This window comes from Tachyglossus aculeatus (genome assembly GCF_015852505.1).
Source record: "Tachyglossus aculeatus isolate mTacAcu1 chromosome 12 unlocalized genomic scaffold, mTacAcu1.pri SUPER_6_unloc_2, whole genome shotgun sequence".
NCBI lineage: Eukaryota > Metazoa > Chordata > Mammalia > Monotremata > Tachyglossidae > Tachyglossus > Tachyglossus aculeatus.
The window spans coordinates 9,546,605-9,618,693 of record NW_024044829.1 but is presented as its reverse complement, the minus strand read 5'-3'; the positions used below and the strand labels follow the sequence as shown (position 1 = coordinate 9,618,693).

Genomic DNA, 72,089 nt, shown 5'->3' with positions numbered 1-72,089 from the left:
TGGAACTGGGACCCTGCCGATTTTCTACTGCCTACCCCAAGAGGTGGTCCCTGGGAAGAGTGCCCTAAATCCCCCAGGGAAATAAAATTGAAAAGAAACCACGATGGCCCCCAAAATAATACAGGGCTTTAAAACATGCCTTAGAAACCTCAGAACCACAAAAGAAACCGATATGAAAAAGTAATTGGCGTTTTGATTTCCTCTTAAATTTATTTAATTTAAGATTAAATAAAAAGCCAATGCAACAACTGACTATTAATATCCACGGTGTCCCGGGTAGGGAGGTGGTTCCTTTAGAGGAACGACTAAGTCAATTGCCTTCCCGAAAATTTTTTCGCGTTTTGGGAAATTTTTTAAATGGCCCATCTACCTTCCTTCCAGCATTGGGGTGGACACGGGGCTAGCCGGGCAACCCACCCTAGTCTGTTCCATTTTCCAGAGTGTTCTCTGTCGATTTTCTAGGAAATCAAAGTACCTCTGGACATCTAGAATATTGACACCCTTTATCCTCCCATCAGGAAACCCACCAGCCAAAAATCAATTTGGGGACCGCTGGGGACCAAAAAACGGTTTAGGCCCCCACATGGTTATTTAAGGTTAACCTATGACCCTGTGGCCCCCAATCGCACATTCGGGCATGTGTGGGCATCGGGAATACCCTCGACCGATGGCCACTCCTCCCCTTGGAGCCCAAAGCACTTATTAGGTTATCTATGGGCACCAGATATCTGAAGCCACCTAAGAATCGGTTTTGTGATCGTGGGCACAAATCAACAGATTTGTTCTGCCATGAGCACCAACAAAGCGCTTGCTCTTGCTGGCTTCACTTGGGGAGAGTGATTTTCGTTTTAAAAACAGGGAGGTTTAGGGGTTTTGAATTAAAAGCCTCCTACAGTTCTTCCTTTACTTATGAGGAGGACTGGATAGTGAAAATGTGAAAGGAAGCATCAGGAAAAAAAAGTCTGTAAACTAATCACTTGCAGGGGTTTTGTGGAGGAACAGCCACGTCTCCCAAGGCTCTGGGTCAGGGATTAATCTAAATAGAAAGACAAAAATAATTAGAGAAGTAGCTTGTCACAGTGCAAAGAGCGCGGGCTTTGGAGTCACAGGTCATGGGTTCAAATCCCGCTCCACCAATTACCGGCTGTGTGACTTTGGACACGTCACTTCACTTCTCTATGCCTCGGTTCCCTCATCAGTAAAGTGGGCATTAAGGCTGTTAGCTCCGCTTTGGACAATCCGATTACCTTGTAACCTCTGCCGCGCTCAGAACAGTGCTTTGCTCATAACAAGTCCTTAATAAATACTACTACATTACATGGAATTATTATTCCACTGGAACTCGTGCAGCCATACCGTAACTGGGACAGGTGGGTCATTTTGACCTCTCGGACCAAACTCGAGAAGGCTCCCTCCGCACAGAGAAACTACACCTACCAGCATCTGCGCACGACCCGACTCAGGATCAACAACACAATTTCAGAAAGAGGCAAAGCCCCTACCCCCAGAGAGCAGTGAAAAGGTCAAAATTAGACCCCTAACCTCACTCACCATGACCCGACAATACAAAGAAAAGTGCAGGCACTGGTAAGATACTGAAACGGGAGAAGGCCAGATCTCCGGGGGCCTTATATAGAGTAGGGAAAGGTCGGGACTCAATCGCCTGGCAATCCCTTCATTGGGAGCAGCTGAGTAGTGGGTCACCATTGGAGGGGACTGTTCCCTTGAGCGGCTTATTCTTTGCAGAACAGACACCGTACCCGCATGGAGGAGTGCGTGGGATTTGGAGGGGGGCTTCCTCGGCAGGGGGTGGCATGAAAAACCCAGTGGGGAAGGACAGAAAAGGAATCTCGGGTACTCTAAGGTACCCAGGGAATGGGAGAGCTAGGGTACGGCCTAGCTGATTATTTAAATGAAGGAAAAATAAACCGAACTAAAAGATTCCCGATCCAACATTCTGTCCTCATGAGGCGGGAATTAAATAAAATTTATTTCGCTTTGGACAGTGAGGACCCAACGAGACTGGAACTGGGACCCTGCCGATTTTGAACTGTCTACCCCAAGAGGTGGACCCTGGGAAGTCTGCCCTAAATCCTCCAGGGAAATAAAATTGAAAGAAAACCACGATGGACCCAAAAAGAATACAGGTCTTTAAAACATGCCTTAGAAACCTTAGAACCACAAAAGGAAACGATATGAAAAAGTATTGCTTCATCTGACTATTAATATCCATGGTGTACTGGGAAGGGAGGTGGTTCCTTTAGAGGAAGGACAAAGGCAATTGCCCGCACGAAAAATTTTTCGTGTTTGGGGGATTTTTTTGAATGGCCCGTCCACCTTCCTTCCAGCATTGGGGTGGACCCAGGGCTAGCCAGGCAACCCAACCGAGTTTGTTCCAATTTCCAGAGTGATCTCCATCGATTTTCTAGGAAATCAAATTATCTCTGGACATCCAGAATATTGATACCCTTTATCCTCCTATCAGGAAATCCAACTTACCAGCCAAAAATCAATTTGGGCACCGCTGGGGACCGAAAACCGGTTTAGGCCCCCACAAGGTTATTTACGCTTAACCTATGACCCTGTGGCCCCCAATCGCACTTTCGGGCATGCGTGGGCATCGGGAATGTCCTCGACCGACGGCCACTCCTCCCCTTGGAGCCCAAAGCACTCATTAGGTTATCTACGGGCACCAGATATCTGAAGCTACCTAAAAATCGGTTTTGCGATCGTGGGCACAAATCATCAGATTTGTCCTGCCATGAGCACCAACAAAGCGCTTGCTCTTGCTGCCTTCACTTGGGGAGAGTGATTTGCTTTTAAAAATAGGGAGGTTCTGGGGTTTTGGATTAAAAGCCTTCCTCAGTTTTTACTTTTTTTTATGAGGAGGACAAGATAGAGAAAAAGGGAAAGGAAGGACCAGGAAAAAAAGTCTGTAGGCTACTCACTTACAGGGGTTTTGTGGAGGAACCACCACTTCTCCCAAGGCTCTGGGTCAGGGATTCATTTAAATAGAAAAAGATAATAATTAGAGAAGCAGCTTGTCACAGTGTAAAGAGCGCAGGATTTGGAATCAAAGGTCATGGGTTCAAATCACGCCTCCACCAATTACCGGCTGTGTGACTTTGAGCACATCACTTCCCTTCTCTACTCCTCGGTTCCCGCATCGGTAAAGTGGGCTTTAAGGCTGTGAGCCCCGCGTTGGACAATCCGATTACCTTATAACCTCTGCAACGCTCAGAGCAGTGCTTTGCCCATAATAAATCCTTAATAAATAAAACTACATTACAAGGAATTATTATTCCAGTGGAACTCGTGCAGACATACCACAACTGGGGCAGGTGGGTCATTCTGACCTCTCGGACCAAACTTGAGATGGCCCCCTCCGCACAGAGAACCTACACCTACAGGCATCTGCCCACGACCCGACTCAGGATCAGCAACACAAACTCAGAGCCAAAGGCCCTCTCCCCAGAGAAGAGTGAAAAGGTCAAAATTAGCCCCCTAACCTCACTCACCATGACCCGGCAATAGAGAGAAGAGGGGAGGCACTGGTAAGATACTTAAACTGCAGCAATAGGGAGAAGGCCAAACCTCCTGGGGCCTTATATAGAGTAGGGAAAGGTCGGTACTCAATCGCCTGGCAATCCCTTCATTGGGAGCAGCTGAGTAGTCGGCCATCATTGTAGGGGACTGTGCCGGTGAGCGGCTCATTCTTTGCAGAACAAAGACCGTACATGATTGGCAGAGTGCGTGGGATGTGGAGGGGGGCTTCCTCGGTAGGGGGTGGCATAGAAAACCCAGTGGGGAAGGACCGAAAAGGAATCTAGGGTACTCCAAGGGATCCAGGGAATGGGAGGGCTAGGGTACGGCCTAGCTGATTATTTAAAAAGAAGGAAAAATAAACCGAACTAAAAGTTTCCCGATCCAACATTCTGTCTCCATGAGGCGGGAATTAAATCAAATTTCTTTCGGTTTGGACTGTGAGGACCCAACGAGACTGGAACTGGGACCCTGCCGATTTTGAACTGTCTACCCAAGAGGTGGACCCTGGGAAGAGTGCCCTAAATTCAACAGGGAAATAAAATAGAAAAAAAACCATTATGGCCCCCAAAAGAATACAGGGATTAGAAACCTCAGAACCACAAAAGGAACAGATATGAAAAAGTAATTGGCGTTTTGATTTCCTCTTAAATTTATTTAATTTAAGAGGAAATCAAAAAGCCAATGCACCATCTATTAATATCCAGGTTTCCTGGGAAGGGAGGTGGTTCCTCTAGAGGAAGGACAAAGGGAATTGCCCGCACGAATAATGTTTCGTGATTTTTGGATTTTTTTGAATGGCCAATCCAAATTCCTTCCTGCCTTGGGGTGGACAGAGGACTAGCCGGGCAACCGAACCGAGTCTGTTCCATTTTCCAGAGTGATCTCCATCGATTTTCTAGGAAATCAAAGTACCTCTGGACATCCAGAATATTGATACACTTTATCCTCCCATCAAGAAATCCAAATTACCAGCCGAAAATCAATTTGGGGACCGCTGGGGACCGAAAACCGGTTTAGGCCCCCACACGGTTATTTAAGGTTAACCTATGACCCTGTGGCCCCCAATCGCACTTTCGGGCATGTGTGGGCATCGAGAATATCCTCGACTGACGGCCACTCCTTCCCTTGGAGCCCAAAGCACTCATTAGGTTATCTACGGGCACCAGATATCTGAAGCCACCTAAAAATCGGTTTTGCGATCATGGGCACAAATCAACAGATTTGTTCTGCCATGAGCACCAACAAAGCGCTTGCTCTTGCTGTCTTAACTTGGGGAGAGTGATTTTCGTTTTACAAATAGGGAGGTTTAGGGCTTTTGGATTAAAAGCCTTCTACAGTTGTTCCTTTACTTATGAGGAGGACTAGATAGAGAAAAAGGGAAAGGAAGCACTAGGAAAAAAAAAGTCAGTAAACTACTCACTTGCTGGGGTTTTGTGGAGGAACAGCCACGTCTCCCAAGGCTCTGAGTCAGGGATTAATCCAAGCAGAGAGACAAATATAATTAGAGAAACAGCTTGTCACAGTGTAAAGAGCGCAGGCTTTGGAGTCACAGGTCATGAGTTCAAATCCCGCCTCCACCAATTACCTGCTGTGTGACTTTGGACACGTCACTTCACTTCTCTGTTCCTCAGTTCCCTCATCAGTAAAGTGGGGATTAAGGCTGTGAGCCCCGCGTTGGACAATCCGATTACTTTGTAACCTCTGCAGCGCCCAGAACAGTGCTTTACACATAAGTCCTTAATAAATAATACTACATTACATGGAATTATTATTCCAATGGAACTCTTGCAGCCATACCGTAACTGAGGCAGGTGGGTCATTCGGACCTCTCGGACCAAACTCGAGACGGCCTCCTCCGCACAGGGAAACTACACCTACAGGCATCTGCCCAATACCCGACTCAGGATCAACAACACAAACTCAGACAGAGCCAAAGCCCCTACCCCCAGAGAGCAGTGAAAAGGTCAAAATGAGCCTCCTAACCTTACTCACCATGACCCGGCAATACAGAGAAGAGGGCAGGCACTGGTAAGATACTGAAACGGCAGCAACCGGGAGAAGGCCAAATCTCCGGGGGCCTTATATAGAGTAGGGAAATGTCGGGACTCAATCACCTGGCAATCCTTTCATTGGGAGCAGCTGACTAGTGGGCCACCATTAGAGGGGACTGTGCCCGTGAGCGGTTCCTTCTTTGCAGAACAAACACCGTATCCGCTTGGCAGAGTGCTGGGATGTGGAGGGAGGATAACTCGGCAGGGGGTGGCATGAAAAACCCAATGGGGAAGGCCCGAAATGTAATCTCGGGTACTCCAAGGGACCCAGGGAATGGGAGGGCTAGGGTACGGCCTAGCTGATTATTTAAAAAGAAGGAAAAATAAACCGAACTAAAAGTTTCCCGATCCAACATTCTGTCTCCATGAGGTGGGAATTAAATCAAATTTCTTTCGGTTTGGACAGTGAGGACCCAAAGAGACTGGAACTGGGACCCTGCCGATTTTGAACTGTCTACCCCAAGAGGTGGACCCTGGGTAGAGTGTCCTAAATCCCCCAGGGAAATAAAACTGAAAAAAACCACGATGGCCCCCAAAAGAATACAGGGCTTTAAAACATGCCTTAGAAACCTCAGAACCACAAAAGGAACCGATATGAAAAAATAATTGGCGTTTTGATTTCCTCTTAAATTTATTTGATTTAAGAGGAAATCAAAAAGCCAATGCATCATCTGACTATTAATATCCATGGTGTCCCGGGAAGGGAGGTGGTTCCTTTAGAGGAAGGACAAAGGGAATTGCCTGCCTGAAAAAGTTTTCGTGATTTGGGTTTTTTTTTAATGGCCCATCCACCTTCCTTCCAGCATTGGGTTGGACACAGGGCTTGCCGGGCAACCTAACCGAGTCTGTTCCATTTTCCAGAGTAATCTCCATCGATTTTCTAGGAAATCAAAGTACCGCTGGACATCCAAAATATTGATACCCTTTATCCTCCCATCAGGAAATCCAAATTACCAGCCAAAAATCGATTTGGGCACCGCTGGTGATTGAAAACTTGTTTAGGACCCAACACGGTTATTTAAGGTTAACCTATGACCCTGTGGCCCCCAATCGCACTTTCGGGCATGTGTGGGCATCGGCAATACCCTCGACCGATGGCCACTCCTCCCCTTGGAGGCCAAAGCAATCATTAGGTTACCTACGGGCACCAGATATCTGAAGCCACCTAAAAATCGGTTTTGCGATCATGGGCACAAATCAACAGATTTGTTCTGCCATGAGCACCAACAAAGCGCTTGCTCTTGCTGGCTTCACTGGGGGAGAGTGATCTTCGTTTTAAAAATAGGGAGGTTGTGGGGTTTTGTATTAAAAGCCTTCTACAGTTGTTCCTTTTTTATGAGGAGGACTAGATAGAGAAAAAGGGAAAGGAAGCACCAGGAAAAAAAAGTCAGTAAAGTACTTACTTGCGGGGGCTATGTGGAGGAACAGCCACATCTCCCAAGGCTCTGGAATTAATCTAAATAGAATGACAAAAATAATTAGAGAATCAGCTTGTCACAGTGTAAAGAGCGAGGACTTTGATGTCAGAGGGCATGGGTCCAAATCCCGCCTCCACCTATTACCGGCTGTGTGACTTTGGACACGTCACTTCACTTCTCTGTGCCTCGGTTCCCTCATCGGCAAACTGGGGATTAAGGCTGTGAGCCCCCCGAGGCACAAACCGATTACCTTGTAACCTCTGCAGCGCTTAGAACAGTGTTTTGCACGTAGTAAGTTCTTAAGAAATTCTATTATAATAGATTGAATTATTATTCCTATGAAACTGGTGCAGCCATACCGCACCTGAGGCAGGTGGGTCATCCTGTCCTCTGGACCCAAACCCGAGACGCCCCGCCACCCCCGCACAGAGACGCTACCCCTACAAGGATCTGCCCACGGCCCTACTCAGGCTCAACAACACAAACTCTGACCGAGGCAAAGCCCCTAACCACAGAGAGCAGTGAAAATATCAGAATAAGCCCCCTACCCTCACTCACCATGACCCGGGAACCCAGAGAGTAGGGCAGGAACTAGGAAGGTACTGAAGAGGCAACAGCTGAGAGGGCAGGCACTGGGAAAGTATTGAAGTGGCAGAAACTGAGAGAAGGCCAACGCTCTGGGGGCCGTATACAGAGTTGGGAAGGGGCGAGGCTCAATCGCCGGGCAGTCCCTTGATTGGGAGCAGCTGAGCAGTGGGCGACCATTGAAGGGGACTGTGCCCGGGAGCCGCTCATCATCTGCAGAACAAACACCATGCCTGCTTGGTAGATTGCGGAGGAGGGCTTCCTCGGCAGCCGGTGGCATGGAAAACCCAGTAGGGAAAGACCGAAAAAGAATCTCGGGTACTCCAAGGGACCCAGGAGGTGAGAGAGCTAGGGTACGGCCAATCTGATTATTTGAAAAGAAGGAAAAATAAAACGAACTAGAAGTTTCCCGATCGAACATTCGGTCCCCAAGAGGCGGGAATTAAATCAAATTTCTTTCGATTTAGACAGTGAGGAACCAACGGGACTGGAACTGGGACCCTGCCGATCGTAAACTGTCCACAACAAGAGGTGGACCCCGGGAAGTGTGCCCTAAATCCCACAGGGAAATAAAGTTGAAAAAAAAAATCACGATGGCCCCCAAAAGAATACAGTGGTTTAAAACATGCCTTAGAAACCTGAGGACCACAACAGGAACTGAAATGAAAAAGTAATTGGCGTTTTGATTTCCTCTTAAATTTATTTAATTTAAATTTAAATAATTTAATTTAATTTAATTTAAATTTAATTTAATTTAAATTTAATTTAAATTCATTTAATTTAAGAGGAAATCAAAAAGCCAATGCATCATCTGAATATTGATATGCATGTTGTCCCGGTAAGGGAGATGTTTCCTTTATAGGATGGACAAAGGGAATAGCCGGCCCAAAAAATTTTCGCGTTTCGAGGAATTTTTCTTTAATGGTCCATCCACCTTCCTTCCAGCATTGGGGTGGATATATGGCTATCCGGGCAGCCCAACCGAGTCTGTTCCATTTTCCAGAGTGATCTCCACCGATTTTCAAGGAAATCAAAGTACCTCTGGACATCCAGAATATTGATATTCTTATCCTCCCATCAGGAAAACCAAATTACCACCCAAAAATCAATTTGGGCACCGCTGGGTACTGTAAAACTATTTAGGCCCCTGCACGGTTATTTAAGGTTTACCCGTGACCCTGTGGCCCCCAATCGCACATTTGGCCATGTGTGGGCATCGATAACACCCTCGACCCCCTCCCCCTCCCCCTCTCGGTTCCCTAAGCACTCATTAGGGTATCCACGAGCACCTGAAATCCGTTTGGACCCTCTGCCCACCAAAAAATCTGTACAGCCATCCTGGGCACAAAACAAACAGATTTGGTCTGCCAGGAGCACTAACAAACCGTTTGCTCTTACAGGGTTAATTTGGGGAGATTGATTTATGTTTTTTTAAAAAAGGGAGGTTGTGGGGTATTTGTTTAAAAGCCTTGTACAGTTGTTCCTTTTTTTATGAGGAGGACCAGATGCGGGAAAAGGGAGAAAAAGCACAAGGAAAAAACAAATTCTGTAAGCTACTCACTTGCAGAAGTTTTGTTGAGGAACAGCCACGTCTCCCAAGGATCAGGGTCAGTGATGAATCTAAAAAGAAAGGCAGAAAAATAACAATTAGAGAAGCAGCGTGGCTCAGTGGAAAGAACACAGGGTTTGGAGTCAGAGGTCCTGGGTTCAAATCCCGCCTCCAACAATTACCGGCCGTGTAACTTTGGGCACGTCACTTCACTGTGCCTCGGTTCCCTGGTCGGTAAAGTGGGGATTAAGGCTGTGAGCCCCCTGAGGGACAAGCCGATTACCTTGTAAAATCTGCAGCGCTTAGAACAGTGCTTTGCATGTAGTAAGTGCTTAAGAAATGCTATTATAATAGATTGAATTATTATTCCTATGAAACTGGTGCAGCCATACAGTACCTGAGGCAGGTGGGTCATCCTATCCTCTGGACCGAAACCTGAGACGGTCCCCCCTGCACAGTGACCCTACCCCTACAAGGATCTGCCCACGGCCCTACTCAGGCTCAACAACACAAACTCTGACCGAGCCAAAGCCCCTAACCACAGCGAGCAGTGAAAATGTCAGAATAAGCCCCCTACCCTCACTCACCATGACCCGGGAACCCAGAGAGGAGGGCAGGAACTGCGAAAGTACTGAAGAGGCAACAGCTGAGAGGGCAGGCACTGGGAAGGTTCTGAAGTGGCAGCAGCTGAGAGAAGGCCAACGCTATGGGGGCCGTTTACAGAGTTGGGAAGGGGCGGGGCTCAACCGCCGGGCAATCCCTTGATTGGGAGCAGCTGAGCAGTGGGCGACCATTGAAGGGGACTGGGCCCGGGAGCCGCTCATCCTTTGCAGAACAAACACCATTCCTACTTGGCAGAGTGTGGAGGCGGCGAAGGGGGGCTTCCTCGGCAGCCGGTGGCACGGAAAACCAAGTAGGGAAGGACCTAAAAGGAACCTAGGGTGCTCCAAGGGACCCGGGGGATGGAAGACCTAGGGTACGGCCTAGCTGATTATTTAAAAAGGAAAAAAAAAAAACAAACTAAACGTTTTCCGATCCAAGATTCTGTCCCCAAGAGGCGGAAATCATATCAAAGTTCTTACGATTTGGACAGTGAGGACCCAACGGGACTGGAACTGAGACCCTGACTATTTTCAACTGTCAACCCCAAAAGGTGGACGCCTGGAAGAATGCCATAAATGTCACAGGCAAATAAAATTGAATAAAACCCACGATGGCCCCCAAAGGTATAGAGGGGTTTAAAACATGCCTTAGCAATCTCAGAACCACAGCAGCACCCGAAATGAAAAAGTACTTGGCTTTTTGATTTCCTCTTAAATATAATTAATTTAATTCATTAATTTAATTAATTTAATTAATTAAAAGTAATTAATCAATTTAAGAGTAATGTAAAAAGCCAATGCATCATCTGACTATTAATATCCATGGTCACCCGGGAAGGCAAGGGGTTACTTTATATGATCGAAAAAGGGAATTGGCGGCCCGAAAATTTTTTCGTGTTTTAGGGATTTTTTTTAATGCCCCATCTACTTTCCTTCCAGAGTTGTGGTGGACACATGGCTAGTCGGGCAGCCCAACCGAGTTTCTTCCATTTTCCAGAGTGATGTTCATCGATTTTCAACGACATCAAAGTGCCTCTGGTCAGCCAGGATATTGATATCCTTTCCCGTCCTGTACTAAAATCCACCTTACCAGCCAAAAATCAATTTGGGCACCGCTGGGGGCCGAAAGCCTGTTTAGGCACCCCCACGGTTATGTGAGGTTTACCTTTGAACCTGTGGCACATAAACGTACTTTTGGGCAAGTGTGGGCATCGACAATACCCTCGACTGACGCCCCCTCCTCCCCTTGGTGCCCAAAGCACTCATTAGGGTATCTACGTGCACCAGAAATCCGTTTGGCCCCTGTGCCCACCAGAAAATCTGTATTGCCTTCCTGGGCACAAAATAAACAGATTTGGTCTTTCAGGAGGACTAACAAACCGTTTGCTCTTGCAAGGTTAATTTGGGGAGATTGATTTATGTTTCAAAAATAGGGAGGTTGTAGGGTATTTGTTTAAAAGCCTTGCACAGTTGTTCCTTTTCATATGAGGAAGACAAGATGCGGGAAAAGGGAGAGAAAGCACCAGGAAAAAAAATATTCTGTAAGCTACTCACTTACAGAGGTTTTGTTGAGGAACAGCCACGTCTCCCAAGGCTCTAGGTCAGTGATGAATCAAAAAAGAAAGACAGAAAAATAAGAATTAGAGTAGCAGCCTGGCTAAGTGGAAAGAACACAGGGTTTGGAGTCAGAGGTCCTGGGTTCAAATCCCACCTTCACCAATTACCGGCCGTGTTACTTTGGGCACATCACTTCACTTCTCTGTGCCTCGGTTCCCTCGTAGGTAAAGTGGGGATTGAGGCTGTGAGCTCCCCGAGGGACAAACCGATTACCTTGTAAACTCTGCAGCCTTTAGAACAGTGCTTTGCACGTAGTAAGTGTTTAAGAAATGCTATTATAACCGAAAACCGGTTTAGGCCACCACACGGTTATTTAAGTTTAACCTGTGGCCCCCAAACGCAATTTCGGGCATGTGTGGACATCGACAATACCCACGACCGTCGGCCACTCCTCCCACTGGAGCCCAAAGCACTCATTAGATTATCTACGGGCACCAGATAGCTATGAAGCCACCTAAAAATCGGTTTTCCGATCGTGGGCACAAATCAACAGATTTTTTCAGTCATGAGCACCAACAAAGCGCTTGCTCTTGCTGGCTTCACATGGGCAGAGTGATTTTCGTTTTAAAAATAGGGAGGTTGTGGGGATTGGGATTAAAAGCCTTCTACAGTTGTTCCTTTTTTATGAGGAGGACTAGATAGAGTAAAAGGGAAAGGAAGCACCAGGGAAAAAAATGTCTGTAAGCTTCTCACTTGCAGGGGTTTTGTGGAGAAACAGCCACGTCTCCCAAGGCCCTGGGTCAGGGATTAATCTAAATAGAAAGACAAAAATAATTAGAGAAGCAGCTTGTCACAGTGTAAAGACCGCGGGCTTTGGAGTCAGAGGTCATGGGTTCAAATCCCGCCTCCACCAATTACCTGCTTTGTGACTTTGGACACGTCACTTCACTTCTCTGTGCCTCGGTTCCCTCATCAGTAAAGTGGGGATTAAGGCTGGGAGCCCCGCGCTGCACAACCCGATTACCTTGTAACCTCTGCCACGCTTAGAACAGTGCTTTGCACGTAAGTTCTTAATAAATAATGCTACATTAGATGGAATTATTATTCCAAAGGAAATCGTGCAGCCATACTTTAACTGGGGCAGGTGGGGCATTCTTACCTCTCGGACCAAACTCTAGACGGCCCCCTCCGCACAGAGAAACTACACCTACAGGCATCTGCCCACGACCCGACTCAGGATCAACAACACAAACTGAGACAGAGCCAAAGCCCCTACCCCCAGAGAGCAGTGAAAAGGTCAAAATAAGCCCCCTAACCTCACTCTACTTTACCCGGCAATATAGAGAAGAGGGCAGGCACTGGTAAGATACTGAAACGGCAGCACCCGGGAGAAGGCCAAACCTCCGTGGGCCTTATATAGAGGAGGGAAAGGTCGGGACTCAATCTCCTGGCAATCCCTTCATTGGGAGAGTCTGAGTAGTGGGCCACCATTGGAGGGGACTGTGCCCGTGAGCGGCTCACTCTTTGCAGAACGAACACCGTACCCACTTGGCAGAGTGCGTGGGATGTGGAGGGGGACTTCCTCGGCACGGGGTGGCATGAAAAACCCAGTGGGGAAGGACCGAAAAGGAATACCGGGTACTCCAGTGGACCCAGGGAATGGGAGGGCTAGGGTACGGCCTAGCTGATTATTTAAAAAGAAGGAAAAATAAACAGAACTAAATGTTTCCCGATCCAACATTCTGTCTCCATGAGGCGGGAATTAAATCAAATTACTTTCGCTTTGGACAGTGAGGACCCAACGAGACTGGAACTGGGACCCTGCCGATTTTGAACTGTCTAAACCATGAGGTGGACCCTGGGAAGAGTGCTTTAAATCCCTCAGGGAAATAAAATAGAAAAAAACCACAATGGCCCCCCCCAAAAAATACGGCGCTTTAAAACATGCCTTAGAAACCTCAGAACCACAAAAGGAACCGATATGAATAAGTAATTGGCGTTTTGATTTCCTTATTAAATTTAAGAGGAAATCAAAAAGCCAATACATCATCTGACTATTAATATCCATGGTGTCCCGGGAAGGGAGGTGGTACCTTTAGAGGAAGGACAAAGGGAATTGCCCGCCCGAAAACTTGTTCGTGTTTTGCGGATTTTTTTGAATGACCCATCCACCTTCCTTCCAGCACTGGGGTGGACACAGGGCTAGGCGGGCACCCCAACCGAGTCTGTTCCATTTTCCAGAGTGATCTCCATCGATTTTCTAGGAAATCAAAGTACCTCTGGACATCCGGAATATTGATACCCTTTATCCTCCCATCAGGAAATCCAAAGTACCAGCCAAAAATCAATTTGGGGACCGCTGGGGGCCGAAAACCGGTTTAGGCCCCCACACGGTTATTTAAGGTTAACCTATGACCCTGTGGCCCCCAATCGCACTTTCGGGCATGTGTGGGCATCGGGAATACACTCGACCGACGGCCACTCCTCCTCTTGGAGCCCAAAGCACTCATTAGGTTATCTACGGGCACCAGATATCTGAAGCCACCTAAAAGTCGGTTTTGCGATCGTGTGCACAAATCAACAGATTTGTTCTGCCATGAGCACCAACAAAGCGCTTGCTCTTGCTGACTTCACTTGGGGAGAGTGATTTTCGTTTTACAAATAGGGAGGTTTTGGGGTTTTGGATTAAAAGCCTTCTACAGTTCCTTTTTTATGAGGAGGACTAGATAGAGAAAAAGGTAAAGGAAGCACCAGGAAAAATAAAAGTCTGTAAACTACTCACTTGCTGGGGTTTTGTCGAGTAACATCCACTTCTCCCAAGGCTCTGGGTCAGAGATTAATCTAAATAGAAAGACAAAAATAATTAGAGAAGCAGCTTGTCACAGTGTAAAGAGTGCGGGCTTTGGAGTCACAGGTCATGAGTTCAAATCCCGCCTCCACCAATTACCGGTTGTGTGACTTTGGACACGTCACCTCACTTTTCTGTGCCTCGGTTCCCTCATCGGTAAAGTGGGCATTAAGGCTGTGAGCCCCGCGTTGGATAATCCGATTACTTTGTAACCTCTGCCGCGCTGAGAACAGTGCTTTGCACATAAGAAGTCCTTAATAAATAATACTGCATTACATGGAATTATTATTCCAATGGAACTCATGCAGCCATACCGTAAATGGGGCAGATGTGTCATTCTGACCTCTCGGACCAAACTGGAGACGGCCGCCTCCGCACAGAGAAACTACACCTACATGCATCTGCTCACGACCTGTCTCAGGATCAACAACACAAACTCAGACAGAGCCAAAGCCCCTACCCCCAGAGAGCAGTGAAAAGGTCAAAATGAGCCCCCTAACCTCACTCACCATTACCCGGCAATACAGAGAAGAGAGCAGGCACTGGTAAGATACTGAATCGGCAGCAACAGGGAGAAGACCAGATCTCCGGGGGCCTTATATACAGTAGGGAAATGTCGGGACTCAATCGCCTGGCAATCCCTTCATTGGGAGCAGCTGAGTAGTGGGCCACCATTAGAGGGGACTGTGCCCGTGAGCGGCTCATTCTTGGCAGAAGAAACACCGTACCCGCTTGGCAGAGTGCGTGGGATGTGGGGGCCTTCCTCGGCAGGCGGTGGCATGAAAAACCCAGTGGGGAAGTTCCGAAAATGAATCTCGGGTACTCCAAGGGACCCAGGGAATGGGAGAGCTAGGGTGCGGCCTAGCTGATTATTTAAAAAGAAGGAAAAATAAACCGAATTAAAAGTTTCCCGATCCAACATTCTGTCCCCATGAGGCGGGAATTAAATCAAATTTCTTTCGGTTTGGACAGTGAGGACCCAACGAGACTGAAAGTTGGACCCTGCCGATTTTGAACTGTCTACCCCAAGAGGTGGACCCCGGAAGAGTGCCCTAAATCCCCCAGGGAAATAAAATTGAAAAGAAAAAACCATGATGGCCCCCAAAAGAATACAGGTCTTTAAAACATGCCTTAGAAACCTCAGACCCACAAAAGGAACCGATATGAAAAAGTAATTGGCGTTTTGATTTCCTCTTAAATTCATTTAATTTAAGAGGAAATCAAAAAGCCAATACATCGTATGGCTATTAATATCCATGGTATCCCGGGAAGGGAGGTGGTTCCTTTAGAGGAAGGAGAAATGGAATTGCCCGCCCGAAAAGTTTTTCGTGATTGGGGGATTTTTTTTGAATAGCCCATCCACCATCCTTCCAGCATTGGGGTGGACACAGGGCTAGACGGGCAACCCAACCGAGTCTGTTCCATTTTCCAGAGTGATCTCCATCGATTTTCAAGGAAATCAAAGTACCTCTCGACATAAAGAAAAATGGTATCCTTTATCCTCCCATCAGGAAATCCAAATTAGCAGCCAAAAATCAATTTGGGCATGGCTGGGGACCGAAAAAAGGTTTAGGCCCCCACACCGTTATTAAAGGTTAGCTTATGACTCTGTGGTTCCCAATCGCACTTTCGGGCATGTGTTGGCATCGACAATACCCTCGACCGACGGGCACCCCTTCCCTTAGAGCCCAAAACACTCACTAGGTTATCTCCAGATACCTGTAGCGACCTAAAAATCGGTTCTGCGATCGTTGGCAGAAATCAACAGATTTGTTCTGCCATGAGCACCAACAAAGCGCTTACTTTTGCTGGCTTCACTTGGGGAGAGTGATTTTCGTTTTAAATATAGAGGGGCTGTGGTGTTTTGGATTAAAAGCCTTCTACAGTTGTTCCTTTTTTATGAGGAGGAATATATAGAGAAAAAGGGAAAGGAAGCACCAGGAAAAAAAGTCTGTAAGCTACTCACTTGCAGGGGTTTTGAAGAAGGAACAGCCACGTCTCCCAAGGCTCTCGGTCAGGGATTAATCTAAATAGAAAGATAAAAGTAATTAGAGAAGCAGCTTGTCACAGTGTAAAGAGCGCGGGCTTTGGAGTCACAGGTCATGGGTTCAAATCCCGCCTCTTCCAATTACCGGCTGTGTGACTTTGGACACGTCACTTCACTGTGCCTCGGTTCCCTCATCGGTAAATTGGGGATTAAGGCTGTGAGCCCCCCGTTTACAACCCGATTACCTTCTAACCTCGGCCGCGCTCAGAACAGTGCTTTGCACCTAATAAGTCCTTAATAAATAATACTATATTAGATGGAATTATTATTCCAATGGAACTCCTGCAGACATACCGTAATTGGGGTAGGTGGGTTATTCTGACATCTCGTACCAAACTCGAGACGGCCCTCTCCGCACAGAGAAACTACACATACAGGCATCTGCCCACGACCTGACTCAGGATCAACAACACAAACTCCGACAGACCCAACGTCCCTACCCCCAGAGAGCAGTGCAAAAGTCAAAAGAAACCCCCTACTCACACTCACCCTGACCCGGCAATACAGAGAGGAGGACAGCCACTGGGAAGGTACTAAAACGGCAGCAACCGCGAGAAGGCCCAGCCTCCGGGGGCCTTATATATAGTAGGGAAGGGGCGGGACTTAACTGCCTGGCAATCCCTTCATTGGGAGCAGCTAAGTAGTAGGCCACCATTGGAGAGGACTGTGCCCGCCAGCGGCTCATCGTTTGCCGAACAAACACCGTACCTGCTTGGCAGAGTGCGTGGGATGTGGAGGGGGGCTTCCTCGGCAGGGGGTGGAATGGAAAAACCTAGTGGGGAAGGACCGAAAAGGAATCTCTAAGGGACCCAGGGAATGGGAGACCTAGGGTACGGCCTAGCTAATTATTTCAAAAGAAGGAAAAATAAACCGAACTAAAAGTTTCCCGATCCAACATTCTGTCCCCATGAGGCGGGAATTAAATCAAATTTCTTTCTGTTTGGACAGTGAGGACCTAAAGAGACTGCAACTGGGACGTGCCGATTTTGAACTGTCCACCCCAAGAGGTGGACCGGGGTCCCTAAATCCCACAGGAGTGTGCCCTAAATCCCACAGGAAAATAAATTTGAAAAAAAAATACCTCGATGTCCCCCAAAAGAATAGAGGGGTTTAAAACATGCCTTAGAAACCTCAGAACCACTAAAGGACCGGAAATGAAAAGGTAATTGGCATTATGATTTCCTTTTAATTTAAGAGGAAATCAAAAAGCCAATGCGTCATCTGACTATTAATATACATGGTGTCCCGGTAAGGGAGGTGGTTCCTTTAGGCGATGGACAAAGGGAATTGCCGGCCCGAAAAATTTTCGTGTTTTGAGGAATTTTTCTTTAATGGCCCATCCACCTTCATTTCCAGCATTGGGGTGGACACAGGGCTAGCCGGGCAACCCAACCGAGTCTGTTCCATTTTCCAGAGTGATCTCCATCGATTTTCTAGGAAATCAAAGTACCTCTGGACATCCAGAATATTGATACCCTTTATCCTCCCATTAGGAAATCCAAATTACCAGCCAAATATCACTTTGGGCACCGCTGGGGCCCGAAAGCCTGTTTAGGCACCCCCACGGTTATGTGAGGTTTACCTTTGAACCTGTGGCCTATAAACGTACTTTTGGGCATGTGTGGGAATCGACAATACCCTCGACCAACGCCCCCTCCTCCCCTTGGTGCCCAAAGCACTCATTATGGTATCCACGAGCACCAGAAATGCGTTTGGACCCTGTGTCCACCAGAAAATCTGTAGTGCCATCCTGGGTACAAAATAAACAGATTTGGTCTGTCGGGAGCACTAACAAACCATTTGCTCTTGCAGGGTTAATTCGGGAAATTGATTTATGTTTTGAAAATAGGGAGGTTGTGGGGTAATTGTTTAAAAGTCTTGCACAGTTGTTCCTTTTTATATGAGGAGGACTAGATACGGGAAAAGGGAGAGAACGCACCAGGGAAACAAATTCTGTAAGCTACTCACTTGCAGGGGTTTTGTTGAGGAACAGCCACGTCTCCCAAGGCTCTGGGTCAGTGATGAATCTAAAAAGACAGAAAAATAAGAATTAGAGAAGCAGTGTGGCTCAGTGGAAAAACACAGGGTTTGGAGTCAGAGGTCCTAGGTTCAAATGCAGCCTCCACCAATTACCGGCCGTGTGACTTTGAGCACGTCACTTCACTTCTCTGTGCCTCGGTTCCCTCGTCGGTAAAGTGGGGATTAAAGCTGTGAGTCCCCCGAGGGACAAGCCGATTACCTTGTAACCTCTGCAGCATTTAGAAATGTGCTTTGCACGTAATAAGTGCTTAGGAAATGCTATTATAATAGATGGAATTATTATTCCGATGTAACTGGTGCAGCCATACCGTACCTGAGGCAGGTGGGTCATCCCGTCCTATACGACCAAACCCGAGACGGCCCCCTCCGCACGGAGACGCTATCCCTACAAGCAACTGCCCACGGCCCGACTCAGGCTCAACAACACAAACTCCGACAGAGCTAAAGCCCCTAACCACAGAGAGCCGTGAAATATCAAAATGAGCACCGTACCGTCACTCACCATGACGCGGGAACACAGAGAGGAGGGCAGGCACTGGGAAAGTACTGAAGAGGCAGCAGCTTCGAGAAGGCCCACTCTCCGGGGGCCTTATATAGAGTAGGGAAGGGCCGGGGTCCTTGCTCAACCGCTTGGCAATCCCTTGATTCGGAGCAGCCATGCATTTTTCCACTATTGGTGGGGACTGTGTCCGGGAGCCGCTCATCCTTTGCAGAACAAAACACCTTGCCTGCTTGGCAAAGTGTGTGTGAGGCGGAGGGGGCTTCCTCGGCAGCCGGTGGTATGGAAAACCAGAGGGGAAGAACCGAAAAAGAATCTCGGGAACTCCAAGGGACCCAGGGGATGAGAGAACTAGAGTCCGGCCTATCTGATTAATTAAAAAGAACGAAAAACAAAACGACCTAAAAGGTTCACGATCCAACATTCTATCCCCAAGAGGCGGGAATGAAATCATATTACTTTCGATTTGGACAGTGAGGACCCAACGGGACTGGAACTGGGACCCTGCGGAACGTAACCTATCCACCCGAAGAGATGGCCCCCGGGAAGTGTGCCCTAAATCCCACAGGGAAATAAAATTGACAAAACATCACGATGTCCCCCAAAAGAATACAGGGGTTTAAAACATGCCTTAGAAACCTGAGGACCACAACAGGAACCGAAATGAAAAAGTAATTGGCGTTTCGATTTCCTCTTAAATTAAATAAATTTAATAAATAAATAAAAAGCCAATGCATCATCTAACTATTAATATGCACGTTGTCCGGGTAAGGGAGATGGTTCCTTTGTAAGATGGACAAAGGGAATTGTCGGCCCGAAAAATTTTCGTGTTTTGAGGAATTTTTCTTTAAAAGGCCCATCCACCTTCCTTCCAGCATTGGGGTGGACATATGGCTATCCGGGCAGCCCAACCGAGTCTGTTCCATTTTCCAGAGTGTTCTCCATCGAGTTTCAAGGAAATCAAAGTACCTCTGGACATCCATAATATTGATATATTTATCCTCCCATCAGGAAAGCCAAATTACCACCCAAAAAACAATTTGGGCACCGCTGGGTACTGGAAAACTTTTTAGGCCCCTGCACGGTTATTTAAAGTTTATTTGTGACCCTGTGGCCTCCAATCGCACTTTTGGCCATGTGTGGGCATCGATAAAACCCTCGACCCCTTCCCCCTCCCCCTCCCACTTCTCCCCTTGGTGCCCTAAGTACTCATTAGGGTATCCACGAGCACCAGAAATCAGTTTGGACCCTCTGCCCACCAATAAATTTGTAGTGCCATCCCGAGCACAAAACAAACAGATTTGGTCTGACAGGAGAACTAAAAAACGCTTGCTGTTGCAGGGTTAATTTGGGGAGATTTATTTATGTTTTAAAAATAGGTAGGTTGTGGGGTATTTGTTTAAAAGCCTTGCACAGTTGTTCCTTTTTATATGAGGAAGACAAGATGCGGGAAAAGGGAGAGAAAGCACCAGGAAAAAAAAATATTCTGTAAGCTACTCACTTACAGAGGTTTTGTTGAGGAACAGCCACGTCTCCCAAGGCTCTAGGTCAGTAATGAATCTAAAAAGAAAGACAGAAAAATAAGAATTAGAGAAGCAGCCTGGCTCAGTGGAAAGAACACAGGGTTTGGAGTCAGAGGTCCTAGGTTCAAATCCCGCCTTCACCAATTACCGGCCGTGTGACTTTGGGCACATCATTTCACTGCTCTTTGCCTCGGTTCCCTCGTCGGTAAAGTGGGAATTAAGGCTGTGAGCCCCCCGAGGGACAAGCCGATTACCTTGTAAACTCTGCTGCGTTTAGAACAGTGCTTTGCACGTAGTAAGTGCTTAGGAAATGCTATTATAACCGAAAACCGGTTTAGGCCACCACACGGTTAATTAAGGTTAATGTGTGGGCATCGAAAATACCTTCGACCGACGGCCACTCCTCCCCTTGGAGGCCAAAGCACTCATTAGGTTATCTACGGGCACCAGATATATGAAGCCACCTAAAAATCGGTTTTGCGATCGTGGGCACGCATCAACAAAGCGTTTGCTCTTGCTGGCTTCACTTGGGGAGAGTGATTTTCGTTTTAAAAATAGGTAGGTTGTGGGGTTTTGGATTCAAAGCCTTCTACAGTTGCTCCTTTTTTATGAGGACTAAATAGGGAAAAAGGAAAAGGAAGCACAAGGAAAAAAAAGTCTGTAAGCTACTCACTTACAGGGGTTTTGTTGAGGAACCGCCCCGTCTCCCAAGGCTCTGGGTCAGGGATTAATCTAAATAGAAAGAAAAAAAAATATTAGAGAAGCAGCTTTTCACAGTGTAAAGAGCTTGGGCTTTGGAGTCAGAGGTCATGGATTCAAATCCCGCCTCCACCAATTACTGGCTGTGTGATTTTGGACACGTCACTTCATTTCTTTATGCCTCGGTTCCCTCATCGGTAAAGTGGGCATTAAGGCACTGAGCCCCGCGTTGGACAATTCGATTACCTTGTAACCTCTGCCGCGCTCAGAACAGTGCTTTGCACATAATACGTCCTTAATAAAAAAAAATACTACATTACATGGAATTATTATTCCAATGGAACTCGTGCAGCCATACCGTAACAGGGGCAGGTGGGTCATTCTGACCTCTCGGACCAAACCCGAGACGGCCCCCTCCGCACAGAGAAACTCCACGTACAGGCATCTACCCACGACCCGACTCAGGATCAACACAAACTCAGATAGAGCCAAAGCCCCAACCCCCAGAGAGCAGTGAAAAGGTCAAAACTAGCCCCCTAACCTTACTCACCATGACCCGGCAATATAGAGAAGAGGGCAGGCACTGGTAAGATACTGAAACGGCAGCAACCGGGAGAAGGCCACAACTCCGGGGGCCTTATATAGAGTAGGGAAAGGTCGGTACTCAGTCGCCTGGCAATTCCTTCATTGGTAGCAGCTGAGTAGTGGGCCATCATTGGAGGAGACTGTGCCCGTGAGCGGCTCGCTCTTTGCAGAACAAACACCGTACCCGCTTAGCAGAGTGCGTGGGATGTCGAGGGGGGCTTCCGCAGCAGGGGCTGGCATGAAAAATCCAATGGGGAAGGACCTAAAAAGAATCTCTGGTACTCCAAGGTACCCAGGCAATGGGAGGGCTAGGGTACGGCCTAGCTGATTATTTAAAAAGAAGGAAAAATAAACGGAACTAAAAGTTTCGCGATCCAACATTCTGTCCCCATGAGGCGGGAATTAAATCAATTTTCTTTCGGTTTGGACAGTGAAGGCCCAACGAGACTGGAACTGGGACCCTGCCGATTTTGAACTGTCTACCTCAAGAGGTGGACCCCGGGAAGAGTGCCCTAAATCCCCCAGGGAAATAAAATTCAAAAATACCACGATAGCCCCCAAAAGAATACAGGGCTTTAAAACATGCCTTAGAAACATCAGAACCACAAAAGAAACCGAAATTCAAAAGTAATTGGCGTTTTGATTTCCTCTTAAATTTATTTAAGAGGAAATAAAAAAGCCAATCCATCATCTGACTATTAATATCCATAGTATTGCAAGGGTAACACCCCCAGAGAGCAGTGAAATGGTCAAAATTAGCTCCCTAGGTTCACTCACCGTGACCCGGCAATACAGAGAAGAAGGCAGGCACTGGTAAGATACTGAAACGGCAGCAACCGGGAGACGGCCAAACCTCCGGGGACCTTATATAGAGTAGGGAAAGGTCGGGAATCAATCGCCTTGCAATCCCTTCAGTGGGAGAAGCTGGAGTAGTGGGCCACCATTGGTGGGGACTGTGCCCGTGAGCCGCTCACTCTTTGCAGATCAAACACCGTACCCGTTTGGCAGAGTACATGGGATGAGGAGGGGGTTTCCTAGGCAGGGGGTGGCATGAAAAACCCAGTGGGGAAGGACCGAAAAAGAATCTCGGTTACTCCAAGGGACCAAGGGGATGGCGGAACTAAGGTACGGTCTAGCTGATTATTTAAAAAGAAGGAAAAATAAACCGAACTAAAAGTTTCCCGATCCAACGTTCTGTCCCCGTGAGGCGGGAATAACATCAAATTTCTTACGGTTTGGACAGTGAGGTCCCAACGAGATTGGAACTGGGTCCCTGCCGATTTTCAACTGTCCATCCCAAGGGGTGGACCCCGGGAAGAGTGCCCTAAATCCCCCAGGGAAATAAAATAAAAAACACCCCACGATGGCCCCCAAAAGAATAGAGGGGTTCAAAACATGCCTTAGAAACCTCAGAACCACAAAAGGAACCGATCTGAAAAAGTAATTGGCGTTTTGATTTCCTCTTACATTTATTTAATGGAAATCAAAAGGCGAATGCATCCTCTGAATATTAATATGCCTGTTGTCCCAGTAAGGGAGGTGGTTCCTTTAGAGGATGGACATAGGGAATTGCCAGCCCGAATAATTTTCCGTGTTTTGGGAATTTTTTTGAATGGCCCTTCCACCTTTGGTGGGGTTTTTTTGTTGTTTTTTTTTCTCTGTCTCCCCCTTTCAGACCGTGAGCCCAATGTTGGGTAGGGACTGTCTCTATATGTTGCCAATTTGTACTTCCCAAGCGCTTAGTACAGTGCTCTGCACATAGGAAGCGCTCAATAAATATGATTGATTGATTCTTCGAGCACTGGGGTGGACACAGGGCTAGCCGGGCATCCCAACCGAGTCTGTTCCACTTTCCAGAGTGATCGCCATCGATGTTCAAGGAAATTGAAGTACCTCTGGACATCTAGAATATTGATATCCTTTATCCTCCCATTAGGAAATCCAAATTACCAGCCAAAAATCAATTTGGGCACCGCTGGGAACCGAAAACCGGTTTAGGCCGCCGCACGGTAATTTACGGGTAACCTGTTACCTGTGGCCCCCAATCGCACATTCGGGCATATGTGGGCATCGACAATACCCTCGACCGACGGTCACTCCTCCCCTTGGAGCCCAAAGCACTCATTAGGCTATGGGCACCAGATATCTGTAGCCACCTAAAAATCGGTTTTGCTATGCTGGGCACAAATCAACAGATTTGTTCTACCATGAAAACCAACAAAGCGGTTACTCTTGCAGGCTTCACTAGGGGAGAGTGATTTTCGTTTTAAAAATAGGGAGGTTGTGGGGTTTTGGATTAAAAGCCTTCTACCATTGTTCATTTTTTTAGGAGGAGGACTAGATAGAGAAAAAGGGAAAGGAAGCACCAGGAAAAAAAGTCTGTAAGCTACTCACTTGCAGGGGATTTGTGGAGGAACAGCCCCGTCTCCCAAGGCTCTGTGTCAGGGATTTATCTAAATAGAAAGAGAAAAATAACTAGAGAAGCAGCTTGTCACAGTGTAAAGAGCGCGGGCTTTGGAGTCAGAGTTCATGGGTTCAAATCCAGACTCCACCAATTACCGGCTGTGTGACTTTGGACATGTCAATTCACTACACTGTGCCTCGGTTCCCTCATCGGTGAAGTGAGGATTAATTCTGTGAGCCCTGCGTTGGACAACCCGATTACCTTCTAACCTCTGCCGCGCTCAGAACAGTGCTTTGCATATAATAAGTCCTTAATAAATAATACTATATTAGATGGAATTATTATTCCAATGGAACTCGTGCACCCAAACCGTAACTGGGGAGGTGGGACATTCTGACCTTTCGGACTAAACTCGAGACGGCCCCCTCCGCACAGAGAAACTACAACTACAGGCATCTGTCCACGACCCGACTCAGGATCAACAACACAAACTCCGACAGAGCCAAAGCCCCTACCCCCAGACAGCATTGTAAAGGTCAAAATAAGCCCCTTAACCTCACTCACCATGACCCGGCAATACAGGGAGGAGGGCCGGCACTGGTAAGATACTGAAACGGCAGCAACAGGGAGAAGGCCCAACCTCCGTGGGCCTTATAAAGAGTAGGAAAAAGGCGGGACTCGACGACCTGGCAATCCCTTCATTGGGAGCAGCTGAGTAGTGGGCCAACATTGGAGGGGACTTTGCCAGTGCGCGGCTCATTCTTTGCAGAACGCACACCGTACCTGCTTTGCAGAGTGCGTTGGATGGGGGGGCGGGGCTTCCTCGGTAGGGGGTGGTATGAAAAACCCAGTGGGGAAGAACCGAAAATGAATCTCGGGTACTCCAAGGGACCCAGGGGATGGGAGAGCTAGGGTACGGTCTAGCTGATTATTTAAAAAGAAGGAAGGAAAAATAAACTGAACTAAAAGTTTCCCGATCCAACATTCTGTCCCCATGAGGCAGGAATTAAATCAAATTTCTTTCGGTTTGGACAGTGAGGACCCAACGAGACTGGAACTGGGACCCTGCCGATTTTCAACTGTCCACCCCAAGAGGTGGACCCCGGGAAGAGTGCCCTAAATCCCCAGGGAAATAAAATTGAAAAAAAAACCACGATCGCCCCCAAAATAATAGAGGGGTTTAAAACATGCCTTAGAAACCTCACAACCACAAAAGGAATCGAAATGAAAAAGTAATTGGCGTTTTGATTTCCTCTTAAATTTAGTTAATCTAAGAGGAAATCAAAAAGCGAATGCATCATCTATCTATTAATATCCATGGTGTCTTGGGAAGGGAGGTGGTCCTTTAGAGGATGGACAAAGGGAATTGCCGGTCTGAAAATTTTTTCGTGCTTTGGGGATTTTTTGGAATGGCCCTTCCACCTTCCTACCAGCACTGGGGTGAACCCAGAGTTAGCCGGGCAACCCAACCGAGTCTGTTCCATTTTACAGAGTGATCTCCATCGATATTTAAGGAAATCAAAGTACCTCCGGAATCTAGAATATCTGTGGCCACCTAAAAATCTGTTTTGCGATCGTGGGCACAAATCATCAGATTTGTTCTGCCATTAGCACCAACAAATCGCTTGACCTTCCTGGCTTCACTTTGGGAGAGTGAATTTCGTTTTAAAAATAGGGAGATTGAGGGGTTTTGCATAAAAGCCTTCCACAGTTGTTCCTTTTTTTATGAGAAGGACTAGATAGAGAAAATGGGAAAGGAAGCACCAGGGAAAAAAAAGTCTGTAAGCTACTCACTTGCAGGGGATTTGTGGAGGAACAGCCCCGTCTCCCAAGGCTCTGGGTCAGGGATTAATCTAAATAGAAAGACAAAAATAATTAGAGAAGCAGCTTGTCACAGTGTAAAGAGCGTGGGCTTTTGAGTCAGAGGACATGGGTTCAAATCCCACCTCCACCAATTACCGGTTGTGTGACTTTGGACACGTCACTTCACTTCTCTGTGCCTCGGTTCCCTCTTCGGTAAAGTGGGGATTAAGGCTGTGAGCCTCGCGTTGGACAACCCGATTACCCTCTAACCTCTGCCGCGCTCAGAACAGTGCTTTGCACATAATAAGTCCTTAATAAATAATGCTTTATTAAATGGAATTATTATTCAAATGGAACTCGTGCAGCCATACCGTAAATGGGGCAGGTGGGTCATTCTGACCTCTCAGACTAAACTCGAGACCGTCCCCTCCGCACTGAGAAAGTACACCTACAGGCATCTGCCCACGACCCGACTCAGGATCAACAACACAAACTCCGACAGAGCCAAAGCCCCTACCCCCAGAGAGCAGTGAAAACGTCAAAATAAGCACTCTAACCTCACTCATCATTACCCGGCAATACAGGGGGGAGAGCCGGCACTGGTAAAATACTGAAACGGCAGCAACCATGAGAAGGCCCAACCTCCGGTGGCTTTATATAGAGTAGGGAAAGGGCAGGACTCAAACGCCTGGCAATCCCTTTGTTGGGATCAGCTGAGTAGTGGGCCAACTTTGCAGGGGGCTGTGCCAGTGCGCGGCTCATTCTTTGCAGAACAAACATCGTACCTGCTTGGCAGAGTACGTGGGGTGTGGAGGGGGGCTTCCTCTGCAGGGGGCTGTATGAAAAACCCAGTGGGGAAGGACCGAAAAAGAATCTCGGGTACTCCAAGGGACCCAGGGGATGGGAGAGCTAGGGTACGGTCTAGCTGATTATATAAAAAGTACAAATAAAACGAACTAAAAGTTTCACGATCCAACATTCTGTCCCCATGAGGCGGGAATTAAATCAAATTTCTTTCGGTTAGGACCTTGAGGACCCAACGAGACTGGAACAGGGACCCTGCCGATTTTCCACTGTTAACCCCAAGAGGTGGGCCCCGGGAAGAGTGCCCTAAATCCCCCAGGGAAATAAAATAAAATAAAAACCACGATGGCCCCCAAAACAATACAGGGGTTCAAAACATGCCTTAGAAACCTCACAACCACAAAAGGAACCGAAATGAAAACGTAATTGACGTTTTGATTTCCTCTTAAATTTATTTAATCTAAGAGGAAATCAAAAAGCCAATGCATCATCTGACTATTAATATCCATGGTGTACCGGGAAGGCAGGTGGTTCCTTTAGAGGTTGGACAAAGGGAATTGCCCGCCCGAAAAATTTTTCGTGTTTGGGGGATTTTTTTGAATGGCCCATCCACCTTCCTTTCAGCACTGGGGTGGACACAGGGCTAGCCAGGCAACCCAACCGAGTCTGCTCCATTTTCCAGAGTGATCACCATCGGTTTTCAAGGAAATCAAAGTATCTCTGGACCTCTAGAATATTGATATCCTTTATGCTCCTATCAGGAAATCCAAATTACCAACCAAAAATCAATGTGGGCACCGCTGGGGACCGAAAACCGATTTAGGCCCCCGCACTTGTATATAAGGTTAACATGTGACCCTGTGGCTCCCAAACGCACTTTCGGGCATGTGTGGGCATCGGCAATACCCTTGATCGACGGCCACACCTCCCTTTGGAGCCTAAAGCACTCATTAGGTTATCTACGGGCACCAGATATCTGTAGCCACCTAAAAATCCGTTTTGCGATCGTGGGCACAAATCAACAGATTTGTTCTACCATGAGCACCAACAAAACACTTGCTCTTGCTGGCTTCACTTGGGGAGAGTGATTTTCCTTTTAAAATTAGGGAGGTTGTGGGGTTTTGGATTAATAGCCTTCTACATTTGTTCCTTTTTTATGAGGAGGACTAGATAGAGAAAAAGGGAAAGGAAGCACCAGGAAAAAAAACAAATCTGTAAGCTACTCACTTGCAGGGGTTTTGTGGAGGAACAGCCCCGTCTCCCAAAGCTCTGGGTCAGGGATTAATCTAAATAGAAAGAGAACTATAATTAGAGAAGCAGCTTGTCACAGTGTAAAGAGCGCGGGCCTTGGAGTCACAGGTCATGGGTTCAAATCCCGCCTCCAACAATTACCGGCTGTTTGACTTTGGACACGTCACTTCAATTCTCTGTGCCTCGGTTCCCTCATAGGTAAAGTGGGGATTAAGTCTGTGAGCCCCGATTTAGACATCCCGATTACCTTCTAACCTCTGCCGCGCTCAGAACAGTGCTTTGCACACAATAAGTCCTTAATGAATAATACTATATTAGATGGAATTATCAATCCAATGGAACTCGTGCAGCCATACCGTAACTGGGGCAGGTGGATCATTCTGACCTCTCGGATTAAACTCGAGACGGCCACCTCCGCACAGAGAAACTACACCTACAGGCATCTGCCCACGATCCGACTCAGGATCAACAACAAAAACTCCGACAGACCCAATGCCCCTACCCCCAGAGAGCAGTGAAAGGTTAAAATAAGTCTCTAACCTCACTCACCATGACCCGGCAATGCAGAGAGGAGGGCCGGCACTGGTAAGATACTGAAACGGCAGCAACAGGGAGAAGACCCAAACTCCGTTGGCCTCATATAGAGTAGGAAAAGGGCGGGACACTCCCGCCTGGCAATCCCTTCATTGGGAGCAGCTGAGTAGTGGGCCAACATTGGAGGGAACTCTGCCAGTGCGCGGCTCATTTTTTGCAGAACACACACCATACCCGCTTGGCAGAGTGCGTGGGATGTGGAGGGGGGCTTCCTCGGCAGGGGGTGGTATGAAAAACCCAGTGGGGAAGAACCGAAAATGAATCTCGAGTACTCTGAGACCCAGGGGATGGGAGAGCTAGGGTACGGTCTAGCTGATTATTTAAAAAGAAGGAAAAATAAACCGAACTAAAGTTTTCCCGATCCAACATTCTGTCCCCATGAGGCGGGAATTAAATCAAATTTCTTTCGGTTTGGACAGTGAGGACCCAACAAGACTGGAACTGGGACCATGCCGATTTTCAACTGTCCACCCCAAGAGCTGGACCTCGGGAAGAGTGCCCTAAATCCCACAGGGAAATAAAATTGAAAACAAAAACCCACGATGGCCCCCCCAAAGAATACAGGGCTTTAAAACATACCTTAGAAACCTCACAACCACGAAAGGAACCGAAATTAAAAAGTAATTGGCGTTTTGATTTCCTCTTAAATTTATTTAATTTAAGAGGAAATCAAAAAGCCAATGCATCATCAGACTATTAATATCCATGTTGTCCCGGGAAGGGAGGTGGTTCCTTTAGAGGATGGACAAAGGGAATTGCCGGCCCGAAAAATTTTTCGTGTTTTGGGGATTTTTTTGGAATGACCCATCCTCTTTCCTTCCAGAACTGGGGTGGACAGTGGGTTAGCCGGGCAACCCAACCGAGTCTGTTCCATTTTCTAGAGTGATCTCCTTCAATATATAAGGAAATCAAAGTACCTCTGGACATCTAGAATATTGATATCCTTAATCCTCCGATCAGGAAATCCACATTATCAGCCAAAAATCACTTTGGGCACCGCTGGGAACCGAAAACCAGTTTAGGCCCCCTCACGGTTATTTACGGTTAACCTGTGACCCTGTGGCCCCCAGTCGCAAAGTCGTGCACGTGTGGGCATCGACAATACCCTCGACCGACGGTCACTCCTCCCCTTGGAACCCAAAGCACTCATTAGGTTATCTATGTGCACCAGATATGTGTAGCCACCTAAAAATCGGTTATGCGATCGTGGGCACAAATCAACAGATTTGTTCTGCCATGAGCACCAACAAAGCGTTTACTCTTGCAGGCTTCACTTGGGGCGAGTGATTTTCGTTTTAAAAATAGGGAGGTTGTGGGGTTTTGGTTTAAAAGCCTTCTACAGTATTTCCTGTTTTTATGAGGAAGACTAAATGTGGAAAAAGGGAAAGGAAGCACCAGGAAAAAAAAAGTCTGTAAACTACTCACTTGCAGGGGTTTTGTGGAGGAACAGCCACGTCTCCCAAGGCTCTGGTTCAGGGATTAATCTAAACAGAAAGACAAAAAAAGGAGAGAATCAGCGTGGCTCACCGTTTAGAGCGCGGGCTTTGGAGGAGGTCATGGGTTCGAATACCGCCTCCACAAATTACCGGCTGTGAGACTTTGGACACCTCACTTCACTTCTCTGTGCCTCGGTTCCCTCATCGGTAAAGTGGGCATTAAGGCTGTGAGCCCCGCTTTGGACAACCCGATTACCTAGTAACCTCTGCCTCATTTAGAACAGTGCTTTGAATATAAGAAGTCCTTAATAAATAATACTATATTTCATGGAATAATTATTCCAATGAAACTCTTGCAGCCATACCGTAAATGGGGCAGGAGGGTCATTCTGATCTCTCGGACCAAACTCGAGACGGCCCTCTCCGCACAGAGAAACTACACCTACAGACATCTGCCCACGACCTGACTCAGGATCAACAACACAAACTCCTGCAGAGCCAAAGCCTCTACCCACCAGAGAGCAGTGAAAAAGTCAAAATAAGCCCCCTACCCTCACTCACCGTGACCAGGGAATACAGAGAGGAGGGCAGGCACTGGGAAGCTACTGAAACGTCAGCAACCGGGAGAAGGCCCACCCTCCAGGGGCCTTATATAGAGTAGGGAAGGGGCGGGACTCAACCGCCAGGCAATCCCTTCAATGTCAGCAGCTGAGTAGTGGGCTAACATTGGAGGGGACTGTGCCCGTGAGCGGCTAATCCTTTGCAGAACAAACACCGTACATGCTTGGCAGAGTGCGTGGGATGTGGAGGGGGTCTTCCTTCGGTAGGGGGTGGCATGGAAAACCCAGTTGGGGAGGACCGAAAAGGAATCTCGGGTGCTCCAAGGGACCCAGAGGATGGGAGAGCTAGGGCACGGCCTAGCTGATGATTTAAAACGAAGGAAAAAGAAAACCAAAAGTTTCCCGATCCAACATTCTGTCCCAAAGAGGCGGGAATCATATCAAATTTCTTTCGATTTGGACAGTGAGGACCCAACGGGACTGGAACTGGGATCCTGACGATCTTCAACTGTCTACCCCAAAAGGTGGACCCCGGGAAGTGTGCCCTAAATACCACGGGCAAATAAAATTGAAAAAAATCCACGATGGCCCCCAAAAGTATAGAGGGGTTTAAAACATGCCTTAGCAATCTGAAAACCACAACAGCACCCGAAATGAAAAAGTAATTGGCCTTTTGATTTCGTCTTAAATATAATTAATTTAATTAATTAATTAATTAATTGTGGGGGACACATGGGTAGTCCTGCAGCCGGAGTCTCTTCCATTTTCCAGAGTGATCTAGATCGATTTTCAACGACATCAAAGTGCCTCCGGACAGCCAGAATAATGATATCCTTTATCGTCCTGTCAAGGAAATCAACTTAACAGCCAAAAAATCTATTTGGGAACCGGTGGGGACCGAAAACCTGTTTAGGCACCCCCACGGTTATGTGAGGTTTACCTTTGAAAATGTGGCCCCCAAACGTAATTTTGGGCAGGTGTGGGCATCGACAATACCCTCGACCGACGTCCCCTCCTCCCCCTGCTGCCGAAAGCACTCATTAGGGTATCCACGAGCACCAGAAATCCGTTTGGACCCTGTGCCCACCACAAAATTTGTAGTGCCATCCTGGACACCAAACAAACAGATTTGGCCTGCCGGGAGCAATAACAACCTGTTTGCCCTTGCAGGGTTAATTTGGGGAGATTTATTTATGTTTTTAAAATAGGGCGGTTGTAGGGTATTTGTTCCTTTTTTATGAGGAGGACTAGATGCGGGAAAAGGGAGAGGAAGCACCAGGAAAAAAAAGGTCTGTACGCTACTCACTTGCAGATGTTTTGTTGAGGAACAGCCACGTCTCCCAAGGCTCTGGGTCAGTGATGAATCTAAAAAGAAAGACAGAAAAATAAGAATTAGTGAAGCAGCGTGGCTCAGTGGAAAGAGCAAGGGGTTTGGAGTCAGAGGTCCTGGGTTCAAATCCTGCCTCCACCAATTACCGGCCGTGTGACTTTAGGCACGTCATTTCTCTTCTCTGTGCCTCGGTTCCCTCGTCGGTAAAGTGGGGATTAAGGCTGTGTGCCCCCCGTGGGACAGCCCGATTACCTTGTTACCTCTGCAGCGCTTAGAACAGTGCTTTGCACGTAGTAATTACTTACGAAGTGCTATTATAATAGATTGAATTATTATTCCGATGGAACTGGTGCAGCCATACCGTACCTGAGGCAGGTGGGTCATCCTGTCCTCTGGGCCCAAACCCGAGACGGCCCCCTCCGAACAGAAACGATACCCCTACAAGCATCTGCCCGCGGCCCGATTCAGGCTCAACAACCCAACCTCCGACAGAGCCAAAGCCCCTAACCACAGAGAGCAGTGAAAATGTCAAAATAAACCCCCTACCCTCACACACCGCGACCCGGGAATGCAGAGAGGAGGGCAGGCACTGGGAAGGTACTGAAGAGGCAGCAGCTAAGAGAAGGCCCACCCTCTGGGGGCCTGATAAAGAGTTGGGAAGGGGCGCGGCTCAACCGCTGGGCAATCCCTTGATTGGGAGCAGCTGACCAGTGGGCCACCATTGGAGGGGACTGTGCCCGGGAGCCGCTCATACTTTGCAGAACAAACACAATGCCTGCTTGGCAGAGTGCATAGGAGGCGGAGGGGGGGCTTCCTAGGCAGCCGGTGGCATGGTAAACCCAGTGGGGAAGGACCAAAAAGGAATCTCTGGTGTTCCAAGGGACCCAGGGTTTGGGAGATCGAGGGTACGGCCTAGCTGATTATTTAAAACGAAGGAAAAAAAAACCTAAAAGTTTCCCGATCCAACATTGGGTCCCCAAGAGGCGGGAATCAAATCAAATTTCATTCGATTTGGACAGTGAGGACACAACGGGACTGGAACTGGGACTCTGCCTATCTTCAACTGTCCAGCCTAAGTGGTGGACCCCGGGAAGAGCGCCCTATATACCACAGGGAAATAAAATTGAAAGAAAACCACGATGACCCCCAAAATAATAGAGTGGTTTAAAACGTGCCTTAGAAACCTCAGAACCAAAACAGGAACCGACATGAAAATGTAATTGGCGTTTTGAGTTCCTCTAAAGTTTATTTAATTTAGGAGGAAATCAAAAAGCCAATGCATCATCTTACTATAAATATCCATGGTGTCCCGGGAAGGTAAGTGGTTCCTTTAGAGGATGGACAAAGGGATGGACAAAGGGAATTGCCGGCCCGAAAATTTTTTCGTGTTTTGGGGATTTTTTTAAATCAATCAATCAATCGTACTTGTTGAGCGCTTACTGTGTGCAGAGCACTGTACTAAGAGCTTGGGAAGTACAAGTTGGGAACACATAGAGACGGTCCCTACCCCACAGTGGGCTCACATTCTAGAAGGGGGAGACAGATAACGAAACAAAACATATTAACAAAGTAAAATAAATAAAATAGATATGTACAAGTAAAATAAATAAATGGAGTAATAAATACGCACAATCACATATACAAATATACAGGTGCTGTGGGGAAGGGAAGGAGGTTGCCAACTTGTACTTCCCAAGCGCTTAGTACAGTGATCTGCACACAGCGCTCAATAATAACGATTGATTGATTGAGGTAAGGCAGGGAGGATGGAAAGGGAGAGCAGGGGGAGAGGAAGGAGGGGGCTCAGTCTGGGAAGGCTTCCTGGAGGAGGTGAGCTCTCAGTAGGGCCTTGAAGGGAGGAAGAGAGCTAGCTTGGCGGATGTGCGGAGCGAGGGCATTCCAGGCCAGGGGGATGACGTGGGCCGGGGGACGACGGCCGGACAGGCGAGAAGGAGGCACAGTGAAGAGATTAGCGGCAGAGGAGCGGAGCGGAGGGTGCGGGCTGGGCTGTAGAAGGAGAGAAGGAAGGTGAGGTAGGAGGGGGCGAGGTGATGGACACATGGCTAGCCAAGCAACCCACCCGAGTCCGTTTCATTTTCCAGAGTGATGTCCATCAATTTTCAAGGAAATCAAAGTAGCTCTGGACATCTAGAATATTGATATCCTTTATCCTCCCTTCAGGAAATCCAAATTACCAGCCAAAAATCGATTTGGGCACCGCTGGGGACCGAAAACCGGTTTAGGCCCCCACACGGTGATTTAAGGTTAACCTGTGACCCTGTGGCCCCCAATCGCACTTTGGGGCATGTGTGGGCATCGACAATACCCTCGACCGACGGCCACTCCTCCCCTTGGTACACAAAGCACTCATTAGATTATCTACGGGCACCAGATATCTGTAGCCACCTAAAAATCGGTTTTGCAATCGTGGGAACAAATAAACAGATTTGTTCTGCCATGAGCACCAACAAAGCGTTTCCTCTTGCAGGCTTCACTTGGGGAGAGTGATTTTCGTTTTAAAAATAGGGAGGTTGTGGGGTTTTGGATTAAAAGCCTTCTACAGTTGTTCCTTTTTTATGAGTAGATAGAGAAAAAGCGAAAGGAAGCACCAGGAAAAAAAAAGTCTATAAGCTACTCACTTGCAGGGGTTTTGTGGAGGAACAGCCGCGTCTCTCAAGGCTCTGGGTCAGTGATTAATCTAAATAGAAAGACAAAAGTAATTAGGGAAGCAGCGTGGCTCAGTGTAAAGAGCTCGGGCTTTGGAGTCAGAGGTCATGGGTTCAAATCCCGCAACCACCAATTACAGGCTGTGTGACTTGGGACACGTCACTTCACTTCTCTGTGCCTCGGTTCCCTCATCGGTAATGTGGGGATTAAGGCTGTGAACCCCGCATTGGACAACCCGATTACCTTGTATCCTCTGCCGCGCTCAGAACAGTGCTTTGCACATAATAAGTCCTTAATAAATAATACTGTAGTAGACGGAATTATTATTGCAATGGAACTCGTGCAGACAAACGATAAATCAATCATGCCATAAATCAATCTCCCCAAATTAACCCTGCAAGAACAAACGGTTTGTTAGTGCTCCCGGCAGACCAAATCTTTTTGTTTTGTGCCCAGGATAGCACTACAGATTTTCTGGTGGGCACAGGGTCCAAACGGATTTCAGGTGCTCGTGGATAACCTAATGAGTGCTTTGGGCACCAAGGGAAGGAGGGGGTGTTCGTCGAGGGTATTGTCGATGCCCACACCTGCCCAAAAGTACGTTTATGGGCCACAGGTTCAAAGGTAAACCTCACATATCCGTGGGGGTGCCTAAACAGGCTTTCGGTCCCCAGCGGTGCCCAAATTGATTTTTGGCTGGTAAGGTGGTTTTCTTGACGAGACGATAAAGGATATCAATATCCTAGCTGTCCAGAGGCACTTTGATGTCGTTGAAATTCGATCGAGATCACTCTAGAAAATGGAAGAGACTCGGTTGGGCTGCCCGACTAGTCATGTGTCCACCACAACGCTGGAAGGAAAGTAGATGGGGCATTAAAAATATCCCTAAAGCACGAAAAAAATTTCGGTCCGACAATTCCCTTTGTCCATCCTCTAAAGGAACCCTCTGCGTTCCCGGGTGACCATGGATATTAATAGTCAGATGATGCATTGGCTTTTTGAATTCCTCGTAGATTAATTAAATTAATTAATCAATTAATTTAAATTAATTAAATTAATTAAATTAATGAATTTAATTATATTTAAGAGGAAAACCAAAAAGCCAATTACTTTTTCATTTCGGGTGCTGTTGTGGTTCTGAGATTGCTAAGGCATGTTTTAAACCCCTCTATTCTTTTGGGGGTCATCGTGGATTTTTTTTCTATTTTATTTGCCTGTTGCATTTAGGGCACTCTTCCCGGGGTCCACCTTTTGGGGTAGACAGTTGAAGATAGTGAGGGTCCCAGTTCCAGTCCCGTTGGGTCCTCACTGTCCAAATCGTAAGAAATTTGATACTTTTCCCGCCTCTTGGGGACAGAATGTTGGATAGGGAAACGTTTAGTTTGTTTGTTTTTCCTTCCTTTTAAATAATCAGCTAGGCCGTATCCTAGCTCTCCCATCCCCCGGGTCCCTTGGAGCACCCAGATTCTTTTTAGGTCCTTCCCTACTGGGTTGTCTCTCCAGAAACGGAGGACCGCCCGATCTGGATACCTACAAAGAACATACGCCGCGTCCTTTCTACAGTGTGTTCTCCCTCACCCTGCGTACTTCAGGAGCTGACCGAGAACCAGGAGACAGACTCTGTGATTTTTCCTCTGGAGGATCAGCGGCCCAGTTCCCCAAAATGGTGATCGCTTTCCTGATCCTCGCTTTTTCCACCGTTGTGATTACTGAGGACAGGTCCCTTTTGATTCTGTCCCAGTCCATACGGAAGAACGGCAAATAAGAGCATGTATATTGCCACCGCAAGCCTTCCTTGTTGGCTACCCGTCCCTTATCCCCTTCCTTTCCGTCTGGAATATTACACGTGATAATTGTAGACTTACCCAACGTATATCCGCCCGTGATGCCACTGCTACTATTCATATAGTAGAACAACCTCGTCATGCTATATTACCCACGTCATCATTTTCGTATTCCAAAACGGCGACATCGTCGGTTTCTTGGATTTTTAATCACTGGATTTATCGCTTTGGCGTCCCTTATTACTGCTACCACCTTTTCCTCTATTACCCTGCATACTGAAATAACACAGGCCTCCTTTGTTAATTCCCTTGCAAGAAATGTTTCTGATGCTCTGCAAACACAGTTACGATTAGATAAAGGCTTTACCGCTCGCCTCTCTCTTCTACAGCATTCTCTTATAGAATTTGGAAATGAGGTTGATGCTCTGCGCACTCAACTTTCTTTTCAACATTCTGATTATCGTTACCCTCATATCTGTGTGACCCCATAGTATTATAATGCCACATTTCCCGGGTTTTCGTGGTCCACGATCCGAAATCGGCTCCAAGGATCCTGGCATTCTTCGAATGTCTCCCTTGATTTGTAACACCTTGCCTTACTTAACTCCATGCTTTGCAATTGTTTCAAAAACAAAAAGGGGGACTTGTGGCAGACCAAACATCTGGCCCATCGATTACTGGGCCTAAGTAGTAAGCCAGGCCTTCCGTGCTCACAGGAAGACCTACAAGGAACTGAGAGGAGAGCTGTGGACAGGCAAGAGTTACTTGATATCGGCCCTACGGCCTTGCATAGACGGGTGTTGCTTGTTACTGGTTTTGAAGGTTACAGAATGGCTGTGTTAGTTATAAACACAGCAACGTGGAAAAATACAGAATGTGACTGAAAGATATAAAGTGTTGCTGCTTAACCCAATAAACAGTCTCCTTGTCCACCTTGAGACTCTCCTGGCCTGCGTTCTTCCATTGCGAGTGCCCGTCTCCCCACTGTGCTGGACGCGTGGAGGCAGACGGCAACATAAGTCTTTGTGGGCAGGGAAGATATCTACCAACTCTATTTGTATTGTATTATCCCAAGCACTTAGTAGAGTGCTCTGCACACAGTGAGGGGTCAGTTCAGTCTTCTTGATTTGACCATCATTGATGTTTTCAATATTAAGAATATTCTATTCAGCCATTAAATTTAGGCCACGCAAAATCATGTCTTGGGTTTTCTTTGGGAAATCTTAACATAGCAACGGTCAAAATGACAATTAAGCGTGAGAGGAATAGAGAATGTTTTCAGGCTATCGGAAGTAGTTGTGAGGTCATTGAATGATTGGTCATCGTGAATTCTAAAGTTACGTAAAATTAATGGAAGAAAATTTCCTTTTGTCTTTAAGGCCTGGTGGAATATTGTTCAGAAGAGAAAGCCAGAAAAGTTAAACCTGAATATAAGAAGCCGCAGATCATGAGTAAAGAACTTCAGCGACTCCAGACTGCTCAGAAAGAGCATGCACGTGGGCTGAAAAGTCAAACTCAATATGAAAAACAGCTGAAGAAATTGCAGCAGCATGCGACAGAAATGAAAAAGGCAAAGGTATAGATTTTCTTTGAAATAAACACTAAATTTGGAGTCTGGGAAACTTGGCATTTAGAGCGAAGCTATGAGATTGCAAAGTGTGCTCCATTTTTAATTGCAAATGCTATGCTTTGACCTGATGTTATGATTAAAGATAGATTGGCTGTCATTCAGTAGAGTTAAAAATTCACTGTTCCTTGTTGGACATTTTTCAGCCATCTAGGATGGAACATTTTGTGTCACTTTGGAAGATAGATTTTCCTGTGTTGGACATTAAAATCACAAGAGAATAACAAATTTTAGATCAGCTATTTGTGGGAAATATACGATCCAAGTTAATCAAAACTTCAGGTCATTGAATACAATTTTCTATCGTAAAATTTTTAGAGTAATTTTAACACATTAACGTACATTAAGCATAACAAGTGTGCAGGCGCTCATAGAATTTTCAGAGTAATTTTAACACATTAACGTACATTAAGCATAACAAGTGTGCAGGCGCTCATAGAATTTTCAGAGTAATTTTAACACATTAACGTACATTAAGCATAAAAAGTGTGCAGGCACTCCTCCTTTCTCACCTCCCTGATGGGAATCTTCAATCAGTCACTTGCCAATGGCTCCTACTCCACATTGTCAGGTGGAGAGTGGGGAAAATAGGTCTAGAGAGCCATGGCAGTTTCCCCAAAACAGGAAGGCAGAGGTGAGACTAGAAAGGCAAGTCGGTGGTGGAGAAGGCTACTTAGCGGCAGTAGCCCTAAACCTAGAAAATCTCGACCAATCAGTCGTATTTATTGAGCGCCTACAGTGTGAAGAGCACTCTACTAACCTCCTGGGAGAGTATTGTATAACAGAGGCAGGGAACGTGTTCACAGTTTAGAGGGGGAGATAGACATTAATATAAATAAATAACGGACAGCTATGGACACGAGTGTGAGCCCGTTTGTAGACGTGAGCCCGTTTCCAGACTGTGAGCCTGTTGTCGGGTAGGGGCCGTCTCTATATGTTGCCAACTTGTACTGCCCAGGCGCTTAGTACAGCGCTCTTGACACAGTAAGCGCTCAATATATACGATTGAATGAATGAATGAATATGAACGAGTGCTGTAGGGCTGAGGGAGGGCTCGAAGAAGCCGTGAGTCAGGGTAGCTCACAGGCCGTCTATTGTACTGCCCATGTTCCTTAATGTGGAATTGTAGTGTTAATGAGCTCGTCTTGCTTACCTCTATAGGTACCTTAATGAAACAAAAGAAATAAGAACAAGATGACAGAATCTCGAAGAAACCGAGAGATCGTGCAGCTTAAAGAAGACTAACAGAAACGAGACGTGAGTTGGAGGATTTTTAACTCTAGGACACTGCTATCACTGTGTTAATGGAATCAAACACTTAGAACGGTGCTTTGCACATTGTAAGCGCTTAATAAATGCCATCATTACTGATATTATTATTATTATCTGTGGAATTTCTGGGAAAAGTTATGGGATAATTATTATTTCCTGAATTATCTATATTTTTTATGATTAATAGTAATGTTACATTAAATGAAAGGTAATGCCCCATACATTTTTTGGTTGTGTTTTTGTTTGTTCTAATGGAATCTGTTAAACATTTACTGTGTGTGTCAAACACTGTTCTAAGCGCAGGGGTAGATCAGACGGTCCTTGTCCCACATAATAATAATAATGATGACATTTATTAAGCGCTTAATATGCGCAAAGCACTGTTCTAAGCGCCGGGGAGGTTACAAGGTGATGCGGTTGTCCCATGGGGGGGCTCACAGTCTTAATCCCCATTTTACAGATGAGGGGACTGAGGCACAGAGAAGTTAAGTGGCTTGCCCACAGTCACACAATTGACAAGTGGCAGAGCCGGGATTTGAAGCAGCGTAGCTCAGTGGAAAGAGCCCGGGCTTTGGAATCAGAGGTCATGGGTTCAAATCCCACCTCTGCCAATTGTCAGCTGTGTGACTTTGGACAAGTCACTTAACTTCTCTGTGCCTCAGTTACCTCATCTGTAAAATGAGGATGAAGACTGTGATCCCCCTTTGGGACAACCTGATCACCTTGTAACCTCCCCAGCGCTTAGAACAGTGCTTTTCACATAGTAAGCGCTTAATAAATGTCATTATTATTATTATTATCATTATTTGGACCCATGACCTCTGACTCCAAAGCCCGGGCTCTTTCCACTGAGCTACACTGCTTCTCCGCGTGGGGTCCTAGTCTTCACATGGGGTCGTAGTCTTTTGAATCCCCATTTCCTGCAGGTGTAGGAACTGAGGTACGGAGAAGTGAAGTGACTTGTCCAAGGTCGTACAGCAGACGAGTACGAGAACTGGGATTAGAACCCAGGTCCTCTGACTCCAAGGCCCGTGCTCTTTCCACTAGGTCATGCTGTTTAGCGCGTTGATTATAGATTGTAAAGTCCCCGTGGGTAGGGAACGTGTCTACCAACTCTGTTGTACTCTACTCTCCCAAATGCTTAACACAGGGCTCTGCACACAGCACTCAGTAAATACCATTGATCGATTCACTGATTTCAATCTGATTTTAGGCAGTGAAACTGATCTTTTTTATATAATGGCATTTTAGTAAACACTTACTATGCTCAAAACACTGATCTAAGCACTGAGGAGGTTACCAACTGATCAGGTTGTCCCACGGGGCTCATAGTCTTAATCCCCACTTTCCAGATGAGGTCACTGAGGCACAGAGAAGGGAAGTGATTTGCCCAAAGTCACACAGCTGACGATTGGCAGAGCTGGGATTTGAATCCATGACCTCTGACTCCAGAGCCCGTGACTGAGCCACGCTGCTTATTGGTTTTGAAATCGTGGCTTTAGTTCAGCCCATCAGCCAGACGGGCCTCTCGCCGACTCCTCTGGGACTGGTCAGGATCTACTTTCCCTATGTGGGTTTCAAGTTGTCACAGCCACAGTTGCCACGTGCCACTGAAAACTGGGAATCTTAAGAGGGAGAAGCTGTCTGGAACTGCCAACAGAGGTAGTGGTGGATTTACAATAGAGAACCTTCCCACCTAGAAGTCAGCATCGTGGATTATTGGGGAGAGCATGAGTCTGGGAGTCTGGAGCCCCATGTGACTAATAAATGCCATCGTTATTATCATTATTATTATTGTTATTTGGGAAGTTCACTTAACTTCCCTGCGCCTCGGTTTCCTTATCTGTAAACTTCTAGACCGTGAGCCCGTTGTTGGGTAGGGACCGTCTCTATATTTTACCAACTTGGACTTCCCAAGCACTTAGTACAGTGCTCTGCACACAGTAAGCGCTCAATAAATACGATTGAATGAATTGAATAAATGTAAAATGGTGATTAAAAAAACAACAACCCTGTTCTCTCTTTCTCTTATACTGTGAACCCGGTGTGGGACAGGTACTGTTCCGGTATGATTCCCTTGTAGTTTACCCCAGTATTTGCATGTAATGCTAATAATAATTTAATAATTATAATACTATTACTATTATTTAAAAGTCCAGGAGATATAAGAAGAACAATATGAGAAAGTGTTCAGACACTCCTCAAGGCCTCAGCCACATGTTAGAATGATCTTGAAGCTTCTTGCGATATCATAGGTTCCAAAACCTACCTCAAGAAGGTCTTTTTATCAATTGACAAAGAATAATAATTTTTTTTAAAAACCACAAGGCATGCCATCCTGGCTAAGACTATTTGTGCCTGCTATTCTGCCTCTGCCAATACTAAAGAATGTTTGCAAGAACAAGCAAATTTTTTAACATCTCCCGGTAAGGAATATTATCACATAACACCTCCTCCAAGAAAACTTCCCTGATTAAGCCCTCCTCTCCTCTTCTCCCACTCCCTTCTGCATCACTGACTTGCTACTTTCTTTCATCCTCCGTCATTCATTCATTCGTTCATTCAACCAGTCGTATTTATTGAGCGCTTATTGCATGCAGAGCACTGTACTAAGCACTTGGAAAATACAGTTCAGCAATAGAGACAATCTCTGCCCACAACGGGCTTACAGTCGGTGGGGCGGGGGAGGAGACAGACATCGAAACAAGTAAACAGGCATCAATATAAATAAGTAGAATTATCCTCCCTCCCATCCCCTCAGCACATATGCTCGTAATAATAATGACGGCATTTATTAAGCGCTTACTATGTGCAAAGCACTGTTCTAAGCGCCGGGGAGGTTACAAGGTGGTCAGATTGTCCCAAAGGGGGCTCACAGTCTTAATCCCCGTTTACAGAAGAGGCAACTGAGGCACAGAGAAGTTAAGTGACTTGCCCAAAGTCACACAGCTGACAATTGGCAGAGGCAGGATTGGAACCTATGACCTCTGACTCCCAAGCCCGTGCTCTTTCCACTGATCCAGGCTGCTTCCCTTAAACATTTCTGCTGCATATATTTATATATCTGCAATTTATTTGTTTCTATAAGTGTCTGTCCCCCCCTGTAGACCGTGAGCTCGTTGTGGGCAGGGAGTGTGTCTGTTTGTTATATTGTACTCTCCAAAGCACGGCATACTGTAAGCGCTCAATAAATACGATTGAATGAATGAATGAAATACGATTGAATGAATGAATAAGATTGTTAAAATTTTGAAATCCGGGCCCAATAAAATCTGTTATTTTCTGCGGCTACCATTTACAAATATGCATTTCTGTAGAGGATTCCAAATTCCACTGATGAAATGAAAATAAATAGTGACAGTGAAGCAAACTGTATAATTGTATCATAGTTCTTATTAGCAAGCCTACTGATGTAGGCTTCATTCTAGTTTGCTCCTCTGGGACGAGAAGATGTTATTCTTGGTAAAAAAAAAACAAAAACAAAAAACAACCTTCTAAATTTGACTCCACATGGGTCTTACTTTACATGTTAAATAAAAGTGTTACTTCACGATTTCCCCTCCTTGATTACCACTCTTTGGTTAGCAATTCCCAATGAAGGAAAAAAAATTAGTTCAGGAGCAACCAGGTAATAAAGCATAGTCAGTTTATTTTACCTAAGAACACTTTAAGAATTCTTACACCCTATTAAATAATCTTAAAAAACCCTTCTGTATGTATTCTTGGGAGAGCACAGCAGTAACAAGGAGGTTGTAGACTATTGTGGAGCAAAGACAAAATTTTTACAAAAATGTATATTTTGCAAAGTATTTTGCAAAAGAGCCAAAATAAAACAGGAACCCAATGAAACAGATGGGCAGGTTTTCAAATATAGAGGTAAATACATATTTATGTATCCATCTATCTATCTATCTATAAAGTAAATTAAAGAGTAAATCAAAATGAATTATAATGTACCTGTATATATAAGTGATTGGGTAGAGGTGTATATTTTTGCTTTCTCCATCTCCCTCTCTATCTAGAGCCCATAGATACTAATTGAACGTGCACATTAAAAGATGTAGTGAATCAAATGATGGTATTTACAAGCATCAACTTGTAAATAATAATTGGGCTAATTGTTAAGTGCATACTATATGACAGATGCTTAACAAATAATAATAATAATAATAATAATAATAATAATAGTATTTGCTAAGCGTTTACTATGTGCCAAACACTAAGCGCTGGGGTAGATACATAGTGATCTGTTTGTCCACATGGGGCTCATAGTCTTCATCCCCATTTTGCAGGTAAGGGAACTGAGGCACAGAGAAGTGAAGTGGCTTGCCCAAGGTCACACAAACAGTCAAGAGGCGGAGCTGGGATTAGAACCCATGTCCTCTGACTCTCAAGCCCGGGCACTTTCCACTAAGCCACGCTGCTTCTCATAATTATTAAATTAAATTATTAAATTAAATAACCGCAATTATCATTATTATTAAACAATCTAAATGGTCAGGCACAATAGGGCTTTCGCACATAGGGCTCACAGTAGGTCAGAGGTCACTGTTGCCCAGAGAAGTGAAGTGACTTACCGAAGGTCCCACAACAGACTAGTGGTGGAGCCGGGATTAGAACTGACTTCCAAGCCCGTGCCCTTTCCACTAGGCCGTGCCGCTCTACCCAAGTGCTCAGTACTGTGCTCTGCCCAGAGTAAGCACTCAATAAATACTACTGATTGAATTAACACGACAGGTTTTACAATGTTCTTTCATCTTACACAATTTATTATTCTATTTATTTTATTAATGATGTGTATATATCTGTAATTCTATTTATATCGATGCTATTGATGCCTGTCTATTTGTTTTGTTGTCTTTCTCCCCGGCTTCTAGACTGTGAGCCCATTGTTGGGTAGGAATTGTCTCTATCTGTGGCCTAATTGTACCTTCCAAGCGCTTAGTACAGTGCTCTGCACACAGCAAACTATTTATTTATTTTATGACTCTATTTTATGACTCTTATTACTCTATTTATTTCATTTATTTTATTTGTACATATTTATTCTAATTATTTTATTTTGTTAAGATGTTATGTTTTGTTCTCTGTCTCCCCCTTCTAGACTGTGAGCCCACTGTTGGGGACAGACCTTCTCTCTATATTGCCAACTTGTACTTCCCAAGCACTTAGTACAATGCTCTGCACACAGTAAGCGCTCAATAAATACGATAAATACAAAAACAATCAACTGAGTACAAAACACTGTACTAAGCACTTAGGGAAGTACCAACCGCAGAAACACAGATACACATACCCGGCTGTAAAAGAGTGTACAATCTAAGGGACCTCTATCCTATAGACACTTGAATGGATAAACAAGATATACGTAGTTGGGGTGGGGAGGTGACAGAGAAAGAAGATACACACCGGCAATCAACGAATCCGTGGTATTTATTTAGTGCGTATTATCTGCAGTGTATTATGTGCTTGAGAGAGAATAGTGCAACAGAGTTGGTAAAAGCTCTACCCTCAATGAGCTTACAGTCTAAGGGAAAAGCATAAAAAGTAAACACTAGATTTTCCTTTGTTTTCACTCCTGATTTATTTGATATTATTTATAGCATCAATTCAGGCTTTTGGAAGCTCAGAAAAGAAATCAAGAAGTTGTTTCTTCGAGGTAAAACCGAAGAGGTAGGGGAACAGAACCTCCAGTTACTTCCGGGAAATATTTGTGACTTTGGAGAGAAATGGAATGACTTCAAAGAGGAGACGAATGGTGCATTTTCCTCACTGTTTCAGGTAGCAGCTCTTCGGCCGCAAGTAAGACCCATGTCTGATAGAGTAGCGAGAAGGTTAGTCGAAAACCGAGTGACCCTGATTCTCCTGCTCAAGACCCGAGTTCCACTGTAGCTGCCGGAGACCTTGATTCGACTAAGGCTGAATTCTAGCAGAAAATGAGAATTTCTGTTGCAAGAGTGCAAGCACTGCCAACAACTGCAGCCAGTGGAACCAGGTAAGATGTTTCCTAGGTGGTGTGAGAGCATTTTCATGCAAGGGTTGTTCTCAAATGAGACACTCAATTTGAAAGATTTGTTGCGTGGGTGATCCATTCTAAAAGAATTTCAGATAAAAATGTCATAAAAATGTTTACAGGAAGAAATACCTGAAAAGGGGAATGACCCGTCGAGCGTTCACGTCAAAAACTGCCCGGATGAAGTGGCAACGACTTGAACGTAGGGTCACAGAGAATGACAACTTCCGGTATGGAGACTGATATGAACAGGCTGCTAAAGGTATGGCTTATCAGAGATTTCATTGTTGTCCTTGCTCTAAAAATATCGAAGAATGCACTGATTTAGTACACTATTGCCAGAAAAAAGAATAAATCTATATTTTGGATAATTCCAGCCCTTTTGTTCCAATTCCAAAACCTAGCTTGGGGAATTATTGAAATATGGTTTGGCAGAATCCCTCAGAAAAATCAACATCTATTGTCTTTGTATTGCCGTTTTCCTTTTGTAAATTTATTTACCATTTTTTGGGGGTGGGTGGGAAATAGCAACGTGAAGAACTCCAAAAAAGAAGAGAGAAACTTTCGAAAAGAAGGGAGCAGGCCACCAAAGAGAATAGAGATGGGGATAAAAATGTACATAGCATTAATGTTGAGACAGAATCACCAACTGCGAACATCGATTACATCAATGATAGTACTGCTGACTGTCAAGCCAATATCATGCAGATGGAGGAAGCAAAGGTTAGTTACGTATTAAACGTGAAGTGATTAATAATTTGAAAGAAAACTCTCCGTGAACCTTTCACAGGTAATAATTTTCTGTTTTAAGGTGCATTGAAGCGTGACATCTTTTAGCAGCTAAGGTTACACACAATCTGTTCTTTAGTCTTACATATAGGTAAAAATATAAACCCACTCTGCTTGTAAGAGGCAAAGTTGATATTCTTTGTTGAGTTAAATCCCAGTATATGAAATTAATAGAAATGTGAATTGAAATGAAAGCTTTGCCCGAAGGAAAAATCCCAGTGTGACTCACTGCTTTGGTGTGTAGCACTTATTAAATATTCGTTTGATTTACTTTAAAATATTGATTCTTACAGGCTGAAAGGGAGACTAAAGGAACGCTTTCTTGGATAAAGTATAATGGAGCCGCTCGTAACTCTAGTTACAATATCAATAAACGGGCAAGTGTGCTTGAAATAACTTCTTAATTCTCGCCTTTCAATTTTGCCCAGCCGAATCGTGACCATACTGTGTGTTTTGCAGGAAGGTGAAACCCCCCGATTTCACTGCAATGATCAGTGCTTGCACTTTAATTTTGCACTTCTCGTTACCTCCTAGACTATTTCTCGCCAATGGGCATCAATATAGGATTCAGTATGTACTGTCCATTGGAAAGTGGGGGGTGAATGTGATTTTTTTAATTTTGGAAAGCACCACAAAGTACAGTTTATAAATCTGATATGGATGCTACCTGTATCCGAACCCTCCAATCTATTCCAGCCTTTCATAAAACTTGCCAGCCGGTTATTTTTGAATCAGATAGTTTCTTCTTCATCCTTGGAATTCACTTCAAACTGATGGGATACGCTTCTCTGGCTAGATAAGCCGCGAAGCCAATTCTAACGCCATGTTCTCTTTCTCATTTAACTTTTGCATTCATCTAGACTGCGAGCCCGTTGTTGAGTAGGGACCGTATCTATATGTTGCTAACTTGTACTTCCCAAGCGCTTAGTACAGCGGACAGTAAGCACTCATTAAATACGATTGAATGAATGAATGAATTTGTGCTTAGTACAGTGAGAGCTCGATAAATACGATTGGATGGATTTGTACATAACTAAGGAGTTTTGGGAAAAAGCCACCCTGAATCCTGGACGTGTTCTTTTTGCACGGGATAAACAATAATAAATTACCCGGGGCTCACCATTTCATGGCCCTGGGATATGCCTTGACGGTGTATTTAGTTTGACTCTCTCAAAGCCTTAGAGGGGCCGCCATCATGTGAATTTCAGCCCTGTTCTCTCCTTTCGAAAAGATATTGCATTTTCCCCCGCTCTCTGGGCTAGCGCAGAGTCAGGAAGAAGAGTGAGGTCTTCTTATTTTTCCAGGGCCCTCATTCGGTATTTTCCAAGGTGAGAATTGCCTATTTCCAGGGAGTTTGCACCCGAATCCGGGGAGGGTGTGCACGGTTGGCAGGAACTGAAGGGGTTCCGGGCCCGGGATTGCCGCGGTGTAGACCCAGATCCACACCCAGACGCACAGCACACAACCCAAATACACCCACACACTCCCCCCCACACACAGCGTTTCGCAGGTGAGCCGGGGAAAGACCGGCTCTGGTGTCAACGGGGCGGGGACTTCGGGGGTCCGGGTAGGGAGACCAAGACGACCCCCCGACCCTAAACTGATTTGGAGTTTGTCGGCCGCAACCTCGGAGTCGGTTCTTGTGCGATTCCCCTTTCTTTGTGTGTTTTTCGTTCTTCCATTTGGGCCCTGTTCCCCTGAGGCTGATTTCTCCTTTTTTTATTTTTTTTTTGGTTTTTCTTTCATTTTGTCTCTTTCTCTCCGGTGGGAAAAGAGGAACTCGTTTGGCGGGAATCCCAAGCCCCCCGGAGCCCGGGAAGGAGCGGAGCGAACCTCCTCGTGCGATCCGAGGTGAGAGGCGGGACGGCGGAGGGCCGCCCCATCCAGGCCGGGTCGGTGTCGGGCTGTCTCTCCGGCGACGAGTCCTGTCGCCACAGAGGCACCGTCGGGGGGACCGGGGCATAGGGATGGGGGTCGACGTTGGAGCGGCTCAGGTCGTCGTTGATGTCGATTGAACTCGGGGCGGGGGGCCTTCCCCTCTGCCAGGGGCCCGGGGGGGCTCGTCCCAAGGCTGGAGGGGACGGGGTCCCCGGCTAAGAGTTGCCTCCCCCCGCCTTCGAGTTAAGCGTTTAGTACACTGCTCTGCACACGGTAATCGCTCAATAAGTACGATAGAGCCCACTGTTGGGTAGGGACCGTCTCTATATGTTGCCACCTTGTACTTCCCAAGCGCTTAGTAGAGTGCTCTGCACACAGGAAGCGCTCAATAAATACGATTGATTGAATGAATGAATGAGTGCCTAGGCCCCGGGGCGGGACGGCATCCGACGGGGGTCCGCCGGGCAGTGTGATGGAGCTGGGGGAATAATAATAATAATAATAATAATAATAATAATAATAATAATAATAATAATGGCAAAGAACTGTTTTAAGCGCCGGGAAGGTTGCAAGGTGTTCAGGTTGGCCCACGTGGAGCTCACAGTCTTCATCCCCCTTTTACAGATAAGGGAACTGAGGCACAGAGAATAATAATAATGATGGCAATTAGTAAGCTCTTACTAGCGCTCAGTAAATACGATTGATTGAATGAATGAATGAATGAGTGCCGAGGCCCCCGGGGCAGGACGGCATCAGCCGGGGGTCTGCCGGGCAGTGTGATGGAGCTGGGGGAATAATACTAATAGTAATAATAATAATGATAATAATGGGACTGTCTCTATATGTTGCCAACTTGTACTTCCCAAGCGCTTAGTACAGTGCCTTGCACACAGTAAGCGCTCAATAAATACGATTGATTGATGGATTGCTTGATTTATTAAGTCGTTAATATGTGCAAAGAACTGTTTTAACCGCCGGGGAGGTTGCAAGGTGATCAGGTTGGCCCGCGTGGAGCTCACAGTCTTCATCCCCGTTTTACAGATAAGGGAACTGAGGCACAGAGAATAATAATAATGGTGGCATTTATTAAGCGCTTACTAGCGCTCAGTAAATACGATTGAATTAATGAATGAATGAGTGCCGAGGCCCCGGGGCGGGACGGCATCGGACGGGGATCCGCCGGGTAGTGTGATGGAGTTGGGGGAATAATAATGATAGTAATAATAATTATGGCATTTATTAAGTCGTTACTATGCGTAAAGAACTGTTTTAACCGCCGGGGAGGTTGCGAGGTGATCAGGTTGGCCCACGTGGAGCTCACAGTCTTCATCCCCGTTTTACAGATAAGGGAACTGAGGTACAGAGAATAATAATAATGGTGGCGTTTAGTAAGCGCTTACTAGCGCTTAGTAAATGCGATTGAATGAATGAATGAGTGCCGAGGCCCCGGGGCGGGACGGCATCCGACGGGGATCCTCCGGGCAGTGTTATGGAGTTGGGGGAATAATAGTAACGACTTAATAAATGCCATTATTATTATTATGTGCAAAGAACAGTTTTAAGCGCCGGGGAGGTTGCAAGGTGATCAGGTTGGCCCATGTGGAGCTCCCAGTCTTCATCCCCGTTTTACAGATAAGGGAACTGAGGCCCAGAGAATGATAATAATGATGGCATTTATTAAGCGCTTACTAGCGCTCAGTAAATACGATTGAATGAATGAATGAATGAGTGCCGATGTCCCAGGGCGGGACAGCATCCGACGGGGATCCGCCGGGCAGTGTGATGGAGACGGGGGAATAATAATAATAATAATAATAATAATAATAATAATAATAATAGCATTTATTAAGTCGTTAATATGTGCAAAGAGCTGTTTTAAGCGCCGGGGAGGTTGCGAGGTGATCAGGTTGGCCCACGTGGAGCTCACAGTCTTCATCCCAGTTTTACAAATAAGGGAACTGAGGCACAGAGAATAATAATAATGGTGGCGTTTATTAAGCGCTTACTAGCGCTCAGTAAATACGATTGAATGAATGAATGAATGAGTGCCGATGTCCCAGGGTGGGACAGCATCCGACGGGGGTCCGCCGGGCAGTGTGATGGAGACGGGGGAATAATAATAATAATAATAATAGCATTTATTAAGTCGTTAATATGTGCAAAGAACTGTTTTAAGTGCCGGGGAGGTTGCAAGGTGATCAGGTTGGCCCACGTGGAGCTCACAGTCTTCATCCCCATTTTACAGATAAGGGAACTGAGGCCCAGAGAATAATAATAATGATGGCATTTATTACGTGCTTACTAGCGCTCAGTAAATGCAATTGAATGAGTGAATGAGTGCCGAGGCCCCGCCGGGCAGTGTGATGGAGCTGGGGGAATAATAATAATAATAATAATAATAATAATAATAATAATAATAATAATAATAATAATAATAACATTTAGTAAGGCATTACTATGTGCAAAGAACTGTTTTAAGCGCCGTGGAGGTTGCAAGGTGATCAGGTTGGCCCACGTGGAGCTCACAGTCTTAATCCGCGTTTTACAGATAAGGGAACTGAGGCACAGAGAATAATTATGATGATGGCATTTGTTAAGCGCTTACTATGTGCAAAACACTGTCCTAAGCGCCGGGGAGGTTGCAAGGTAATCAGATTGGCCCACATGTTCATCCCCGTTTTACAGATGAGGTAACTGAGGCAAAGAGAATAATGATAATGATGGCATTTATTAAGCGCTTACTATGTGCAAAACACCGTTCTAAAGGCCCGGGGAGGTTGCTAGGTGATCAGGTTGGCCCAGGTGGAGCTCCGTTTTAATCCCTGTTTTCCAGATGAGGGAACTGAGGCACAGAGAAGTGAAGTGACTCACCCAAAGTCACCCAGCTGACAAGTGGCGGAGTTGGGATTTGAGCCCATGACCCCTGACTCCAAAGTCCGTGGTTTTTCCACTGAGCCACTCCAGCCTTAATGTCCACTCTCCACCCCGTCCTCTCTCCCTTCCCCCCCCTCCTGCGGCTCCGGGGCATTGGCCGCCGGCTTCCCCCACCCTGCCCGTCAGGCCCCTTCTACACTAGTGAGCCCGTTGTTGCCAACTTGTACTTCTCCAGCGCTTAGTACAGTGCTCTGCACACAGTAGGCGCTCAATAAGTACGATTGAATGAATGAATGAATGAGGGGATGGCGGCCGGGCGGGCGACGAGGAGCGGGTGGGGGGCGCCCTCTGGTGGCGGTACTGGCGGGATGCCCGGGCAGGGGGATGGGAGGGGGCGCGCCCTCTGGCGTCGGCGTCTGCGAGATTCTCTGAGCAGGGAGTGGCGCCGCCCTCTGGCGGCGGTGCCGGCGAGATGCTCTGAGCAGGGAGTGGAGGGGGCGCCCTCTGGCGGTGGCGCCGGCGAGATGCCCTGAGCTGGGAGTGCAGGGGTAGCGCGCCCTCTGGTGGCGGTGCCGGCTAGATGCTCTGAGTTGGGGGGAGCGCCCTCTGGTGGTGGTACCGGCGAGATGCTCTGAGCGGGGACTGGGGCGGGGCGCGCCCTCTGGCGGCAGCTCCAGTAGAAAGAGCCCGGGCTTTGGAGTCAGGAGTCATGGGTTCGAATCCCGCCCCCGCCACGTGTCGGCCGTGTGATTTTGGGCAAGTCACTTCACTTTTCTGGGTCTCAGTTCCCTCATCTGGAAAATGGGGATGAAGACTGCGAACCCCTCGTGGGACAACCTGATCTTGTCTTGTAACATCCCCAGAGCTTAGAACAGTGCCTGGCACATAGTAAGCGCCTAATAAATGCAATCAGTATTATTATGATATTATTATGATATGGTATTATTATTATTATTATTATTATTATTATTATCATTATTATTATTATTATTATTATTAGAGAGGCAGCATGGCCCAGCGCTTGGCACATTGTAAGCACCTTACAAATGCCATCAATGTTATTATGATAATATTATTATGATATGATATTATTATTAAAGAAGCAGTGTGGCTCAGTGGATAGAGCATGGGTTTTGGAGTCAGGGGTCATGGGTTCAAATCCCAACTCTGCCACGTGTCGGCTGTGTGACTTTGGGCAAGTCACTTCACTTCTCTGGGCCTCAGTTCCCCATCTGGAAAATGGGGATGAAACCACGACCCTCCCGTGGACAACCTCCCCAGTGCTTAGAACAGTGCTTGGCACATAGTAAGTGCCTAATAAATGCCATCAGTATTATTATGATATTATTATAATTATGTGATCTCATTATGATATGATATTATTATTATTAGAGAAGCAGTGTGGCTCAGTACTTGGCACATAGTAAGCAACTAATAAATGCCATCAGTATTATTACGATATGATATTATTGTTATTATTAAAGAAGCAGTGTAGCTCAGTGGAAAGAGCAGGGGTTTTGGAGTCAAGGGTCATGGGTTCGAGTTCCGATTCTGCCACTTTACGCCCGTGTGACTTTGGGAAGTCACTTCACTTCTCTGGGCCTCAGTTCCCTCATCTGCGAAATGGGGATGAAGACTGTGAGTCCCCCGTGGGGCAACCTTATCTCCTTGTCACCTCCCCAGCGCCTAGAACAGTGCTTGGCCCATAGTAAGAGCCTAATAAATACCATCAGTATTATTATGTGCGGAGAGGGGATGGGGGAGGGCACCCTGCACCACACGGGCGAGGGCGGAACTCGAGGCTCGGCCGCTGGGGGAAAAACACCCTAAACACCTCCCAACTCTGGGGAAACCAGAGTTCGACGGGCAATGTGCAGCCATTTCATCCATTCAGTCGTATTTATTGAGCGCCAACTTTGTGCAAACCACTGGAGTAAGTACTGTACTGCGAAGCAGCTTGGCAAGCAATAGGATTGAAGGAATGAAAGACTCCTCATGAAAGACTCATCCCCACTCCTAGACCCGCGACACTTGCATCCGTACCTGTGATTTATTTTTTCTATTCATAATGATAATGGCATTTATTAAGCGCTTACTATGTGCAAAGCACTGTTCTAAGCTCTGGGGGAGGATACAAGGTGATCAGCCTGTCCAACGTGGAGCTCCCAGTCTTCATCTCCATTTTACAGATGAGGTAACTGAGGCACAGGGGATAATAATAATAATAATAATAATAATAATAATAATAATAATTATAATAATAATAATAACAATAACAATAATAATGGCATTTATTTAGCGCTTACTATGTGCAAAACACTGTTCTAAGCGCCGGGGGAGGATACAAGGTGATCAAGTTGTCCCACGTGAGGCTCCCGGTCTTCGCCCCCATTTTACAGATGAGGGAACTGAGGCACAGAGAAGTTAAATGGTTTGCCTAAAGTCGCACAGCTGGCAAGTGGAGGAGGCAGGATTCGAACTTATGACCTTTGGCTCTGAAGCCCGTGCTATTTTGTACTGAGCCACTGAAAGACGCCTTCTGCGTCACCCTGACGTGCTCCCTTTATTCATCTGTGAGCCCACTGTTGCGTAGGGACCGTCTCTACATGTTGCCAACTTGTACTTCCCAAGCGCTTAGTACAGTGCTCTGCACACGGTAAGTGCTCAGTAAATACGACTGAAATACGATTGAACGGATCCTCACTCCCAGCCCCGCGACACTTGCATCCGTATCTGTAATTTATTTCTATTAATGTCTATCTCCCCCTTTTCTCTTACGTTATTTCATTGTACTCTCCCAAGCGCTTAGTACAGTGCTCTGCACACAGTCAGTGCTCCAGAAATACTGAAAACTGGCTGACAGTGAAAAGGGCTCCAGCTGGAGAATCAGAGGAAGTGGGTTCTAATCCCGGCTCCGCCACTTGTTTGCTATGTGACCTTGGGCAAGCCACTTCACTTCTCTGTGCCTCAGTGAACTCATCTGTAAAATGGGGATGAAGACTGTGAGCCCCCCGTGGAACAACCTGATCACCTTGTATCCTCCCCAGCGCTTAGAACAGTGCTTGGCACATAGTAAGCGCTTGACAAATACCATAATAATCGTTATTATTCATTCATTCAGTCAGTACTTTTATTGAGTGCTTACTGTGTGCCGAGCACTGTACTAAGCGCTTGGGAAGTTCAAGTAAGAGGAGCAGCGTGGCTCAGTGGAAAGAGCTCGGGTTTTGGAGTCAGAATTCACGGGTTCGAATCCCTGCTCCACCACTTGTCTGCTGTGTGACCTTGGGCAAGTCACTTCACTTCTCTGAGCCTCGGTTACCTCATCTGTTAAATGGGGATTAAGACTGTGGGCTCCCCCATGGGACAACCTGATATTACCTTGTATCTACCCCAGCGCTTAGAGCAGTGCTTGGCACATAGTAAGCGCTTGACAAATACCATAATAATCATTATTATTCATTCATTTAGTCACTCATTTTATTGAGCGCTTACTGTGTGCAGAACACTGTACTAAGCGCTTGGGAAGTGCAAGGAAGAGAAGCAGTGTGGCTCAGTGGAAAGAGCTCTGGCTTTGGAGTAAGAGGCCATGGGTTCGAATCCCTGCTCTGCCACATCTCTGCTGTGTGGCCTTGGACAAGTCACTTATCTGAGCCTCAGTTACCTCATCTGTAAAATGGGGATGAAGACTGTTAGCCCCCTGTGGGACAACTTCCCCATCGCCCCCTGCCTTACCTCCTTCCCCTCCCCACAGCACTGTATATATGTTTGTACGTATTTATTACTCTACTTATTTATTTGTACATATTTATTCTACTTATTTTATTTTGTTAATATGTTTTGATTTGTTCTCTGTCTCCCCCTTCTAGACTTTGAGTCTGCTGTTGGGTAGGGACCGTCTCCATAAGTTGCCAACTTGTACTTCACAAGCGCTTAGTACAGTGCTGCACACAGTAAGTGCTCAATAAATACGATTGAATAAATGAACCTGATTACTTGTATCCACCCCAGCGCTTACAGCAGTGCTTGGCACATAATAAGCTCTTGACAAATATCATAGTAATCATTATTATTCATTCATTCGTATTTACTGAGCGCTTACTGTGTGAAGAGCACTGTACTAAGCGCTTGGAAAGTACAGTACAGCAATAAAGAGAGACAATCCCCCGCAACGAGCTCGTAGTCTATAGGTGGGGGAGAAAGACTTCAATCCAAATAAATGGACGTCAGTATAAAGAAATAAAACGTCAAATAAAGACGGAAGTGCTGTGGGGTGGAGACGGGGGAAAATCAAAGGGAGGGTGATTTTTGAAAAATCAAACATCAGGGTGATGTAGAAAGGAGTGAGAGAGGAAGAAAAGTGTCACAATCGGGGAGACCTCTTGGAGGAGGGGTGCCTTCAGTGAGCCTTTGGATAATATAATAATAATGATTTCCTTCAACCATATTTATTCAGCGCTTACTGTGTGCACAGCACTGTACTAAGCGCTTGGGAAGTACAAGTTGGCAACATATAGAGACGGTCCCTACATAACAGTGGGCTCACAGTCTAGAAGGGGGAGACAGAGGACAAAACAAAACATATTAAAATAAAACAAGTAGAATATGTACAATGATGATGGTATTTGTATGCGCTCACTATGTGTCAAGCACCTTTCTGAGCGCTGAGCACTGTTTGAAGAGAAGCAGTGTGGCTCAGTGGCAAGAGCTTTGGAGTCAGAGGTCATGGGTTCAAATCCCGGCTCCGCCACTTGTCAGCTCTGTGGCTTTGGGCAAGTCACTTCACTTCTCTGGGCCTCAGTGACCTCATCTGTCAAATGGGGGTGAAGACTGTGAGCCCTCCATGGGACAACCTGGTCAGCTTGTAACCTTTCCAGTGCTTAGAGCAGTGCCTTGCCTGGCTCAGTGTAAAGAGCCCGGGCTTTGGAGTCAGAGGTCATGGGTTCAAATCCCGGCTCCGCCACTTGTCAGCTGTGTGACTTTGGGCAAATCACTTCACTTCTCTGGTCCTCAGTTCCCTCATCTGTCAAATGGGGATGAAGACTGTGAGCCCCCCCGTGGGTCAACCTGATCATCTTGTAACCTTCCCAGCGCTTAGAACAGTGCTTTGCACGTAGTAAGCGCTTAATAAAGGCCATCATTATTATTATTAAAATGGGGATGAAGACTGTGAGCCCCCCGTGGGCCAACCTGATCACCATGTAACCTTCCCAGCGCTTAGAACAGTGATTTGCATGTAGTAAGCGCTTAATAAAAGCCAACATTATCATTATCAAAATGGGGGTGAAGACTGTGAGCCTCCCGTGGGACAACCTGATCACCTTGTAACCTTTCCACCTCTTAGAACAGTGCTTTGCACGTAGTAAGTGCTTAATAAAGGCCATCGTTATTATTATTAAAATGGGGATGAAGACTGTGAGCCCCCCGTGGGACAACCTGATCACCTTGTAACCTCCCCAGGGCTTAGAACAGTCCTTTGCACATAGTAAGCGCTGAATAAATGTCATTATTATTATTATTATTATTATTATTATTATTATTATTATCATTATTATTATTATTATTATCATCATCATTTGAAGGGCGTGGAGAGGAATTGTCTTGGTGTAATGTGGACCTGCTAGTTCCTCGGACCTCAGAGTCGGGCCTCGGCAGGATGCCCCCCTCCACCTCCGCGGGTCCGGGCAGCGGAGACCAGAGTGGGCGCAGAGGGCCAGCCGGGCGAGGGGTGCGTCCGCGGCCCCGCCCTACCCCCTTCCCTCCCCACTGCGCCTGTATATATGTATGTACAGATTTATTACTCTATTTATTTTACTTGTACATATTTACCGTTCTATTTATTTTGTTCACGATGTGCATCTAGCTTTACTGCTATTTATTCTGATAACTTGACACCCATCCGCATGTTTTGTTTTGTTGCCTGTCTCCCCCTTCTAGACTGTGAGCCGGTTGTTGGGTAGGGACCATCTCTATATGTTGCCGACTTGTACTTGCCAAGCGCTTAGTACAGTGCTCTGCACACAGTAAGTGCTCAATAAATACGATTGAATGAAAGAGAGAGATGAGCATGAGAAAGAGAGATTAGTGTGAGGAAGAGAGAAGCATGGGCCTGGGAGTTTGAGGACGTGGGTTCGAATCCCGGACCCACCACATATCTGCGGTGTGACCTTGGGCAAGTCACTTCGTTTGTCTGGGCCTCAGTTACCTTATCTGTAAATTGGGGATGATTGTGAGCTGCGTGTGGGACACGGACTGTGTCCAATCTAATAAACTCGTGTAATTATCCCATCACTTAGAACAGTGCTCGGCACATAGTAAGTGCTTAACAAGCACCATAGTAATAATAATAATAATAATAATGATAAGAAGAAGAAGAAGAAGAAGAAGAAGAAGAAGAAGAACGATGGCATTTATTAAGCACGTACTATGTGCCAAGCACTGTTCTAAGCACTGGGGAGGTTACAAGGTGATCAGGTTGTCCTACGGGGGGGGCTCACAGTCTTAATCCCCATCTTACAGATGAGGTAACTGAGGCACAGATGAATTAAGTGACTTGCCCAAAGTCACACGGTTAACAGTTGCCAGAGCCGTAATTTGAACTCATGACCTCTGACCCCAAAGCCCCTGCTATTTCCACTGAGCCACGCTGCTTCTCTAATCATTATTAGAGAGTGAGTTCATTCATTCAGTCATGTACTAAGCACTTGGAAAGTTCAATTCGACAACAGAGACAAATCCCTTCCCAACCATCAATCAATCAATCATATTTATTGAGCGCTTACTGTGTGCAGAGCACTGTACTAAGCGCTTAGTACAGCGGGATCACAGGCTAGAAGAGCCACAGTCCAGAAAAGTTGGGGAGAGTGGCGGGGAGAGAGAGAGAGGGTAGTGGCTGGGATTTTTTCAGCTACACACAAATGTATCCAACCAGGTTATCCTGTATCTACCCTGGCACTTATCACTGTGCTTGGCACATGGTAAGCACGTATCCCAATTATTAATGTCTGTGAGTCGGGAGGGCGATATCAAAGGGAAAAGGAAGATGTTTGTCTTCAATGGAAGGGATGTGGTCAGCTCCTAGCTGGCTCATTCCCCGCTGGTCACCTTCCGTTGTGGGGATGGGGATGGGGGATGCGTGTTGGATCATCCCTTTGTTAATTAGAAATGGAAATCTGGGATGGCACAGGGCCCCTCTGTGTGGCGGGGTGGTGGTGGTCTGGGAAGGGGCCTGAAAGAGGCCTGGGAAGGGGGAGGAAAGTTCAACGGGATCCCTGAGGCTGGGGTGGAATCCCGCCAGCTTCTCAGACTGGGACAGGACAGCCCGAGAGGGGTCAGGGTCGGCTGAGAGTGGGCTCAATGGAACCAAAACCCCCAACCCTCGTTCTAACTTTGACTTGTCTTGGTTCCCCCAGTTCTCTGTCAACAATGGGTCCTTTCCCATGGACATTCCCGGTCTTGGGGTATCTGCTGTCAGGTAAGGCCCATGACCCCCTCCAGCCCTGGGGCTGGAGAACGGGAGGTAATCCAGAGTCCAAAGACAGTCGAGGAGGAAAGGTTGGGAGGTTGGATTCATGAAGGGCGTTTGGATCACTTCCCTTCAGAGCCAGGAGTTGGGAGGAGGCAGAATCCTCCCCACCTTCTAGATATTTCTGTGTGTAGACCCAAGGGGTCTGCAGCAATCCACCCCAGCAGAGTGATGATAGTTGTCGGGGGAGTTCTTCTCCCAATATGGCACTGCTCTCGCGTCCCGGGGCTTGCCCCTCACCCCCGTACCACCTGGGGACGGGAGAAAAAAAAAGACTGGTTTGGCCCCAAGCTCCCAAGGGCAGAGGGTCCCCATTGACACTCCACTGAGTGTGGGTCAGGGGAGAGGACAGGATTCTGTCTCAGCTGCCTCAGGGGAATGGGAGATTCCTCTTCCCCTCATTCCTTCTGCCAGGCGTGGCAGCCCACCTCCCGACAGGGTCAAACCAACTCTTGAGTTTTCCCCCGGCCACTGGTTCCCAGCAGGAGTGAGTGTCGGCTATCCCTAGTGACCCAAAGGAATTTCCGTGGCTTCCTTCTGTCAAGAGAAGGGCCCGGCTCTGGTGATGAGGGATAGGGTGAGGGTGGGCTCTCTGAGGCTGAGCTTGCTCCTGGAGGGGGTCCCAGAGTCGGATTACCCAGGCCCAGCTACTGGTCACAGCTCCCTGGGCTGAACCCAGGGGTCCTTGGCTCCCCAGGGTCAACGTGGGGTGCCCCAACCCAGATTCCGGAAAGCAAAGGCTGTGAGTTGTAGAACCGGGTGAGGGGGAGGTCTTGAGCGCAATGGCCGTTGTTCGGAGAGGTCTGGGGATTCCCCCAAAGAGGGAACCCCCAAGTTGAAGGATGGGACGCCCACTGCGGAGGGTCCAGTCAGACTGGACCGGCTCCAACTGGCTTCCCCCCTCCCCAGGGCTGCGACGCGGAGCCTTCCAGTCCCCGGTTCCCGCCATGACGCCAAACAAGGAGGAGCTGGTGTTGCCCCTGAACAGGTCTCCCTGTGGGACAGCGAGAACAGCTGGCGGTTCCCCACGCTGGATGACGAGAGCTCCGGCGTGTCCATCCGCAGTGAGAAGAACAACTGCAGCAACTTCCTGTCCGTGCTGGAGGTGGCCAACGTCTCGGCCGTGCACACAGGCCTCTACACCTGTTACTACAACGACACGCAGGGCCAGGGGACCGGGATCGTAGGCCGTAATATCTACGTCTACGTGCCTGGTGGGTGTGGGAGACCCCCGTGGGCAGGTGGGCCCGGGGGCGGGGGCAGGGGAGAAGCAAACTTGCCTTCCATCCGGGGGCGCTGGAAGGGGAGATCCGTGGTTGGGGTTTGGACCAGCCCCCTTACAGAAATGGCGGGGGGCTGTTCTGCCAGTGAAGGGTAGTCAGAAGGACTTGGGTTCCAATTCTGGTTCTGCCACATTCAATCAATCGTATTTATTGAGCGCTTACTGTGTGCAGAGCACTGTATTAAGCGCTTGGGAAGTACAAGTTGGCAACATATAGAGACGGTCCTTACCCAACAGTGGGCTCTATCGTACTTATTGAGTGATTACCGTGTGCAGAGCACTGTACTAATGTCTGCTGTGTGACCTTGGGCGAGTTACTTCACTTCTCCAGGCCTCAGTTCCCTCATCCGTAAAATGAGGATGAAGAGTATGAGCCCCATATGGGACGGGGACCGTGTTCAACCTGATTAACTTGTGACTAACCAGCGCCTAGAGCAGTGCTTGGTACATAGGAAGCGCTTAACAAGTTTCATAATTATTGTTATTATTATTATCCAGAGTGGAGATGGGGAACTCCAGGGGATCTGAGTCCACGGAGAAACCCTGTGCTGATTGTCCTCCTGAATGTAGCTCACAGCAGGCGTCCAACCCAGTTCTCTGCCCAAAGCAAGCAATCAGTCCAGCGCTCTGCCCACTGCAAACGTGCAGCCAAGCACTCTATCCACAGCAGGTGCCCAGCTCAGCATTCTTCTTACAACAGGCGTTCAGTTCAGTGCTTCTCATAGAGCGAAGCACTCTGCCCTCAGCATTCTGCATGGAGTACAGCACTCTGCCCTCAGCAATTGTCCAGGCTAGCCCTCTCCCCACAGCAGGCGCTCAGTCCAGTGCTCTGGTGTCCAGTCCAACACCCCACCCCTTGGTGGTGATGACAGGTTCATCCTCTGCATGCCCTCCGTCCCTCCTCCACCCCCGGACATCCCCGCCAAACCAACCCCTCAGTTCAAACAGCGTGACCTAACGCCTAGAGCACGAGCCTGGGACTCAGAAGGACCTGGGTTCTCAACCCGGCTCTGCCACCTGTCTACCGTGTGACCTTGGGCAAGACACTTCTCTGCCTCAGTTACCTCATCTGTAAAAAGGGAATCAGGACTGGGGGTCCAATGTGGGACAGGGACTGCGTCCAATCTGATTTACCCGGATCAACCCCAGCTCTTAGAACAGTGCCAGACACACAGTAAGCGCTTAACACATACCTTCGTCGTCACCGTTCCTCCCTCAGAACCTAACGTCACCTTTGTGCCCTCCGTCATGGTCGACTACTTCAGCGTCGTGGAGGAAAGCAATTCCACCGTGATCCCCTGTAGCCCCACCGACCCGCAGGCGCAGGTGACCCTGCACGCCAGCGATGGCAAGGAGGTATCTGCCACCTACGACCGACGCAGAGGCTTCCTGGGTCACTTCGCCACGGGGTCCTCTGTCACTTGTCTGCTGTGTGACCCTAGGCAAGTCACTTCACTACTTTGTGACTCAGTTCCCTCAACTGGAAAAGTGAAGATTAAGACTGTGAGTCCTATGTGGAATGGGGTCTGTGCCCAACCCGCTTAGCTTGTATCTACCCCAGTGCTTAAGCACTTAGGAAGTGCTTAACACATCCCACAGTTATTTGGGGACACCTTGGTTCGGCGTTCTTGCTGGCCTGTTGGCTGGGTCCGGCCCCCACGGGGCCCCGGGCTGGGCACCGTGCAGAGACTGGGTTGGTGATTCCCCTGCCCGTTCCTGGCCTCCCTGGCTCGCCTGCAGTCTCCCAGGAGATCGTCTTGGAGATGGAGGCCCCGAAGACGGTATACAAGACAGGCGAAACCATCGTAGTCACCTGTTCCGTCCTGGACATCGAGCTGGTCGATTTCCAGTGGAACTACCCGGGGGAGGCGGTACGTCCTGCTTCCGGCGCGCCTATTGGTGAGGGTGTGGTGGGGATGGGACTTCGAGCAGGAGTCAGTCGAACGTACTTATTGAACGCTTACTATGTGCAGAGGACTGTACTAAGGGCTTGGGAGAGTGCAATACAATACTATGAGACATAATACCTGGCCACAACGAACTTGCAGTCTATAGGGGGAGGTAGACGTTAGTAGAAATAAATAAATTACAGGTTTGGACGTAGGTTGTGGAACTAGGAGTGGGGATGAATAAAGGGAGCGAGTTAGGGTGACGCAGAAGTAGTCTCATTTATTCGGTCGTATTTGTTCATTCATTCAATCGTGTTTATTGAGCGCTTACTGTGTGCAGAGCACTGTACTAAGCGCTTGGGAAGTAAAAGTTGGCAACACGTAGAGACGGTCCCTACCCAACAACGGGCTCACAGTCTGGAAGGGGGAGACATACGACAAAACAAAACATGTGGACAGGTGTCAAGTCGTCAGAACAAATAGAATTAAAGCTAAATGAGTATCATTAACAAAATAAATACAATAATAAATATGGACAAGGAAAATAGAGCAATGTGTCTGTACAAACGTATATATAGGTGCTGTGGGGAGGGGAAGGAGATAGGGTGGGGAGATGGGGAGGAGGAGAGGAAAAAGGGGGCTCAGTCTGGGAAGGCCTCCTGGAGGAGGTGAGCTCTCAGTAGGGCTTTAACGGGAAGAAGAGAGCTAGCTTGGCGGATGTGTGGAGGGAGGGCATTCCAGGCCAGGGGGAGGACGTGGCTCGGGGGTCGACGGCGGGACGGGCGAGAACAAGGCACGGTGAGGAGATTAGCAGAAGAAGAGTGGAGGGTGTGGGCTGGGCTGTGGAAGGAGAGAAGGGAGGTGAGGTAGGAGGACTGAGGTATTGAGCACTTACTGTGTGCGGAGCACCGGAAGCACGACCTCAGGCCCGATGGACCGGGAGACCAAGAGGCGGAGACACCCTCTCCATCAATCGATTAAGCGCCTACTGGGGGAGGAGTACTGCCTTGGGAGTCTACTCAGTTCCTTGTGGGTGTAAAACACCAGCCTAGGTGCTAGACATTATACAGAGCACTGGGGAAAGTACGACGGAGGAAAAACGCGTGGTCTCTGTCTTCATAGATTCCGAGCCCTTTCAGGGATAGGAACTGAATCTAATCCCCATCTGTGCACTCTTTCCCAGTGCCTAGTTCATATATTAACTGCATAATAATAATAATAATAATAATAATAATAATAATAATAATAATAATGAACTCGGTATTTGTTAAGCGCTTACTATGTGCAAACCACTGTTGCAAGCTCTGGGGAGGATACAAGGTGATCAGGTCATCCCGTGTGGGGCTCACAATGTTAATCCCCATTTTGCAGATGAGGTAACTGAGGCCCAGAGAAGTGAAGTGACTTGCCCAAAGCCCGACAGCTGACAAGCGGCAGAGCCGGGATTTTGAATCCGTGACCTCTGACTCCAAAGCCCGGGCTCTTTCCACTGAGCCACGCTGCTTAATACCCGTACTACTACTTCTAGGGTCATTGGAGGAGATGGGCAGAGAGAAGCAGAGTGAAGTGAAGAAGTGAATTACTAAGTGATTGAGCCACAGGGAATGCGTGCCGAGAGGAACAAAAAGTGCTCCGGTACTATGGTGGATGTTGTTGTGAAGTTGGGACCTGGGGAGATGTCTCGTGAGGAGGAGGAGCAGGAGGAGGAGGAACAGTAGGGATTTTAGGAGGTTTTGAAGGTCTGCAGGCAGTCGGGCGGCTGTTAGGAGGGAGAGAGCTTCAGACCAAGGCGGGGCCGTGAGGAGGGATCAGAGGTGGGAGAGGCGAAGCCACCCGCGGCTTGCGAGGAACCCGGAACCTGAGTCGGGGAGCCAAGCTGACGGTCACTGTCCAGGTAACGTCCTTTTCTCCCCTGTGGGTCTGCGGGAGGCGACCTCGCAGGCCCTCGTGTGCAGGAGAGAGTTCTTTCCCTCCCCTCCCCACCATCCACTGCCCAAGCGCACGCCTCCTTGCCCAGTCTCTCCCCCATCTCCTCCTCCCGATTCTCTGCCCCGACTCTCCTCTTCCATCTTCCCACCCTCTTCCTCCCTCTCCCCTGCCCCGTGACTTCCCTCCTGCTTCTTACTCTTCATCCCCTTCTTCCGCCCCATTTTCACCTATTCGGCATCTGTCGGTCCACCCCCCCGGTCCAAGTTCCAGGCCAAAGGGCAGGGAGAAAGGACGGCGCATCCAACCCAGGAAAGCCCAAAGGACCCTCTGTCCTCCCCCCGGGTGTCCCCTCTCCCAGCCGGGTGGCTTGAACCCCGCCCACTCTCTCCGTCACAGAGGGACAAGGGCGTCGTCAAGATGGAAAAATTACGGTCCCATCCGTCAAGCTGGTGTTCATCCTCACGGTCCCCAATGCCACGGCCAAGGATCGCGGCAGTTACGAGTGTGCCGTCGGCCACATCACCAGGGAGGTGCAGCAGACGAAGGTGGTCACCATCGCCGTCCTAGGTACATTCCCCGGGGAGGGGCTCGTGGCCAACCGGCCTCTACCCTGCTAATCGAATCCCCCTCCTGTCCCCAGAGAAAGGCTTCATCTGGCTCCAGCCTGTCTCCGACCCGGTGGAGGCCGTGAACCTGCAAGCGGTCTGGCATTTTGATGTGGACCTGGAGGCCTACCCCCCGCCCAGGGTGTTCTGGCTGAAGAACAACGAGTCGCTCACCAAGAACACGACTGGGATCACCACTAGCCTGCAGAAGACCCACGAGTACAGGTGACGGAGGCTTTCCCCCGCTGGTTCTCCCCCAGTTCTGTCCCACACCCCTTTCACGAGTCTGTGGCCCCTGCTGGACGCCTGAGGGCAGAGTGCTGTATGGGGTTCCTACATATACGAAGTGCTGTGTTGGACTCCTACTCTAGGCTGAACACATATTACGTGCAGAGTGCCGTCCCTTATTTATAGTATTTTCTTTTTAATAGTGTTTATTAAGCGCTGACTATGTACAGAGCACTGTTCTAAGCACTGGGGAGGTTACGAGGTGGTGATGATGATGATAATGATGGTATTTGTTAAGTGCTTACTATGTCCAAAGCACTGTTCTAAGCACTTGGGAGATTACAAGGTGCTCAGGTTATCCCACGGGGGGCTCACAGTCTTAATGCCCATTTTACAGACGAGGTAACTGAGGCACAGAGAAGTGAAGTGACTTGCCGAAAGTCACACAGCTGACAATTGGCGGAGCCGGGATTTGAACCCATGACCACTGAATCCAAACGACGTGAATACACTCATTAGGCACGACTGAAAACCCACACGTAGAGTGTATTCACGTCGGTCCTCTTCGTTGTCACCAGGTATCAGAGCAGGCTGAAGCTGATCCGTGCAAAGGAGGAAGACAGAGGGCACTACACAACTGTGGTGCAAAATGAGGATGATATTGCGAGGTGCACGTTTGAGCTGCGGGTTCACGGTAAGATTTAGGGGCAACGCTTCCGGTCCGGGGGTGAGAGCAGGACAGCTGCTCCCCATCCAGTCAGCCAATCGATGAATCAGCAGGATTTCCCGAGCACCGGCCGTATACACAGCACTGTACTAAGCGCTTGGGAGAGTATAACAGTAGCCAGATGTGTGTTCCCTGCACTCAGCGTGCTCATGATCTACTATGGGTGGCTGGCAAAAATTACTTACAGGGATCTTATCTACTAAATATTTTACATCGTACTCTCCCAAGTGCTTAGCACAGTGCTTGGCACATGGTAAGTGTTCAGTAAACACCACTGATTGGTTTATGGATTGACTGCAGTACTCTACACACAGTAAGTGCTCAGTAAATATGACAGACTGAAGTAGATAATAATAATAATGATGGTTTTTATTAAGCGCTTACTATGTGCAAAGCACTATTCTAAGAGCGGGGGAGGTTACAAGGTGATCAGGTTGTCCCACGGGGGGCTCACAGTTTTAATCCCCATTTTGCAGGTGAGGTAACAGGTCCAGAGAAGTTAAGTGACTTGCCCAAAGTCACACAGCCGACAGTTGGCGGAGCCAGGATTGGAACCCATGACCTCTGACTGGGTGAAATAGCTGAACAATTAAAGGTAGAGATAAAGGCAAAAGGATTAAATCAGTTGCCTGCGCGAGTGCTGAGTGTAGAAATAAAATGAGGAAGTGTTGAACGTTGATATGACTGGAGTTGTAGAAATTAGTCTGGCCTCTAAGATTCTTGAGGGCAGGGATTAAACCTACCATCTCTATTATACTGTCTTCTCTTATACGCTTAGTATAGTGCTCTGCACGGGTAAGTGTTCAATAAATACCATTGACTAATTCAGTCAATTAGGGAAGGTTTCCCGGGGAGACGGGTTTTTAGAAAAATTCTCAAGATTCACCCTAGTCACGGGGCTGGTGAGCTTTTTGTGGGGCTAGTTTTCAATGACAAGCTCAGAATAGAGCACACGGGCTCCCCATTCCCCACTACCAGAAATGGCGAGTTCTAAAGGGGTGGAGAGTAACTATTTGGGGCGGTTCGGCTCCGCGCTTGCTGGCCACTGGTTCCCAGAGAGGCCCGTTCCCGAGGCACTGCCAGTCTCCACTGTTTTTGCGTCTCGCTGCAGTTCAAGCCCCTTTCCTCTTGTTCGGTCCTCGGTGGAGGGGGAGAACAGCTGGTCTTATATGGCGGGGGTGGCGCCTGTGTAAATGTGGGATCTCTCCCCCAGCACAGGGCCCTTCACGTAGTGGGTGCCCGGCACAGCGCCCTGCTCAAAATAGGCATCCAGCATGGCCCTCCACATGCCCGACGTGCCCCAGGCCCAGTGCTGAAAGCCGTTCACTTCCCCCACCCCTCTCGCTCCAACTCTCCCTTCAGTGCCGGCCTATATCTTGGATCTGGTGGACGACCCCCACGGCTCGGAGGGTCGCCAGACCGTCCGCTGTGTCGCCGAAGGGATCCCGCTGCCCGACATCGACTGGCTGGTTTGCGCGGACATTAAAATGTACGCAGAGCAGCCCACGAAGCCTGACCACTTCCTCTTCCCCGGTCCCGGTCTGAGGGTCTGCACCGGCGGTCTGAGCACAACAGTCCTGGGGGAGTGGAGGGGTATGCGTTTTGAGGGGCAGAGGGACGTTGGGACCGCTGAGGGTTTCAGTAGGGGGCTTAGGCAGGAGCTGCGGTCCACTGGGGACTTAGTGCAGCTCCTGGCCCGTTTTCTTCTCTGAGATGACCAGCAGAGTGTGCGGGGACCAGCAGGGGTGTCGGGGGTGGTGGGGGGAATGCTGGATAAATCCTGCCTCCCTCCCGCTTCAGCCTCGGCCTCCCCGCTCTCTCCTGGTGCAAAAATGATGGAAGAAAAGTAGATGGCATTTTTTAGGCATTAAAAAAATACCTAAAACAGGAAAAAATTTTCAGGCCGCCAATTCCCTTTGTCCATCCTCTAAAGTAACCCCTTGCCTTCCCGGGTGACAATGGATATTAATAGTCAGATGATGCATTGGCTTTTTACATTCCTCTTAAATTGATTAATTAATTGTAATTAATTAAATCAATTAAATTAATGAATTAAATTAATTATATTTAAGAGGAAATCAAAAAGCCAATTACCTTTTCATTTCGGGTGCTGTTGTGGTTCTGAGATTGCTAAGACATGTTTTAAACCCCTCTATACCTCTGGGGGCCATCGTGGGTTTTATTCAATTTTATTTGCCTGTGACATTTATGGCATTCTTCCAGGCGTCCACCTTTTGGGGTAGACAGTTGAAGATAGTCAGGGTCTCAGTTCCAGTCCCGTTGGGTCCTCACTGTCCAAATCGTAAGAAATTTGATATGATTCCCACCTCTTGGACAGAATGTTTTATCGGAAAACGTTTAGTTTGTTTTTTTTTCCTTCTTTTTAAATAATCAGCAAGGCCGTACCCTAGCTCTCCCATCCTCCGGGTCCCTTGGAGCACCCGAGATTCCTTTTAGGTCTTTCCCTACTGGGTTTTCCGTGCCACCGGCTGCCGAGGAAGCCCCCTTCCGCATCCTCCGCACTCAGCCAAGTAGGAATGGTGTTTGTTCTGCAAAGTCTGAGCGGCTCCCGGGCACAGTCCCCTTCAATGGTCGCCCACTGCTCAGCTGCTCCCAATCAAGGAATTGCCCAGCGGTTGAGCCCCGCCCCTTCCCAACTCTGTATACGGCCCCCAGAGCGTTGGCCTTCTCTCAGCTGTTGCCACTTCAGTACTTTCCCAGTGCCTGCCCTCTCAGCTGTTGCCTCTTCTGTACTTTCCCAGTTCCTGCCCTCCTCTCTGGGTTCCCGGGTCATGGTGAATGAGGGTAGGGGGCTCATTCTGACATTTTCACTGCTCTCTGTGGTTAGGGGCTTTGGCTCGGTCAGAGTTTGTGTTGTTGAGCCTGAGTAGGGCCGTGGGCAGATCCTTGTAGGGGTAGCGTCTCTGTGCGGGGGGTGGGGGGGCGTCTCGGGTTTGGGTCCAGAGAACAGGACGACCCACCTGCCTCAGGTACGGTATGGTTGCACCAGTTTCATAGGAATAATAATTCAATCTATTATAATAGCATTTCTTAAGCACTTACTACGTGCAAAGCACTGTTCTAAGCGCTGCAGAGGTTACAAGGTAATTGGCTTGTCCCTCGGGGGCTCACAGCCTTAATCCCCATTTTTCCAACGAGGGAGCCGAGGCACAGTGAAGTGAAGTGACGTGCCCAAAGTCACACGGCCGGTAATTGGTGGAGGCGGGATTTGAACCCAGGATCTCTGACTCCAAACCCTGTGTTCTTTCCACTGAGCCACCCTGCTTCTCTAATTCTTATTTTTCTGGCTTTCTTTTTAGATTCATCACTGACCCAGAGCCTTGGGAGACGTGGCTGTTCCTCAACAAAACCTCTGCAAGTGAGTAGCTTACAGAATTTGATATCTCCTGGTGCTTTCTCTCCCATTTCCTGCATCTAGTCCTCCTCATAAAAAAAGGAGCAACTGTACAAGGCTTTTAAACAAATACCCCACAACCTCCCTATTTTTAAAACATAAATCAATCTCTCCAAATTAACCCTCTAAGAGCAAACGGTTTGTTAGTGCTCCTGGCAGACCAAATCTGTTTTTTTTTTTGTGCCCAGGATGGTACTACAGATTTTTTGGTGGGCAGAGGGTCCAAATGGATTTCTGGTGCTCGTGGATACCCTAATGAGTATTAAAGGCACCAAGGGGAGAAGGGGGCGGGGAGGGGGAGGCCAGGAGGGGGAGGGTGTCGAGGGTGTTATCGATACCCACACATGGCCAAAAGTGCGATTGGGGGCCGCAGGTAAACCTTAAATAACCGTGCAGGGGCCTGAAGAGTTTTCCAGTACCCAGCGGTGCCCAAATTGATTTTTGGCTGGTAATTTGGTTTTCCCGATGGGAGGATAAAGGATATCAATATTCTGGATGTCCAGAGGTACTTTGATTTCCTTGAAAACCGATGGAGATCACTCTGGAAAATGGAACAGACTCGGTTGGGCTGCCCGGATAGCCATATGTCCACACCAATGCTGGAAAGAAGGTGGATGGGCCATTAAAGAAAAATTCCTCGAAACACGAAACCTTTTCGGGCCGACAATTCCCTTTGTCCATCCTATAAAGGAACCATCTCCCTTACCGGGACAATATGCATATTCATAGTCAGATGACGCATTGGCTTTTTGATTTCCTCTTAAATTAAATTTGAGGAAATCAAAACGCCAATTACTTTTTCATTTCGGTTCCTGTTGTGGTCCTTAGGTTTCTAAGGCATGTTTTAAACCCCTCTGTTCTTTTGGGGGCCACCGTAATTTTTTTTCCATTTTATTTCCCTGTGGGATTTAGGGCACACTTCTCGGGGTCCACCTCTTGGTGTGGACAGTTTTCGTTCGTCAGGGTCCCAGTTCCAGTCCCGTTGGTTCCTCACTGTCCAAATCGAAAGAAATTTGATTTAATTCCCGCCTCTTGGAGACTGAATGTTGGATCGGGAAACTTCTAGGTCGTTTTGTTTTTCCTTCTTTTTAAATAATCAGATAGGCCGTACCCTAGCTCTCTTATCCCCTTGGTCCCTTGGAGTACCCGAGATTCTTTTTCGGTCCTGCCCCACTGGGTTTTTCATGTCACCCCCTGCCGAGTAAGCCCCCCTCCACATCCCACGCACTCTGCCAAGCGGGCACGGTGTTAGTTCTGCAAAGAGTGAGCCGCTCATGAGCACAGTCCTCTCCAATTTTGGCCCACTACTCACCTGCTCCCAATGAAGGGATTGACTGGCGAGTTTCAGTACCTTACCAGTGCCTGCCCTCTTCTATATATAGCCGGGTCATGGTGAGTGAGGTTAGGGGGCTAATTTTGACCTTTTCACTGCTCTCTGGGCATAGGGGCTTTGGCTCTCTCTGAGTTTGTGTTGTTGATCTTGAGTCGAGTCATGGGTAGATGCCTGTACGTGTAGTTTCTCTGTGCGGAGGGGGCCGTCTCGCGTTTGGTCCGAGAGGTCAGAATGACCTACCTGCCCCAGTTACGGTATCATTGCACGACTTCATTGGAATAATAGTTCCATGTAATGTAGTATTATTTATTAAGGACTTATGTGCAAAACGCTGTTCTGAGCGCGGTAGAGGCTACAAGGTAATCGGATTGTCCAACGCGGGGCTCACAGGTTTAATCCCCACTTTACCGCTGAGGGAACCGAGGCATAGAGAAATGAAGTGATGTGTCCAAAATCACACAGCCGGTAATTGGTGGAGGCGGGATTTGAATCCATGACCTCTGACTCCAAAGCCCACGCTCTTTACACTGTGACAAGCTGCTTCTCTAATTATTGTTGTCTTTCTATTTAGATTAATCCCTGACCCAGAACCTTGGGAGACGTGACTGTTCCTCCACAAAACCCCTGCAAGTGAGTATGTTACAGACTTTTTTTTTCCTTTTACTTCCTTTCCCTTTTTCCCTATCTAGTCCTCCTCCTAAAAAAAGGAACAACTGTAGAAGGCTTTTAATCCAAAACCCCACAACCTATTTTTAAAAGGAAAATCACTGTCTCCAAGTGAAGCCAGCTAGAGCAATCTGCTTTGTTGGTGCTCAAGGCAGAACAAATCTGTTGATTTGTGCCCACGATCGCAAAACCGAATTTTAGGTGGCTTCAGATATCTGGCCCGTAGATAACCTAATGAGTGCTTTGGGCTCGATGGGGAGGAGTGGCAGTAGGTCGAGGGTATTACCGATGCCCACACATGCCCTAAAGTACGATTGGGGGCCACAGGGTCATAGGTTAACATGAAAAAACCGTGTGGGGGCCTAAACCGGTTTTCGGTCCCCAGCGGTGCCCAAATTGATTTATGGCTGTTAATTTGGATTTCCTGATGGGAGGATAAAGGGTATCAACATTCTAGATGACCAGAGGTACTTTGATTTCCTTGAAAAGCGATGGAGATCACTCTGGAAAATGGAACAGACTCGGTTGGGATGCCCGGCTAGCCCTGTGTCCACCCTAATGCTGGAGGGAAGGTGGATGGGCCATTTAAAAAAATGCCCAATACACGAAAAGTTTTACGGGCGGGCAATTCCCTTTGTACATCCTCTGAAGAAACCACCTCCCTTCTCCGGACACCATGGATAATACTAGTCAGAGGATGCTTTGGCTTTTTGATTCCTCTTAAATTAAATTTAAGAGGAAATCAAAACGCCAATTACTTTCAAATTTCGGTTCCTTTTGTGGGTCTGAGGTTTCAAAGGCATGTTTTAAAACCCTGTATGCTTTTGGGGGCCATCATGGTTTTTTTTCAATTTTATTTTCCTGGGGGATTTAGGGCTCTCTTCCTGGGTCCACCTCTTGGGGTGGAAAGTTGAAAATCGGCAGGGTCCCAGATCCAGTCTCTTTGGGTCTTCACTCTCCAAACCGAAAGAAATTTGATTTAATTCTCGCCTCATGGGGACAGAATGTTGGATCGGGAAACTTTTATTTCGGTTTATTTTTCCTTCTTTTTAAATAATCAGCTAGGTCGTACTCTAGCTCTCCCATCCCCTGTGTACCTTGGAGTACCCGAGATTCCTTTTCAGTCCTTCCCCACAGGGTTTTTCATACCACCACCTGCCGAGGAAGCCCCCCTCCACATCCCACGCAATCTGCCATGGAGGTACGCTGTTTGTTCTGCAAAGCATGAGCCGCTCACGGGCACAGTCCCTTCCAATGTTGGCCCACTACTCAGCTGGTCCCAAAGAAGGGATTGCCAGGCGGTTGAGTCCCTCCCCTTCCCTACTCTATATAAGGCCCCCGGAAATTGGGCCTTCTCCCGGTTGCTGCCATTTCAGTACCTTCCCAGTGCTTGCCCTCCTCTCTGTATTGCAGCGTCATGGCGAGTGAGGGTAGGGGGCTTATTATGACTTTTTCACTGCTGTCTGGGGGTAGGGGCTTTGGCTCTGTCGGAGTTTGTGTTGTTGACTCTGAGTCGGGTGGTGAGCAGATGACTGTAGGTGTAGTTTCTCTGTGTGGAGGGGGCCGTCTCGAGTTTGGTCCGAGAGTTCAGAATGACCCACCTGCCCCAGTTACGGTATGGCTGCACGGGTTCCATTGGAATAATAATTCCATCTAATATAGTATTATTTATTAAGGACATATGTGCAAAGAATTGTTCTGAGCGCGGCAGAGGTTGGAAGGTAATCTGGTTGTCCAACGCGGGGCTCACAGCCTTAATCCCCACTTTAGCAATGAGGGAACCGAGGCAAAGAGAAGTGAAGTGACGTGTCAAAAGTCACACAGCCGGTAATTGGTGGAGGCGGGATTTGAACCCTTG

General features: G+C 47.4%; 1 protein-coding gene across 1 annotated transcript; it reads left to right on the top strand.

Moving 5' to 3' along the window:
- Window positions 1-56,288: 56,288 nt before the first annotated feature.
- Window positions 56,289-66,667, top strand: LOC119921351 (platelet-derived growth factor receptor alpha-like). The gene is made up of 10 exons (XM_038741617.1): window positions 56,289-56,360; window positions 58,045-58,106; window positions 58,959-59,371; window positions 60,659-60,832; window positions 61,180-61,314; window positions 63,654-63,824; window positions 63,898-64,087; window positions 64,669-64,784; window positions 66,180-66,410; window positions 66,531-66,667. The coding sequence occupies exons 1-10, from the start codon at window positions 56,289-56,291 to the stop codon at window positions 66,665-66,667; spliced, it is 1,701 nt and encodes a 566-aa protein (XP_038597545.1).
- The last annotated feature ends 5,422 nt before the right edge of the window (window positions 66,668-72,089 follow it).

What these genes read in the sequence shown, in the direction of transcription:
- LOC119921351 (XM_038741617.1), top strand. Translation starts at nt 56,289, where the DNA reads ATGCCCCCCTCCACCTCCGCGGGTCCGGGCAGCGGAGACCAGAGTGGG. An exon ending in CTACCCGGGGGAGGCGGTAC is followed by an intron (nt 61,315 to 63,653) that starts GTCCTGCTTCCG and finishes TCTCCGTCACAG; the next exon opens with AGGGACAAGGGCGTCGTCAA. An exon ending in GGTCACCATCGCCGTCCTAG is followed by an intron (nt 63,825 to 63,897) that starts GTACATTCCCCG and finishes TCCTGTCCCCAG; the next exon opens with AGAAAGGCTTCATCTGGCTC.